At 31.8% G+C, this 72,089-nt stretch overlaps 2 protein-coding genes across 2 annotated transcripts; one reads left to right on the forward strand and one right to left on the reverse strand.

Moving 5' to 3' along the window:
- Nucleotides 1-21,869: 21,869 nt before the first annotated feature.
- Nucleotides 21,870-55,755, reverse strand: LOC143075585 (nephrin-like). Its single transcript, XM_076251048.1, has 22 exons — nucleotides 55,661-55,755; nucleotides 53,848-54,225; nucleotides 52,880-53,170; nucleotides 45,718-46,002; nucleotides 44,361-44,642; nucleotides 41,877-42,155; nucleotides 41,204-41,479; nucleotides 39,133-39,423; nucleotides 38,625-38,909; nucleotides 36,348-36,647; nucleotides 35,031-35,165; nucleotides 34,026-34,053; nucleotides 31,414-31,478; nucleotides 31,071-31,098; nucleotides 29,977-30,005; nucleotides 29,472-29,499; nucleotides 28,776-28,825; nucleotides 27,990-28,017; nucleotides 27,041-27,099; nucleotides 25,627-25,654; nucleotides 23,948-24,009; nucleotides 21,870-23,158 (listed from the first exon to the last, which is right to left on the reverse strand). The coding sequence occupies exons 1-22, from the start codon at nucleotides 55,713-55,715 to the stop codon at nucleotides 23,103-23,105; spliced, it is 3,318 nt and encodes a 1,105-aa protein (XP_076107163.1). The 5' UTR covers nucleotides 55,716-55,755; the 3' UTR covers nucleotides 21,870-23,102.
- An 8,062-nt stretch (nucleotides 55,756-63,817) lies between these two features.
- Nucleotides 63,818-70,841, forward strand: LOC143074436 (uncharacterized). The gene is made up of 5 exons (XM_076249894.1): nucleotides 63,818-63,992; nucleotides 67,655-67,677; nucleotides 68,372-68,501; nucleotides 69,282-69,398; nucleotides 70,694-70,841. Exons 1-5 carry the CDS (start codon nucleotides 63,920-63,922, stop codon nucleotides 70,705-70,707), a joined length of 357 nt encoding a protein of 118 aa, XP_076106009.1. The 5' UTR covers nucleotides 63,818-63,919; the 3' UTR covers nucleotides 70,708-70,841.
- The last annotated feature ends 1,248 nt before the right edge of the window (nucleotides 70,842-72,089 follow it).

A 72,089-nucleotide genomic window follows, 5' to 3' on the forward strand; every position in this document is an offset into this window, starting at 1 on the left:
TAAACAAATATATATACTAGTTCAGTGATAATGAACGCCATACTAAACACCAAATTCGACACAAGAAACTAAAAGTAAAAATGTAAAAATAATACAAAACTAAAAAAGGCCAGAGGCTCCTGACTTGGGACCGACGCATACGGCGGGGTTAAACATGTTTCTGAGATCTCAAACCTCCCCTATACCTCTAGCCAGTGTATAAAGTAAAAGCATAATAATACACACATTAAAATTTAGTTCCAAGAGAAGTCCGAGTCTGATGTCAGAAGATGTAACCAAAGAAAATAAACAAAATGACAATAATACACAAATAACAGCAGACTATTAGCAGTTAACTGACATGAAAGTTTCACTCATCTTGCAATAGGATAAAAAAAAATATGACTTTCATACACATTACACAAATATTGTGTTCAATAAACAATCGGCATTCCCTTAAGAACCAAATGTGCCCTCTTAAGAACCAAATGTGCCCTCTTATTGCCAACTTGTTTCTTCATTCATATGACACTGACTTTACACAGGATTTTTTTTTAGAAAGAAAGAAATGAAGTGAGCAATATTATCAAATTTAACTTTCCACTATATAGATGATGTCTTCTCACTAAATAATTTGGTGACTTTGATGAACGCATCTATCCAATCGAACTTGAGATAAGGAATACAACAGAAACAGTTAAGTCTGCACAAATCTTGATTAACATCTAGAAAATTACAATGACGTTCGGTTTAACACAAAACTTTACAACAACAAAGATGAGTAAAGCTTCCCTATTGTGAACTTTCCATTTCTATGTACATGTACCTGCATCCCATCAGCGTCTACATAAGGGTATATTTCTCCCTATTGATAACGATATTCCAGGGCTTGATTTTTATATTATGATTTCCTTGATAGATGTGTGTGGCTATTTCTAAGTAGCAACATTCCAGCAGCACCTGCATACGGTGCATATATCTTCCAATTGATACGATATTCCCTTACTTGCATTTCCTATCATGATTTTCTTGATAGATGTTAAGAAACAGGGAGTATTTTGATGAATAGAATAAAAGAACATGTTATGTTGCACTTGTAATGTATGAATATAGATATTGTAGATTCTGCAAGAATAAAGTTGTATTGGTATTTTTATATACATTTTAAAAGATAGGGATATGTAGAAAATGGATGTTAAGAGGTGATGGTTACAATTTACTCCCCGACATTTGATTTTGAGTTTGAATATTCTTGGGATAATCAATACTAATCTAAACTCCAGAAGGGGTGAAAGAAAAATACTTACTTTTATGATGTAGTAAAAATACAAAATTATTGAAAGCTTTTTCAAAATATTCAATTCTAGTTTTTCCGTTTTGTCACCTTGCATAGTTGTAGGACTTCAGTTTGTTTGTAATTTATTTTAGTTCTGCACCCTTCCCATGCCTAGATATATATTCACGGTGGGTATGGTTGTCCTGCGAGAGAACGTTCTATGCTGGTGATTCGGTCCTGACGGGTGCTGGTGATCAATGAAAAAATGTAAACAAAGACGAAAATGATGATTTTTGACGATTTCACTCATAAAAAATGGAAGAAAACAGTTGAGATTTTTCAATTTTGTTTCTTATGGGTTCATACGTAAACCATTAAAAAGTTGACCCTCTAAACTGTTTTAGTAAGCGTAACACAAAAATGCTCATTTTCAGAAAATCTAGAACTGAAAAAATAAAACAAAAATGCTCATAGAGTCCGCTTTCTATACCGCAATCCACACAACAAAACTATTTTGTGAAAAAACATTGCAATATATTAAAATTTAGCATTTTCTCAATTTATTCATGTCCTGATACTGTGCTGGTGGGTCCCGTCATTGTGCTGGTGGGTCCTGATACGGTGCTGGTGATTTTGGATAAGAAGTTGGTCACATTTGAAACAAATGTTACAAAATCAATAAAATTGGGCAGATAATTGTTGGATCTATCAATGACTCCTATTTTAGCTCTTGTGCATCCATTTGGATGTTTTTAAAATATGTGTTTTCAAATGATCGTAACTTGTATTATATAATTACATAAAAGGGCAACATCTTTCGTCCAATATCAGATAACAATATTAAGTATCTAAAATAAGAATAGCTTTATTAAGATATTAAATGCCCCTTACATTGATGCTTCAACAATGATCAAAGCCCATGCCGCATATACATGTTTGTAAGCGCTCCGCATACCCCTCCCCACTTCCACCCAACCAACCCTCCTCATTTCCTCCTTCATTGTTACAGTGGTGTACCAACACAAAAATTCATCACATAAAATAATAACACAAAGACACACATTATTGAACAACGAATGCTCGCAGGTACTGAAATCTAGTTCAAAGCCGCATTTTCAACTAATAGATAAACCATGTTCTCATATACCGAAATCCCAATCGTGTCGATTAAAAAAGTGTCAAAACTTAAGTTCACATTTTAATGTTTGATAAAGCAGAACTTTAAAATTTTGCAGTGAATCTTGTGCTCACAACAGTTATTGTTATAATTATGTTTACATAAGACATATAAAGGAATTAAGAAGGTACCAAGAAATATTTAACAGTTCAATTTAATGATCATGAATGGAAGGAAATGGTACGGAAGTTTACATAGGACAAAAAGAAACTGATAGTATTTTTTGGCGAAAGACTTAAACGCTTCTTTGAATTATATAGTACAGCTCTTCTAAAAAAGCATGCAAAAAAAACTTTGATTGACTTGCTTGCTATGTTTGCATGGATGTTTTCAAACAATAGGTAGGCGGAGTTTCAATACATACTGAGATTTGATTGGACAAATACAAACTGACAGGAATTGAAGTTAATGTTTATTGTCCAAACAAATTCTAGTATATAGTAAACAGACTACTTACCTGTCGTTTACAAACATCCAAACAATCATAGCAAACAATTTGATCAATGGTTTGCTTTGCACATATTTATAGAAGAGCTGCAAATTCTAAAAAAATTATTCTTGTTGTCGTAGATAATTAAATCCTCAACAAAATCTCAATAACTATGTTGGAACGAATAAAGCTTTTAAATCAAATTTTCGTGGACTTTTTAGCTTCCACCCTGACGAGGCATGTTAGCTGTTGGTATGCTGGTGCACCTGACGCACGGAAACTTTCAAATTTCCATCTTCTTTTCTGAAATATTTTACCCAGCTCATACTTGACAGGATTGTTATCCTAGTAAAAGGTGTAACCAATGAATTGAACACAGAAGCGGATTTAGGGGGGGCAGGGGGCCCGGCCCCCCTTTTTTGGGAAAAAAATTGGTTGCTTATATAGGAAATCATTGAAGCGTGACTGGAGCGGGTCCCCTCTTAGGTCAGTCAGTGGTCCCCCACTTATAAAAATTTCTGGATCCGCCACATAACACAAGTTAAAAATTCCACAATACTATATAATTTAGTTTTGGATGTAACGCGTTTTCAGATTGGCTGACGTTATTTTGTTATGAGCCCATAGACATAATTTAGTCATGTGACCGTGACGTCATCAACGTTTTTTTTTATGGTTTTTCTACGGTTTAAAATGGAATGTGTCAATTTGTTCGAAAAAAGCCGAAAAGAAGAGAGTATTTTTAATGTCATGATTATCTGTCGCTTTCTAGATCTATGCTTAGCATTTATTTCAGATGACCTGGACTCTTCACCCTGGTGACCCTGCTGCCTTTCATAACTTTATCCGTATACATATGTTGATAGATAAACAAAAGGCAACAACTGGTATTTTTGTATTTAAAATGATTCGTTGTAACGAGAATATTTGTGGTGAATGGAAACTGTGAGGGTCAAAATCTTAAATTGGATATAAATGTTGCTGGACCCAGTTTTGTTATCTGATCTGAACTTTCTGAAATGTGCAAGGTAGATAGACATTGGCCTTTTGATTTTTTTTACTTGGTAAGTTTTGCCCTAATTGCTTGAATATCTTTGGTTATCTTGCTTGCTGAACAGAAAAGTCATTGTTAGGTTATGTAAACTACCCTACTTTAAGAGTAGACTAGTCGGACAAATGACACATCTTTCTGTCTGTAGGACCAGGCTACTTCGAAAGGAGGGTAGTATACCTTACCTAACAATGACTTCACGGTTTAGCTAACAAGCAAGCTAACCAAAGATATTACCTTTGCCTACATACTCAATGGAATCGGCTGTAACTAAAAACTCGAATACATTTTAACAGATAGTGGTCATGTCTGTTGATGAATATTGTTTTTCCTAGATTCACTCTTGAAAAATCATTTGGTAACATTGGTCAAGTAATTTCAGAAAATATCTTTTTGTAATTGCGGACGCCAAGACAATACATGAACCTCACACGACCCCTCGACACAGGTGAGCTTATATATGATCTTATAGCGATTCGGGTTGAAATTAAGCCAGTTGTTTGTGTGTGTAGATTTGTATTGTTTTAAACTGTTATGACCTTTTAAAGTTAAATGTAGGTGTTTAATCTAAGAATTTCTTTTTTAAACTTATACACTTGTTTTATACTAAATTGGTAGTATGAAGCTACGAGATATTTTGATTTTGAAATTGACATATTCTAGTCTGCCCTTTCATAAAATAGTGATTTTTTTTTAGTGTTCTATCGAACTTTCGAAAAAAAATACCTGATAACCGTTCAGACAAAAAATTATGTTGAAAAAATCTTACAGATACAGCAAGTGATTCTTAATAGCTATAAGATACATTTTTTCTTTTAAAATACAACTTTTAAATCTTACGGGAAACTATTCCAAGCTTAAAACTTTCACTGTAACCTCGCTCTAACTTATCCCCCATCACCCCCGCCCCCCCCCCCCCAAAAAAAACCAAACAAACAAACCCGCAATACAATTGTCATTCTTATAGTCAGCACTAAATTGTTCACAACCAAATGTGTTTTAAGCAGCTAAAGACATATGATTCAAACGCTCAGAAAGTCCTTTGTTCTATATTTTTGCTCTCCATTTTTATGCAAAACCTTTTACATTTTTATTTTATGGGTTATTGTTGAAGGTCGTACGATGACGTATGGTTGTTAACACATATTTCCTTTGGTTTCTTATGGAAATTTGTCCATTGACAACAAACATACCACATCATCTACTTTATATAAGTATTGTATAAATTACAACGTATTTTGGTGATCTTGCAAAATGATCGTAATCCCGAAAATCGTAAACATATTTTCTTATCTTAAAAGGGGCAAGAAGGGTTCCATTAACCAATAAATAAGATTAAAGTTAATTTAAAAAATAAATAAATAGGGGTATTTTTTCTCTCATAATAACAGTAAACAGATTCACAACAATGTCAATTTCAAGAAAGCAGACAACAGTTAATTAGTCAATAACAGTACAGCATCAATGATCTTGAATATATGCCCCTTTTAACTAAAACATAAAGGCACAGAACCAGGACATAGGAGCACAGAACCAGGACCGTTTTTCTTATCACCAGCACAGCGTCAGGACAATTCCGTTTAACGAACTTGCACGACGTTTGCAATATAATATTGTTGTAATATACTTTGCATGGTACTTATGACGCAACAGAGAAAATTTAAGCAACAAAACAGTCGTTTTATTGCCGTTCTGATGCAATGTAAACAAACCCACCAGCACAGAATCAGGACCCACCAGCACCTGACAGGACCAAATCACCAGCACAGAACGTTCTCTCGCAGGACAACCATACCCACCGTGTATTGACCAGTTCCTAAAACTATAACATGTATTGCTGTTCATTCGAATTGCCCAAATATCAACGGTATCTAAAAACACCGCAAAGGACCTCCTTTGTGTACAAAGGAACTCAAAGGAGCACTAAGGACCCCAGAGAAGTTAGTTTTGAGCACAAAGGACCTGAAATTCCCTTTTAAGCATAAATATATAATAATTCCTGAAAAAAATGCTAAAAAACGTAAATAATTACAATAAAAATTGCGATTTTTTATAATGTACGATTTGGTGTTATTACCGGTATCGGTTTTGAACCGACTTTATATCCGGACTTTGCGATAGCTCATATATGTGAAATTTAAAAATAATATGATATAAATGATAAAAAAAAACGTCAATTATTATACTTTATAACTTATTGTAATATTTTTTAAGAAAAGAGACTTTACCAGAACTACGAAAATTATGTAAGGATACCGATGTTTTGCTGGATTTATTTGGTTTCGTATTTCATCATCCGCTTGTTTTCTTATGTGACATGTATTACATTTACATGTCTCTGGTTATATGTATTGATATGACGAAAATGTTTCTAAAGGCACAAAGGGAATAGTTCGGCAATAATTATAAAGTAGGAAATAAGTTTGAATTTGTCAGTCCGTATTTCATAAATTTCAATATACACTTTGTTTTAAAAAAAATTATTCTGCACAAAAACAAATATGTACCGAAATTTTGCCGATTCTTAAATTCCTTTAACGAAAACGTTCTTAAGACATAAAGGGAACATTGTGGGAGATATTCTAAAGGTAGGAAAATGATTTGAATTTTTCAATCCGTTTTTGAGAAATTTCAATGCACACTTTTTTTTTGTCAAATTGTATTATGCACAAAGCAAGGTGTTTCTATTGAGAGTGAATCAAGTTGAATATTGTAAAGCTTTGATTGTTCCATGAAGAACTCTCTGATTTTTAATTCTTTTATTTCTTATAAAATTTTGAGTAAAAATGGTTTTCCCATATATTTTTTTTAACATAAATAGACGATGTATTTGATCAACGGTTGTGAGATCTATATCTAGAAAACCGGTATATTATTAGAATATTGGACAGAAAGTCACAGGACAAAAAGTCACAATTAATTTTTTCTGATCATTTTCTTTGAAAATAAAAACCGTTTATTTCTACAAAAATATTTTTTTTATTTTTCTTGAACTATTGTATATGTACCAGACCGTATGAGTATTTTTACAGTACGCGTACGGTCTAACTAACATTTAGAAGTTGGTCAAGTTTTTTCGATACAAATGTATATAACAGATCAACATAACTCAAATCTTTAGGTAGCAATAAACAGTTAGGAAAAATATCAAAATTTGCTCTCATAAATTTTACCATCCCCTTTTCATTGCTTTCTTACAATATTAACCTTATTATTTGTGTCATATAAGTGCATATGTATGTTATCAGAATCTTCCAAAGATTTTATATCCAGTATATAAAATGGTAAAATATAGTTTCTTTTGGGTGTATCCATGGCAACAATCTGCATTTATTTGCTATAAAATATTGCAAAAAGGGGGGGAAAGATGTCACATATTTTCACAAAATTTGGCTAAAAGTAGAATTTCAATCGCTTGAAGCAATACATGTACCTTTTCTGAAATTGTTTACATATATCTTTCAGTTAATCCAATGAAAATCATATGTCTTTCGTCTTATCTTTTTGTAAAATTGCGTCCAAAACTTCGTGTAGAAAAAAAGTGTTTGTAAACTTTACATTAATGTCTGGACCGATGGCTGGTCTAGCTATGAAAATACGGAGTGTCAAACAGAAAATAGCTAATAAAACATGTGAAATATATCTTGATGATCTTATAAACCATCTTTGAAGGCTAAATTAGTACTCAGCTGTCTAAAAAAGAATTTTATTACACAATCACTTTCATATTTGAAAAATCCACCGGGGCCAAAATGCGAAACTAAACTCCTAACTGTCATGACTGTGTATTGCTACCTTAGCTTCATAAAATCTTATAAAAAAGGACCGTAATATTATGCATATCCGTATAATAATATTATAAAACACGGTTCGTAAATCGTCAACTTAATACCAATTGAACACAGGATTTATTTCTAAAAAATATCATTTTTTTCGTAAGAAATCACTTTTGATGCGACTGTCATACAAGTGAGAGGTTTAGCTAGCTATAAAACCAGGTTCAATCCACCATTTTCTACATTAGAAAATGCCTGTACCAAGTCAGGAATATGACAGTTGTTATCCATTCGTTTGATGTGCTTGGACTTTTAATTTTGCCTTTTGATTTTTGATTTTCCTTTTTGAATTTTCCTCGGAGTTCAGTATTTTTGTGTTTTTACTTTTTTCTCCCATTCTATTAACAATTTCCGTTCCCTTTCATATAAAACTCCGTTGTGGTCCTTTGTGCTGACTTATACTTACATAATGTTTGTAGTTTCGGTAAAGTCTCTTATCGTAAAAACTATTAAAAATAATAATTGACGTTTTTATCATTCATACCATATTAAAACTATTTGAATAATTTACATACATGAGCTATTACATAGCCCGGATATAAAGTCGGTTCCAAACCGATACTGGTGATAACACCAAATTGTACATTATAAAAATCGCAATTTTTAGTGGGTTTTTTTTTTGGTTTTTTTTACATTTTTTCTTCAGAAATTATAATATGTTTATACCTTAAAGGGAATTTCATGTCCTTTGTGCTCTTATCAAACTTCTTTGGTGTCCTTAGTGCTCCTTTGTGCACAAAGGAGGTCCTTTGCGGTGTTTTTAGAGACCCAAATATCAATAAAGAAAGGTACAAATTAAGAGACAAATTGAAAGAAAGGTTCAACAGCCGTTCAATAATCCTATTTAAGTAAAGCTTGCCCATACAATATCCCAAATTCTTTTTAAAAAAAATTACGAAAACAAGTTGCTCACCATAAAACCAACAAGGTACAACATTATGCATACCAATCTCTGCATAATAATCCTGTCAACCCGACCACTCCAAATTGTGATTTCATACCTTAGCTTTATTGTCATCAATATGCAACATCGACTATATCTACATTATTTCCATGTCTTTCCCAAGAGGAAATAAATGCGATTTTTAAAACAATTTATCATGTTAAAACTGAATATTTGACATTTAATATTACAAGTAGAATATTTAGAATATAATTGGTCAGTAGCAGATATGATCGGAAACTCTGACTGCCAAAGATGGAATGGCATATAGGAGAATATCTTTCGTCGTGAAAAAGGCAACTAAGTCCCGGCCTCCTGTGTGTTTAAGCTAGTGAATGTTTCATACATTAGAAAGACAATTTACAACATTTTTAAGAAAACCCATTATCCTAACATATTCACAAAAAAATCATTTATAACACGACAAAAATATTTGAATAAATTTGTTACAACATTTGGTAGAAACACAACGATCAGAAATCAATTACATTTCGATCAACATGTTTTAATTTTTACATGTTGTTTTGTACGTTAATTTCTTCATTTCAAGATCACCTTGTAAAATAGTAATTGAGCTACTGTGGATTCATTAATATTCGTTGGATACCAATTTTCGTCGGTTTCGTTGGTACAGGTGATCTTTCTTCCTCAATGCTCTACAACTTCGTACTCTTAATTTCATTATAACGTTTAGAGTCGATTTTTAGTCTGGTATCGTCAATGAGTTTAAGTTGCCTTTTTATTTCGTCAGAAGATGAAATTTGAATACAGGTTAACTTATGTTGCCTCTAATTCACTAGATACCGTTTCTTTTGTAATAAGTAAACCTGGTAAAGCTAGGTTAATCGAACATCGCAATTTTCGTTTAAATGTACATGCATATACGTGTATATAAGAGTATTGGTAATTGATATATCTTGTATATTTATGAAAACTATTGATAAATTTTAGGACAAATCATAGTTATTATTTAAAATCAATACCAAATTATCAAGTTACGAAACAAAATCTTCCCTCATGACAGACGATAAGCATTGACGTGAAACCATTAATTGAATAACCATATGTAGTATTGATTTCATTTCAATATGACCTAATAAAACTTTACCAGTTTATCCAAAAGTACTTACGGATTAGGAACGCTAAGGAGATAACTACAATTAGAATTGCTCCAAACCTGAGCATGGCATTACCAGCATGCACTAAACCATTATTTCCATCCTGTTTTATGCTGTTGGTCTGAACTGTAAATCAGAAAGCTTAAAACAAAACTTGCAATTCAAGTAAACAGATCAGTACATATATGTTTATATTTTTATTCAATTAAAGCTTTCAGCTGACATCATTTCATCATTGATATATTGTCTGAATCCTGGGATATCTTTCATCTTCCCTTCTCTTGAAGCACTTCAAAGATCTAACACGATGGGTGCTACATTTGAAATAGGATCTGCCTACCCAACAGGAGCACGTAAAACCTCTCTAGGTTTTGTAAATATCGTGTTGCTCAGTCTCTAGTGTGCTTTGTTGTGTTTATATTCTTATTGTTGTCTGTTGGTCCTTTTCTGTTTTGCCTTGACGTTGTCAGTTTATTTTCGACTTATGAGTTCAAATATTCGTTATATGTCTCTCACATGTCTTTTATACTTTCAACTTTCCACCTAGACTATACCATGTATACGTGTCTGCTCGGATTTCATGAATATATACGCATATAGTCATATATCTTAAGTTGTATTTTGAATATTACTCGATATGTATTTGTAAGCATAGCAAATACTATATATAATGGGGAGACATGTGATAGACAACATTAAAAAAAAACATTGGAGAGAAAAAGGAAAGATGATCAGATTTGTTAAAAAAAAATAAAAATTGAAGTGACTGGTAAAAAAATTTAAAAACAAATTTTGAAATATGATGTTATGTTGAAGTTTTAAAATATTTTGTTAGGACTGAATGTAAACTAACGACTGTATTTCCATTGTTAATTATTCGGATTACTTGTGCTTTTGTGTAATGTTTTGGTGCCTTCCTGTTTTAAACGTTGTTAACAGTTTCTAATTTTTCGATCTTTGGTCTAGATCATAATATAAAGGAAATGTATTACTGGTCTGTTTTGGAGTCTTTCAATATTTTCGTAAGGCTTGTAACCCCAGACACCTGATGAATAGTCCATGATTGGAATAACTGTACTTGCAAATAATTTTGTGTATGTTACATAATCAAAACCATCTACCAGAAAATATTCTGATGATCAGGCACCAAATGCTCTACTACTAGCTGTAATGAGTTCGTTCACGCACTCGTTGTATTCTAGAGTTTCAGATATTGTAAGTCCTATGTACCGATATCTTGGTGTGCATGTGTCCTGTGTTTGAGGTGAAAAATAGTAAAGTTGTTAAAGAGATATATTGAGCCCAGAAGGCGAAATGTATCTTTTTAACGTGCTTACGCTTATCAATTATTTATTTTGTAAGTTTGAATACACTATCTATTATCTACGCTACAACTCAATTTGATCTAAATAGTAACGTTGAAGTCTTCATTAATGTGAAGATGAAAATTAATACAAAACATATGTTAACCAGTTGTTAAATTATGTTTAAACTACATATTCTTGAGTTTATCACCGAAAATAACTCAGAACTGTTACTTTGATACAACGTGGAATGATTAAGTATTATCCACGTAAAAGAATAACGAGAACATTCTTCACCAACTCATAGTTTCTATCGAAGGATAACTATGCTTTATCTTTAAGCTACAAAATAACTCGTTTTTGTTCAGGTTATAGTTGCAGCATTGTTTTAACAAAACATTTAGATTGTTACTCTTGTTTTAACTGTAACAGCAATGTGTAACGATAAGTATATTTTGTATTTTTCGATTTTTTTTATTTAAAAAAGCGTAAAATTAAAAAAAAAATACGTGTTCCTTCAGTTTTTATTTGATTCCTGATCATTCTTCTTAATCAGTTTATGAGATTTTAACATCGATAAATTACTGTTTATGTATGTAATGAATTAAAATCCCAGTGATATCCGATAGTCTTTGCATAGGAATATGGCCTTATCTTTACACATCTAGAATTCATAAAACATTTGACTGACATTTAGTCAGATGATATCCAATGGAAAATTTTATACAAATAACTTGATATTCCTAATTATTTTGAGGAACATGTACACTGAAATTATATTTTAAAACTCGACAAACCTATTGACCAACCAACCAAACATTTTACTCTTCTTCTTGTTTTTGGTATACCTTAATTGTTACATTAGTTAACTGGTTTAAAGTGTTTTAAATATCCATAATTACAGGAAAACTCTACATAAGTGTTCTAGAGATTTGGGAAAATAGATTTTCGTAAGATACAATCAACACTATGGAGTCGTAAAAGATATTAAACCTAACACATCACACCTTTACAAGAGACGATTCTACAACACTTCACGTTACATATTCTTTGTATAACGTATATGTCAAAGAAGGGCAAATATTTGCTACAGCTAAAAGGCTAATCTTACGTTGTCGGACTGAAATTTTGTAAAAACATCATTTTAATCCTTCATTGTCGAACTGAAGTATTGTTAAAATATAGTTTTCACTAAAAAAAAAATTACTATTGCTACCAAATTTTGATTAAAACAATAGTCACCAATTGCTAATCATTAAGGTTCTGGTATATGGGGATGCTTACATATCCAATGTTAAAATGATAATTTTACACAATAAAAAAAAATGCAATGTTAATTGATGGCGTACGTGGTTTATTTCAGAAAAGCAGTTTAAATCTCTTATCATAATACATCAATCATAATGTTATATTTTACCTAATCGTACACAGGAAGGCATGTATATTAAATTTAACCCTTCAGTTATTTCAATGAAAATAAAATCTACAATGGAAAGAAACTCATAAAATTATTATTCTACTAACACCAATATCATTTCCTGTTGACAGCTGTTCTTTTCATTTTGATTATATTAGAATTATTAAATAATAATTTCCATTCTGATTAAGCAAAATCTTCATGTATAAATGAATATATTGAAAAGGACTACAGAATTGCATAACTGGTTTTGTAGTCATGCTAGTCAAAATGGAAGCCCCTCTTAGACTTCTGGTGTTTTGTTTCTTTGTGACAATTACCCTTTTCGAAGTAATAGAAAAAAGTGAGTTTTAACTATAATACGCTTTTCGTAAATGTTGGATATAATTTTTTTTTCAACATTATATCGTATTTTTGGAATATTTAAATGTTATCATCATTGAATAAGGATTTCAAAACGTAGGTATGACTGCGAACATATTACTGTGAAAGTACTTATAATTCGTGTGTATCAATTTACATGGTTTGAGCAAAAGTTACACGTGCGTCGGTTCCTAATACTTGTGTATTTAAGTTTTCTGGGGGAAATCAAATTTGAATGCTCTAGAACGAATATTCTTCAAATAAATCATATGTATATTGATTTGTCGGAAATTGCAAGATAAGGTGTTAGTTTTCACTCATTTGTTCGTCTTTCATTACTAACAAAATTCATAAAAATTTTGATAGAATAATTGCTTGCGAAATAAGCTGATATTTTTATGCTTATAAATTGTCTAGATTGAAGGACATTACAAAGTAAACCTTTAAGTAGTTTCACACGTGTAATACAAGTGATTCATTATTTTATAATAAAAACGTAAGTACATTGCAAAGGACTGAATAAGTCGGTCCATTAAATAGCAACGTATTACAAATGACCAGTTATTAAATATTTGTCTGATGTGAATATATTTTGAACATCAATCTATCAACAGACAAACAAATGTTTTGATCCTGTGTTTTGAACAGCACCTCTGCATTTTAATAGGAGTATACAGTGTGTTTTCTCTCAGTCGACTTGATTCTTTTTTATGAGAATAGTACGGTATTTGAGCTACGTCGATTGGAAAAGATTCGTTGTTATTTTCGACACATTCAACTGACCCATCAATGTGTGCTGAATCCTTTAAAGGGATGATATCAACCTTATCATTTGGAACCTTTGGTACATTAGCTTCATTAATTGCAACAATTCTTTATCAATGAAATCATGCAAGTAAAGGCAAACTCTGAGAAATATCGTATCAACTAAGATATATTTACTCTATATGTAGCACTTTCCAAATGTAGAAAGGAAAGTAATTTTTGTAAAGCTAAAATAATCTCGTAAAATTTGTTCTCGACCGATCTTCATTGGCAACGCGACTGAGGGAACACACACAGTTTACTCTCATTTTCCTCTTTTTTTGATTGTAACTTAACCGAATCAAATCTATAATCATATTTGTATTGTACCACGTCTGGTGCCACATATGTAGCAGTGTCTTTTAAAAAAATCCTGAACCTCTGATCGATGGACGTCTGCAAAGCTTCAAATACAATACAGTTATCTCTTAATTAGAAATTTTGGGTTATATCCTCAATAAACCCTTTAGCACCTCCACCTTTTTTTCCCCTGTAGACAAACCTTATTCGATTTGACAGAGAACCCCCCTTTTCCCCAAAGCCAAACACAGAGAAAAGAATTCGAAAGGTTGAAACAGTGATAAATTTTGATTATGCATTTTAAAGGGAAAGTGCAAAATCAAAGAAAGCCTGAATAGTTCTCGTTTATTGTTACGGGATGTACATGTAGGTTGTTAAAATGTTTGACACGCTCTTGGAAGAAATGATGGTATAAAAGTATAAAAGGGTCAAGGTATAAGTTGTGCAGATTAAAATCTGCTTAGAAATTGTTTATTTAAAACCTACAAGCAACTCAATCAGTTGGGTCATCACCCAAAACACCACTTGTGTCTACGTCGTCTGCTGTCACCACTGCCGGCACTGCCATAGGTTCATGTTCATCAGCTTCTGACACATCCCCTGTTTTTTTCTTCGGGTACAGTTAGATCAGCTAATTCTAACCCATCCAATACATCTGTTTTCAAGTTAAAATTTGGTATCAACGGTCACAAAAGATCCAGTTCTGTCATGTCAAAATCGTCATCTGACGTAGTCATTGTTATTGTTTTGCGAAGTATTTATGTCACACGATTCATACGCAAGGTATTTTGTGAATCGGCTCCGACGGTTGTACGCTTGACAAGAGCCAATGAGAAAGCGTGTTTCATCACGATTGCATTAGAATAAAATAAACCTAATATATACTAGAATAAAATAGAACTATATACTAGAATAAAATAGAATAGAATATAACAGATTTATAGAACAGAATAGAATAGAATGGAATGGAATAGAATGAAATAGAATGGAATAGAATGGAATAGAATGGAATAGAATAGAATAGAATGGAATAGAATGGAATAGAATGGAATGGAATAGAATGAAATATAATGGAACAGAATGGAAGAAAATGGAATAGAATGGAATATAATGGAATATAATAGAATAAAATGAAATAGAATGAAACAGAATAGAATAGAATAGAGTAGAAAAGAATAGTGTACATATACATCTAGATATCAGTACTGGTCAGAATAAGAGCCATTAAAACAAATGATAAAATTTATTAGATGCATTCGCTATCAAATTGTTTACATTTATTTGTTATCAGACCTGATCTCCTTAATTCAAAGCATTTGCCAATATAACATCCTTTTTTTCATAAAATATACATGTTCTTGTGTCAAGAACCATACAAATGTGTTATATGTGCATATTATGCTTTCGGCTCTAAATAATTCGAAAGTTCACATTCTATGACATTTTTTTTCAGCCGAAGCAACGACAACTAAGAAGGTAAACGTACTAGTACTGCTATTCGATGTGAATAATGAAATTTACAAGATATTGACTAATGTAAAAGCGAATTTTTAACTGCCATCGAAAAACACAGATATCTTGTTACAATACAAAAACTAGTAACCAAAATGATGACCTATGAGATCAGGACTAGTAGAAATGCCATTCAAATAATAGTATTCCACATTTTATGTCTTGTCTAAAATCTCCCAAAATACAATAGGAAAATCCAAAATATAGGAATTAATGAATGGAGATGAAATGCCAAGGATACTAAAGTCACGCTCAAAATTGACGATAAACTTAATATGCTCTTGTTAAAAATGAAAAAGACAAACAGAAAAACAACAGCACACAACATACAACAAAGAAAACCACTTTGTGTGTCGTTACATTTTGGTCACATGTACACTTGTATTTGTTCAGTTGGCACGCCAATACTGTTGTGTTCAGTTTAAAAGGTAAAAACAGCATACTGCAATGGCCATACAGCATGTTACTAAAAAATACATTCTATAAACCATGAATTGTACATTGTTCATGCAATAGCTGTTGATTAATAATATAACAATTGCCTTTGGTTGAGGTCAATTCGATTTTATCAACATAGAGAAGCAAATTTGAACTCGTATTTTGTCCTCAGTCAATATACTTTTCTTAAAATGTAGTTCAATATAATCTCTACGACCTCAAAGACAGGCTATGAAAGTATATTTTTTTCATAAATTTCATAGTGGTACAGGAACCTAAACGATTTTTTGATTCTGATCAGATGACAGTTCAATTGAATGATTATTGGAATACCATATATATTTAGCGTCCGAATTTTGTTGTATGCCTTTACATTATCTCTCTCTCTTTCTGTCTGTCTCTTGAAATAATTCAAACCAGAAAACCAACGACCTTAGTAAGGAAAAAGAGATCCACGAGCTATAGCGGGATTTGTAATAGAGAAATCAGGTACATGCAAAACTACTCTCTCTCTCTCTCTCTCTCTCTCTCTCTCTCTCTCTCTCTCTCTCTCTCTCTCTCTCTCTCTCTCTCTCTCTCTCTCTCTCTCTGTCTCTTTCTCCTCTCTCTCTCTTGAAATAATTCAAACCAGAAAACCAACGACCTTATTTATTACAAATCATAAATGAAAACCAAACATACTGGATAGCACCAACTGAAGGACCAGCACATACAAGGTAGGAACAGGGTTTACCAAATACGTGTGAGTACTCAACCCTTCCAATCTGAAAGTACGCGCTGACTCTTAAAAACTTGTAACAAATAAATTCAAACTAACATAATTCAGATTCGTTGGCGTTGGAAACCAGTTAAATCACACAAATGATAAAATATTTAGACAGACGGAGATGGAACAAAAACGCCAGGAGCTATTGAACCAAATTTACTGCCTGAACTTAGCATTTGAAAAAATCCCCCCTTAACATTATCATTTTTAAATATATACGTATATTCAGTTCATATAAAAAAAAATGAGAATAAATTTTTCGAAACACTAAGAATTTTCTTATTCCAGACATAGATTACCTTAGCCGTATTAGACATACAATTTTGGAATTTTGAGATCTCAATCCCCTTTCAACTTTGAACTTCTTTAGCTGTATACCTATTTTGATCTGAGCGTCACTGATGTGTCTTATGTAAACGACACGCTGGTCTGGCGTATTAAATTATAAGTTTGGTACCTTTGATAAATATGATAGACCACTTTAAAATTAAATCTACTTATTTCTATATAATTAAGGACGTTATATTTTGTAGAATGTCTCGTGAGAAATCAAAATGCCACTATTAAAACCGGGTTCCTTATTTGGTGTCCATGTAGCAAAACAATTTGATTGTATTGGATTAGGGTTTATTGATCGACCGTATGGTGAAAAGGGTAAGCAATTTGGAAACATTTTTCTATTGGAACAAGTTATGTTTATGTTCCATAAGGTTTAAAATGAGAGAGATTCTGGTGGTTCTTTTTCTGTATTTTAGAAGTTGGATGTTAGATGATTGGATTAATACATGAAAGCTGCTTTTCTGCTTTCAACGATATATACACTAGTTGCCAGATTTATATATATGACGAGACCAAATTAAAAAAGTGAGACAACTTCCGATTGCCAGTCATGATATACAGTCAGTATCAGTCACACCTGATGAAAAGACCACCTGTATGAACAAAACGCTGTGTTATACAATTATAAACCATCGATTTTAGAACATGCACTTTTTAGATCTAGATTTTGCTCTCCGTATAGTGATCTCGTAATGTAGATTGTACTATGATTTGTTGTGATACGATATTTGCACTTTGGTACTAAGTGAGAAAGACGTAATAAACTTGAAAATATGAGTATTTGCAAGCAAAAACAAGGGAAAGAGTAAACATATTCTTCTATATCAAGCCAAAAAGTTGCAATTGTCTTACAGAAACTATATATCGTCATCTGTATTTCAATATGTGCCTGAATGAAGGTAAAAACGGTCAAATTCAGAAACTTTTCGTCAGTTTTTGTCTTTTTCAATTTCTTCAAGAAGAGACACTCAATCCTATCAAACTAAGTTATAGTGACTTTTTTAATCAGTCCAAGATCTTACTAGTACTTATGCTTACCGAAGCAATAAGCTGATCAAGGTCATGCTTACAACCAGTCCGTATATGTTTTATTTCTTTTAAAGAGTTAGACCAATGTTACATTTCAGATAATGTACAAAAACAACCAACGATCTTATGATCTTATTTGAATCAATCATATTAACTATGCAAACACTATGATACTAAGATTATGACAACCAGATGGCTATATATGTGTTTTTGTTTTTCACAAATTAAGACTAATAATAGTTTTCATTACTTTAAATATTTATAGATTGTGTAATATTAAAAATATTTCACCCAGATTATTAATAAAACGACATAAATTAGGCCAGTAGTGTTCTCGTTTGAATTGGTTTACGTTTGTTATTTCGGGGCCTTTTATGGCCGACTATACAGAATGGCCTACGCTCATTTTTGAAGGCCGTACGGTGACCTATAGTTGATTTATATTGTGTAATTTGGTTTCTTGTGGAGAGTTGTCTCATTTGCAATCATTCCACATCTTCTTTTTATAATTATTCATGATTGGCGTTTTAGCGGTCAATGCTATATTTAGTTGCCAAATCTTACTTTTGTATTTATTTTGTAGGGGAATGCAGATATAGATTTAAAGATAGGCTGAAGGATCATTTACTTTGTTTAAGAGATGGTCAATGCTAATGAATATCATTTATTCAAAAAGTCATTACGTACATGTATTTTATCATTTCAAAACAAAAGATTGTGTATTACTCAACTATAGTTCATGCTGTAAATACAATGGTGTGTCGTATCCCTAAACTTTTGTAGCACTTTGCCTCAATCTTTATCTACATATCAATCGGTCTCAAATAAAATCTAGTATCCGGACTTATATGCTCAAAATACGTGTTAGCCTTTGGTCCCTAAGAGGAGACCTGACGAACCCGAATTTTTCGATGACGTTTTTATTTTACTTAAATATACTATCTACAAGTTTTTTTTTTGTAACGTTTAGCTTCTTCAATAGATATAGAATAGAGTATACAAAATAAGCAATAGAGTAAAATGTTTCAAAAACTATTAACCCGGTTAAAGGTTTTGACATAATGTTTCCCGAATTTGTTCATACTTACATTTTTGTATCTTACATTAAAAAATGACGTCATTGAAACTTTGCATTGCTTAGGATTTTCTCGTGGTAAAGTAAAACAGAAAATATCTAAAACAGAAATTCAACAAATGTTTAAATCTGATAACTATATGTCTTCTTATATCTAATACTAAACAAGACACAACATAGAAAACTAAAGACAAAGCAACACGAATCCCACCAAAATTTAGGGTGATCTTCAGGTGCTCTCGAAGTGTAAGCAGAACCTGCTACACACCTGCTTCATTTTAAAACTGTTTGATAGTTCTTTCAATTGCAATCATTCTTATCTCCTTATTTAACGTTATATTTGATATTTGGTTCACTTTTGGCCCTTTGTCTATCTAAATTTTCAAGTTTCCTTCTTCAATCCCAAAATGTGATTCGAAGTTTGAATTACGGTTAATTAGGTTTTATCAGCATCTACCTATTAAGCTCATGCTGTAGTTCTGTCCGCTTGTTACTGTGGAGAATTTTTAAATGACGAGCCACATCAGGTCATGTTGACCGTCAATTCGGAGCTCAGGAATTTTCTTCTGGAGACAAAATGTGACATGTTTGATGGCAGAATGTTAACTCTTCCCAACAAACCCTTCTTTTTATGAGGAGTTAAATATAGGTTGACCACTCGGCAGATTTCTATTAATTTTACATCGTCTTTCAGTGGCATGAGATACCATTACTAGACGTTACGTAAACAACAATGTATCATCCATACTTTTTAGTTCAAATTGCTGCTACCTTTTTGGCGCTTTGCTTCTCTGAGTGTCATGATAACTGTGTGAATGACTTGTCTATGCTCTTTCAATTTATGAGTATACATAGTAAAGCTATCTTTTTTTTTATCTTAGCATTTATTGGTCTCGATTGGCATAGCTTTTCTCGTTTATGAGTTGTTTCGTAAAGTTTGTGATGTAAATATTTTTATGAGTATTTCACTCATATCTCCTTCTAAATGGAACGAAATACAATACACGCATACCAGTATTATGTACCAAAAAAAAACACTTGATAAGTAGGTTTTAGTGCTGTAGGATTTTTTTTTAATTTTGAATCATTTATGTATTTCGCAGTAACTGGGACGTCCAGTTTCATTGTGTAGAAGACCCATTGGAGACCTTGGCCTGTTTTCTGATTTTGGACAGATTATTTGTTTCTTTGACACAACCCCTGTTTCCATTTTCAGTTTTCTTTTATTGCGTATGAGAATAAGAACTAGATATGACCCTAAACATTCAAAAAGTTATTTTCTAATTTGCAATCATTCCACAATTCTTCATATTTACATCAAATGCTCCTGTAGATTTATCAGTCTCTGGTCAATAAGTTACTTCCCTGCAACATGTATAACATTTACGACATATCTGACATCTTCAACTATATATACATCGTCAGTAGAAATCTAGTCTTAAAAAAGGATATTCTTTAATGCATCCCTTTGGCGATATAACAAGAAATGTACTATCCGAAACTAATTTCAGTGAATTCAACATGTTCAATATCTTCGATTTTATTTTTACAAAGTCTTGAAATAAGTGTTGTTCATAGATCCATATTGGTCTTTCTGACGACAAAAAGGTAGATTGCGTTTAAAAGTGTAGAATAAAATCTTTAGAGCCGGTGATAAATCAACAGCTGTCTGTCTACCACTAGTGAATTTATCCAACATTTCGTTGTTTTGGTGATGGTCTGCAGAATAGCAAGAGAACAATAAAATTTGGTCTCGAACGCTCCTGTTGATTGGAAATGCAGAAAACAGCTTCGGCTGCATAACAATTATTCCCCTGCACTCAATTATATTCTAATAATTTATTTCTGCTACGTAGTTTACATCGTTCTTGCAGACAATTTTTGTATGATATTGCAGTGTTCGCCTGTTTTGTTTTATATAATTGAATCGAAAGACAAATAAAATTAACGGTACCAATTTTCTTGCACCAGATGCGCATTTCGACAATACATATCTGTTCAGTGATGCTCGTAGCCAAAATATTTGAAATCCAAAGCTTATATAAAAGATGAAGAGCTATAATCCAAAAGGTCCACAAAGTATAGCCAAATCCGTGAAAGGAATCAGAGCTTTGCATGAGGGAGATACATTCCTTAATTTATAGTAATTTCTATCATTTTGTAACAGCAAATTTTAATAACACAAACAATCCATATTTTCATGCCAGTACCGAAGTACTGGCTACTGGGCTGGTGATACCCTCGGGGACTAATAGTCCACCAGCAGAGGCATCGACCCAGTGGTAGTAATAAAATTAACGGTACCAATTTTCTTGCACCAGATGCGCATTTCGACAATACATGTCTCTTCAGTGATGCTCGTAGCCAAAATATTTGAAATCCAAAGCTTATATAAAAGATGAAGAGCTATAATCCAAAAGGTCCAAAAAGTATAGCCAAATCCGTGAAAGGAATCAGAGCTTTGCATGAGGGAGATACATTCCTTAATTTATAATAATTTCTATCATTTTGTAACAGCAAATTTTAATAACACAAACAATCCATAAATTTGTTAATGAAAGATAATTCACATCTTTACTATCGATCGGTGCAATTAGTTTGAATTGTTGATAATGTCATTCTACCTCGTTTAATTGGGTAGATTATGGAAACTAATAGAACAGTTTTTTTACCATTTTTTTCAAAAAAAGTCATTTAAATAATGCTACAAACTCAAAGCATACATTTTGTTTTATTGTAAAAACACGACATATTACAATGGATAATAATTAGACACTATATTAAAACAAAGTTTTCATCTTTACAAAATCATTACTTTATAAATCATAATAAAATACATGGCATAATACACACATAAAACACAAAACACAAAAATACCGACTTCCCAGGACAATTCTAAACAGAACGTTCCTGGGCGAATGGCAAAGTCTAAAGTTAATAATCATCACATGAATAGATAGCAACTGTCGTTAAACATGCATTTTGTAATGGAGAAAATAATGAATTTAACCTGGTTTTATAGCTAGCTAAACCTCTCACTTGTACGGCAGTCGCATTTTTTTTTATTATATTGACAGCGTTTTGTGAACAGAACAAACAATTATAATATGTCAAAATTTAAGAAATAGAGGAACATCAATCAACACTATGTATATATGACAAACACAAACAATTATGGCAACAAAGAAACACAAACTTAATATGAACAAAGACAAAACTATTGCAAATGCAAATTTACTGGCGACATAAAACAGATATTTTTTTATTGTTATGCATAAACAAATAAATAATAATAATAAACTAGGGAAAAAATGCACTATTACAGTGTTCATTCACTTCATAACGTTGGCAAAAGTACATTGCAGTTCAATATTGGTTGTTACTAATTGCGCAGATATTTTACCATCATTATAAACCTATTGCACCAATAGTTATAGATTATCGTTGATCATCTCAACAAGATTAATTTTCTTGCTTAAGCCGGGACGGCGAAAGCGAGAAAAGCAATCGAGTTGAGATGACCAATTCTAATCTGTTTATCGCTATTTTACCTATGACGACCTTGCCAATTTCATTAGCAAAGCCACGTGCCTCCTTAGTTTCTAGCGATACTTGTCCATCTCAAGCGAGTAGCATGATAAGAAAAATTATCACAAAAAAAGATCAAAGAAAAAATGCACAAAAAGCGATAATGGTGAATATCATATTGTGTATACTTGCATAGTATTATGAAGCTTTTATAATATGATAATCTGCAAGAGACAATGTTACTACTTTCAGTAGACTTCAAATTTTAAATTCAAATTATTTTTTAAACTGTTTTTTTTTTTAACAATTTACATAAATTCTATTAGTGTTCATTTCAATTAAATTATTCAAGATTATTTTTATTAGTTTGTAGTTAAAGTATCAGACATTGTTAATTGATATAGATAGTTGCAAATTTTACTCTGCTGGTTTGACGTTTACATATTCCGATTTTTGCTTGCTATTTGAGAGGTCTGAAAATAAATATTAGAAAGAATATATTACGGAAAAATGTTTTATGAAAATAAGAAAGTGTTGTGTACATGTATAATGGCAATTCAAACAACAGTAACTATTCATTAGACAACGAAGAAGAATAAGCATTAGTGCGTATTAAGTCTACCAGATACAGTGTACTAGTAATTCCAAAGAACAAACACTTTTGAAAAGAAAACCGATGACACAAACCATGATATGTTGATACTTGTTTAAATAAATTGTATATTTATTGAAATTGTTGTAAGTTTTAAAAAGACTTTAAAACTATTTCCAATCAATTTTGTCATATTGCTGTTTGTTTAATCAAAATAAAAATTAAGGTTTTTTTCTGGCTATTCGAAATAATATAGAAAATGTTGTGCAGTTTTAATATAACCTGCTACGCGAGTTATTCAGTGAGCATCGCATTTTTTATGTTATGTCTTCATGAACATAAAGAAATATTACAGCCATTCTTTAGATAGATTATCACCGATGTGTTGCAATTCAAAAGTAAACCCACAACAACATTTTGAGAGTAATACATGTATATATTGGTATTTGAATACTGTTTTGCAAATAAGACATTCAATTCACTTAATTTTCCGAGTATGTGGTCTTTGTCGTATTCAGAATCGCTTAAAACATTGAAATATATTCCAATGAAGTTGAAAGGTAATGCGTGAAACATTAATACATGTCTTGCAATGCAATTACCAACAATTCATTTTGTTCTTAAAGGACGAGTTCGTTACCTTCTTCAAATAACAAATTTTTCAACATACCATTTTCTTTCAAATCTGTATTTTCGTACGCCCTTCTAGGAACATCATATATCTGTCTGGTGCTAAAAATATTGAAGATAAACAACCATAATATTTCTATAAAGGAGACTTGCTGGTTCGATCATTTCTATGTGAAGAAGTGAAGTAATATATGCGTTTAAGGAGATTTGAAATACACCAGAGGGAATTAACACATTATTGGTTGGTCACTGGGTTGAACGCATATATCATATCAAACATGAAAAGATGAAAGAACAGAAACTGTTAAGTCTATCTCATATCTTAACTGACATATAGAAATTAACAGTAATCTTTGGTTTTGAACAAGACTTTACGACGAATGAGATGATTTAAGATTTCCAATTGTGAATTTTCTCCCGGCTGATATGAAATGACAACATCAATTTTCTTTCATGACTTTCTGGTTACAGAGTGGTGCTTTCTAGGTACAAATTAAATCAAAAGTTCCAAGTATTTAAGGTCTAATCATCCCTTATAAAATTTTGCTGACGTCTTAGTTAGTTAACCGTTACAGATAATCTGTTTCATTTAGGACGACGAATATGTTCATTTTGTCGTTGCCACAAACATGTCCATTTTTTCTCGAATGAAACTTATTATTCCTTTTAAAATTTTATTATGTCTGTTTAGTTCACGCATCACTGTAAATATAACGGACTTGATGAGACTGTCATCAAAGGGAGATGTTTAGCACTATAAAACCAACTTTTATCCACCATTTTCTACATTTGAAAATGCCTGTACCAAGTCAAGAATATGACAGTTCTTGTCCATTCGTTTTTTATGTGTTTTGTCATTTGATTTTGCCATGTGATTATGGACTTTCCGATTAGATTTTCCTCAAAGTTCAGTATTTTTGTATACTTTTTACCGAGTTAGACTTATCACCAGTTTTGTGCTAACATGACCCATACGACAAAGAGCACCGGATGAGCAGGATTTGATTAACCTTCCAATGCATCTGAGATCAGCCATAGTTTTTGATGGGGTTCGTGTGCTCTTTACTTTCTATTTGGTTTTTTTTTGTATATTCATGATGTTGTTCTTTTTATCTAATTGTTTTTGATATGACATTTTCATTTTTCTTGTTGACTAATGAGTTTGAATGTACATTTGTGTTTCCCCCTTTTAATAAGATAAGTTTAATATAACTTACAAATGTAAATCTTTAGTTCTTTGTTTACCTCGTTTAATCGATATCAATCAGACATAACAAATGGCATGAGGTTTGATTTGTCCTTCAGGCTTCAAATATTAAAACCAAACCAAAATATCGACCTTTGCATTGTGAAGTCTATCCCATCTGCGTATTACCTTTTTTTGGTTTTTCCAGTTTGTTTGATTTTTTATTAAATTTTTTTTGCAGAGGGATTATTGTAAGGATCAGGAATACTTTTTTTCATAAAAATTTGTTCAAATGCTACTGTCCATATCCTTTTTCTTTTTTCTTTTTTCTTTTTCTATCAATTCGTATATACCAGTTTATTCTAAGATTCGATTCGTACCTTCAATTATCTAAAGGCAATGAAGAGTTTGTATTGTTCTGTTATTTATCTACTCAACATCGACAACAAATCCTTCTTCTATATAAAGTCAAATTTTGTAGAGAAAGATCAAAAGAAATTAGTGATATTTATATAATTTGATAATTCAATTACCTGTCTGTTTGGTCGCCAACGACATTTTCTGAAATAAAAGCAAAAAATCTTAGTCAGTTAAATATACAATTTTTTACTTACATTTTTATCTCCATGATTAAAAAAGTCAGAATATGTTACAATACAAATTAGATCTAGAATCTTCTTAGTATAAAGTAAAATTCCAGCATTCGTTAGTATGAATTTCTATGTTGTTTAAAATTACAAAATGTAACAAATATCGATGTATGAGAACGAAAACCTTGCAATTACACTACATGCATATTGCAAAATAACAAAAATACCGAACTCTGAGCGGAAATTCCCTAATAGAGGAGAGTAAGACCAGAGGCACATTAAAACTCATTAGTAGAAAATAAACAGACAACACCATGGCTAAAAACGAAAACAGACCAATCGACAAACAATAGTCCAGATAACACAACATAGCAAAATAAAGACTTAGCAACACGAACCCAACACATACTGGGGGTGATCTCATGTGCTCTGGAAGTGTAACCCGAGCCTGCTCCACACTCGGTTAGTTGCTTAGCTTATTACTAACCTATAACGAAGTCTAATTCGATATGTCACATTCGGGTAAAGGGAACGGAATTTAAGTTACTACTTTGAGAACATATCCGTTACCATCAGTGAAACGGGTATCCTATAACGGTCAAACAACTCGTGATGACGTCCGTAAAATTCATGAAGAAATGAATCTTACTTCCTCACTTGGAACTCTTGGTTTAATAACTTCCTTGTGAGCAGCAACACTCGAACAAGGAAAGCGTGATAGGAAATACAACCCTATCGTATCAATTGAGAAATATATCATGTAAAATGTAAATGGCAAAATAAAAAGCTCAAACCAAGCAAACGAATGGGTAACAACTGTCATTTCCTGACTTGGTACAACTATATTTCTAACTTTTAGCACCACCATTTCATCTACTTAGAATATACGGTAATTCAGATCCGGATAAACATTCTACTATAAGGCCCTGCCTATTTTACGAAAAAAAGTAAATAATAAAAATACCAAACTCCAAGGAAATTCAAACGGGAAGTCCTTTATCAAATGGCAAAATCAAAAGCTCAAAGAAATCAAACGAATGCATTTGGAAAATAATGTTCCTGTTTTGGTACAGATATTTCCTCTCAGTTATATGACAGTCACATACACTTTTATTAAATTGACAACAATGTGTGAACAAAACAAACAGACAAGAAGCATTCAAGAATATATTTATCAATCGCATGAACCAAACACATACATTATTTCTGAGTCGACATGAAACTTGCTATATCTGTACCACAATTCATACAAATCCATACACCAGTGTGTTGGGAAACTAATCGGTCCATCAATCTCGGATTGTGACCGTAAATTTATTCAAATGATTGATATGATAAATAAACCTAGTATGTATACCTGTTTGTTGTAGAGTCATTTCTTCATATTTTTGTCCTCTTGCATCGTTATCTCTAACCCTGAAACATCAGTAATATTTTGGTTCAAATTCACTTGTTCTCATAACAAAATATTCAACAGTTGTTTAACTAACCTCGTTTGTTTCAATTTTTACAGCCCTTCTTTTCAAATTAGCAAATCTGAACGTTAAACTGGTGATTATATTTGCAGTATGATATTTCGTGAAAAGTCTAAATGACTAAATGAATTCTCATAATTATTTGCTTGTTTGTGTTCAATTTTAATAAATGAACAGCAATGTACAGTTGGGATTGTATACTTTTTCAGTTGAATGCTGGCTTTGATTTTATGCGTGTTTATGGACTTTCCCTTTTTTCATTATTTTTTGTTATTAACTACAATTTTATACTAATGCTACTAATTAAGAAAGCCATACATACAATCGGAAATAACAGTCTGAACGAAAGTACTACGATGTACGAATTTCTTGATGAAATTATCGATTTACCTAATATATCTGCTTATATTTGGTGACGAGAAGAGAGAGGTTTTCTGCCTTTATTTTCAAATGAAGAATTTATATATAACTGATATAGCAGAAAGACAAGTATATGTTTGTATATTGACAGCATAGATAGTGAAAGGAGGTAGTCTAGAATGTCTGCAATTCTATGTATAATGTTGAATTACTTGTAAGGATTTCAATTAATAAGAACTAGGCTAGTGCCGAAAACATAATGCATTTTTCAATCTTAAGTCAGCATTTCTATAAGTGCTAGATAATTTACAAATACACTATAGGAATACCATTCTTCTAAAGATTTCATGCGTTTGTGCAAAATGGCAACTTTAGCATGGTGTTGTAGAATATATTTTTCATAACCTTAATTAATTAACAAGCAGTTTAAATTAATAATTCGCAGTAAGTATAAGTGACAAATAAATTTACCTGCTTATTTCAGGTCTGTTTTCATTTTCTACAATCATGAACATTTCGAAAATAAAATAACTAATCTACGCAATTAAAATTATTTATTTTTTTATCAAAATGGCATTACCGTTTTACCTTTATAGCTTGCTGTTCGGTTTCAGTCATGGCTCTGTGTTGAAGACCGTACTTCTCCCTATAATGGTTTACCTTCATAAATTGTGACTTTGATGGAGAGTTGTCTCATTGGCATTAATACCACATTTTCTTATATCTGTTGTTCAAAACTACAAATATATCCTCGTCTCATAGATCATAATCATCATCTTAGAATCCACTAATTGATGCACTTAAGTTTTAAAATCTCTAATTTGTAGTTTTTGTATATTATATGTCGTTGTATATCCCTTTATCCTTCGATGTGGTTATTGTTTGTTCCTTTCTATAACTTTTATACTTCTGGTCCTCTCATTATGTTACATAAATAAAAACAAACATGACATAATCATATTTGCGTCTATCTCTTAATTTCTCATTTTGATATAATGTTTGGGAACTGACCTATCGCGATACCCGAGGTCAGTGTTTTGTGTGAATTAAAGTTGATTTGTTATAAATTGTTTCATGCATTAATTGATGCAAAATTTTAGACTACATGAAGAAAGCGTTTTGTAAAGTAAATGTTTCTTAAATGAAAATACAAAAATAACTCGATATATTTTATTGAAGTGGTAGCACAAATTTAAATGCTGTGATTGCAAATTATAATTTCGTCTTTTAAAGAAACTTCCTTCTACAAGTATATACCTAATTCAGGAACACCATTTCCAAGGTGGAGACTCATATCCATATAAGCTCTAATTAGAAAATAAAAACATTTCAATATCTGTTTTCTTAATCAAAGAATTGGATTGTTAAAGAATATTTTAATTTTAATTTCTTATGTGATTTGTATAAATATGATACATTTTGCGGTCGTCATTCTGTTAAGGTTATTATTATCAGGAGCACCGAGGATCATCCCCCGGTTATAGATTGGATCTGTTTTGCTCAGACGTTAGTTTTCTATGTTGTTGTTTTTTTGTACAGTTGTGTGTCCTTTGGTTGTTTTTTCTTCTCTTTATATCATGGTGTTGACGGTTTATTTCGACATATGAGTTTGGATGTGTCTCCTCTTATTTGAAAAAGAAAAAATCTTTGATGATAAAATCTTCTTAGTTGCATGATCATGTCATCTTATATTATAGAAATAAAACTGCTATTTTGAACCGTTATTGTTTTGATAACAAACTTGTAAGGAATCCTTATGTTACAATCTTGATTATAACCATGTTGTGGTTGTATTGTCGCTGGTTTCGTTGACTGAACCATATTTTTACTTACAGTCTAAGGTAAACATGATTTTTGTTTTATCTACATTTTTTTTTTGATGTTTTTTTTTCCTCATAATTTCAAAATATTGAATGTATACCAGAAAGTTTAAACTATGATTACAGATTGTACCTGTTTCCAAATACGTTGTTGACTTTATCTGAAATAAAATCAAATTATGCAATCAATATAAATGTATTACTAAGATGATACATTATTTTTGCAACTAATCGTATTTGACTGAAAATTGATAGATACATGACAATTTATATTTGATGTTGAATTTATCAATGTTTCGGATATGTTTCTATTTCGTTTTATCATGCCACCGTTTGAATATGTCACAAAAAAGTCATATGTTTTACAAATTACGTATTTGTATTATTTTGGTTAAATCATTTTGATTACAAGGGCAGACATTCGATTGTGTAAAACCTCACCAAAGATACCATGCTTCTTATTTAGTTCTTAATATGTTCGAATCAAATTTTCAAATCCAAATCAAAAATAAGTAAATCAGCATTTGAAACCAAACATTACACAAAATTGCGCTACATCAAATTGATCATCAAAACTAGATTGACTGATGAATCACAAATATTTAGAACAACATTCTGATTTTATAAAAATAATTTACCTGTTTCGCTAGCATCAATTTGTAAATGTCTGAAAAATATAAATAGTATATCAATCAATTTTAAGTAGCTTCTTCCTTATATAAACAGAAAACAGGAGGAAACAACTATTTACCAGTTAATGAATAAAATATTTGTTTTGTTGTCCAAGTAAATAATAGGATTAAAATCTTATACGGCAAATTTGTATTTCGTCGACAAAAGACACACCAGCGATGCTTAAATAATAATAAAAAAAGATGAAAGGTTTAAAATTAAGTACAAAGTTAAAAGCATGGAGGACCCAACATTTTGTCCAATGCTCTTCCACTTTGTACTTGTTTGGCTTTATAACTATTTTGATCTGAGCGTCACTGAAAAGTTTTATGTAGACAAAACGCGCGTCTGGCGTATTAACTTATAATCCTGGTACCTTTGATAACTATTTGAAAGGTTTTGAAAAATATGGATATCATATTTCAAGTTATTAATCAAGCATATTTGTGATATTTCAATCAACTGATAGGGCTTTTAAGCGAAGTTAGATAAGAAAACTTTCTTTGCACAATAGTTTGTTGGTACATGTAATTTGTGCCTATTCAAAGTTCTTGAAGATATTGAAACTAATATCCTATAACATGTATAAAATGCTATAGAAACGAATTATAGTTTATCGTTTTGTAAATGCATCTTTACGATCATACACAAGTAAATTCATTTCCATTTTCGCTTTTCAATATTCATAAATCAGACATTTATTTTGATTCATATCAACAATTTGATGCAAAATCTATCCAGAAGGTATTTTTTATAACACTAATTAATGCACCCAAACAAATATCAACAGAAATGGATTCACCATAAAACGTCAAGTGCACGAATTTAAGAAAACAAGTGAAAGAAATTTTAACATTGGTTTTATCTCCATTTTAACATTATTGAGGTCATGAAGTTCATATGATACTAACTATGTACTAGTGACGTCTATCAAAAAGGAACACTACAGGCAAATGTTAGTCTCTTCGTGCATAGGCGAGAAAACTTGATATTTACTGCATAAATAGTCATTTCGAATATTTGAACAACTTTTTAATTGTTATAAAAAAAAATCATTTACCTTCCAGTAATTGTCTCCTCAACCTCATCTGTTAATATAATAAATTTATTGATTATGTCGATGTTTTTGCTAATATATATTGATATTTAAATGCCGTTTACATTTGAGGTACATTGGTACGGACTGATTCACATAAATTTCTTCACACAAGAGCCTTCAAAATTTTCTTGATATTGACTTTCATAGTATAAAGCAATGCGTGTGTTCTTTAAGGTTCTAACAATAGTATGACTAATCACTGTTTGTCAATTGCAGCAACTATATATAAATGCAAAACCTTGTTTCGTAGAATCGAGAGCAAACGGTTAATATTTAATAGAAATTGAAATCAAATCTAACTTACTTTGTAAATTTAACTCAAAAGAACCATTATTATGCTGATTAAAGGTATTGTCATTGCTAGTGTTCCTGTAAAGAACAAAACGAGGTACTTTACGCATCATGCAATCATTTAAATTTAGAAAACTTCTACGGTATGCTACGATAGAAATAAAACCAATGTTTTGAATTACAAAAAAGTCATAAAACACCTGGATGCAGTTGTCCCTTAAAATTAGATTTTCATTTATTTATTTTTTTCATATAAAGACATGTACAATTGAAATTATTTACTGATAAATTAATATTGTAATCGTTGAACACAAAAACATCAGTAATTTAAACATCAATACACCTTTTCTATACATCCGTGTCTTTCAAATATTCGGCTTTGCTTGTTTCTGATGGAACAAAATCCAGAAAATCGCTTTGCACAAATTCAACTTATAATGTGTTGTTTTCATTTGTTATATTCTCACTTTATAAATCTACAAACCATTAGTTAACAAAGATGACAAGGCAATGGTCTCTCACGCAAACATTGACCTCGTTGATTTTTTTTTCATTTTAAGATTCTTTTTTGATACTTTAGGTAGACAAGTGGGCTGAGTCGGATAGAAATCGACCTTGTGCAAGTGCACGTATATATATATACATTCGCATGTATGAGACTTTGATTGACCTTGAAACATTCAAATACGAAGTAAAATCACAAAAATACTGAACTCCGAGGAAAATACAAAAACAAAAGTCCTCAATCAAATGGCAAAATCAAAAGCTCAAACACATCAAACGAATGGATAAAAACTGTCATATTCCTGACTTGGTATGGGCATTTTCTTAAGTAGAAAATGGTGGATTAAACCTTGTTTTAATGCTAGATTAACCTAGCTCTCAGTTGTATGACAGTCGCATCAATTTCCTTAATATTGACAACGATGTGTGAACAAAACAAACAGACATATAAGGTAGAAATGTCAAAAATAGGGGTACAACAGGGAACACTGTGTTATAATCTTAATCACTATCAAAACAAACACATATGTAACAAAGAAGCACAAAATGTCATTTAGACAAAGCACATTAGCAAAAAGCAAAGTCAAGAATACACAAATAGATAATAATAACACAATTTTCAAACAGCTACAGACTTTTCTTTAGAGATTTTTTGAACCCGAAATAATGTAAACAGATGTATTCATATTCATTTGCCTAAGGTCGATTTCTATCCGACGCAGCTCAAGTATCTTAACTGTGTATAACTCTCCTGTGTTTTTTTTTTTTTATTTTATTTCTTATTTTATTTTTGTTTTGTATTTGAGCCTTCCTGATCGAGAACAGCGCTTCTGATGTACCAAATTCATAAAGTAATATAGTGTTGTAGCGATGTGTAGATACAACCACCGTTGGTTTGAAAGTCTCTGAGTCAGTGTCTCTGTTGTGAAATGATATGTAATATTCCTGTTCTTAATTTTGTGTTGATTATATTAAAATTCCTTCAAGTAAAGTACACTTTATATTGAATTGGCTTTTATGTATATGTTCCTTTTGGTCACAACCTTAACAATTATCATATATTCAAGTGTAACACAACATTTGCATTCAAGTTTTTGAATTACAGCGTTCCATATCAAGTTCACTCAATTTATAAAGGCCTATTTTCGATTGTATGAAGAGGCAAATCCTCCATTTACGGGAATTGATATATAGGCACATATCATAGGAACATAATTATACACTTCAACATGTTCAAGATAGTATTTCAACATGTTTAATGTCATTTCAAATAGATATAATCTTTGATGAAAGCTAAACAAAAAAAGGTAATAGAAGGCATTTACATGTACCCGGCCACGTCCACTCTGTGTTTTTGTTAGTTGAATTCCTATTTGCATCCTTCTGATGAGTTCAGCCTTTTTCAACTGATTTTTATAGTACGTTCTTATGTTGTACTGTTACACCACTGTCCCAGGTTAGGGGAGGATTTGGATCCTGCTAACATGTTTCACCCCGCCATATTCTGTATGCATGTGCCTGTCCCAAGTCAGGAGCCTGTAATTCAGTGGTTGTCGTTTGTTCATGTGTTACTTATTTGTTTTTCGTTCATGTTTTGTACGTAAATAAGGCCGTTAGTTTTCTCGTTTGAATTGTTTTACATTTGTCATTTCGGGGTCTTTTATAGATGACTATACGGTATGGCCTTTGCTCATTTTAAAGGCCGTATGGTGACCTTTAGTTGTTAAGTTCTGTGTCATTTGGTCTCTTGTGAAGAGTTGTCTCATTGGCAATCATACCACATCTTCTTTTTTATATTCAAGTGACAGAGGGGAATAAGGCTAATATAAAGAATTGTAGGCATATTAATTGCACTTGACAGCTTCATTTTCACTACTTTTTGCATTTATCTTACAGCTATAAATAGTTAGACTTTATGCTAATTTTATAGCAGGGAAGTGTATCAATTCCGCGAGAAGTGTTGAAATGTTATGCATTATTCAAGACATTTTTTTAATGAAACGGGAATATTTCTCGAAATGTTGGGTTTATTTCTTGCTTTCCTGATTTATTTCAAAAATGAATTTAAAGCCCACAATATCTTAAATGTTTTAAATATGTTTATACCTCTATTATACTTACACCGATTGTTTTGCCTGTCTTTTGAAACCTAAAACAATATCAAAATATAAAAAGACCCTACTGCCATTAAAAATCTTTCACCTTTCATTTGTATGTAAATAAAATGTGTTTGGTTTTTCTTACTGTTCGACTTTTTTCAAATAAAACATTTCTATTGGTAGTATTATGGGAAATATGGCACAAGTTCATACATTAACAGGATTTAGTCCCTAACACACAAAATATTCCTTAAGAGTTATGATGAAAAACGACTGATATTTTTGACGGGAAAAAATGACGGATACGATGCGTCTGTGTTTCAAAACTTTGATCTGATGATAGCAGAATGAACGTATGATCTGTATAGTTTTGGATTGCGTTCCATTTCCGAATGTGACATTTTGATTTAGTCTTGATTTACATTGCAGGTGATGCATACATAGCAGTAGATTGTATCTAATTCGATAAGATTTCCTTTTCTTACTTTTTTTACTCACTTCTCTTCAACTTCGTGCTTTATTCGTCCTTTTAAAGTCGAACGACACTTACAGTTTTTTTGTGGAAGAAACGCGAGTCTTGTGCTCAAAGTTATTATGGTATCATGAATGAGATCGTGCTACTTTTTTTATATCGTCTAATATTTGAACATCGATACACTGACGTTGTCTATAATTCACTAGACATCGTAGCTTTTGAAATATGTAAACCTTTTAAAGGTAAATTGAACATCGAAAATTTAAGTGAAGAATATTTTGTTCCAGAGAACATGCACATACGTGTACATAAGATTCTTTTTAATTGATAAATCTTATATATTTACGAAAATTATGGTTTTTAATATTTCAATAGTCAGACAAAATTGATTTTTAACACAGAACATATTTTAATTTGGAATTAATACCAAATTATCAAGTTACGACAAAAACATTCCTTCATAATTGAAGACATGCACTGAAGAGGATTCAACAGTTGCATTCCCATTTAAAAGTATTGAATTCAGTGCAATATGATCTGATATTACTTTACCAATTATCCAATGCTTCTTACGGATTAAGAACACTAAGGAGATAACAATAATTAGAATTCCTCCTACACTAAGCATGGCAATACCAGCATGCACTGAACCATTATTTCCTTCCTGTTTTATGCTGTTGGTCTTGACTGTAAATAATAAAGCTCAAAACCAAAAACTTACAACATGTTACAATTCAATATAACAGATCATTGCATTCTTGTATGTGTATATGTGACGTCAATAACAAGTTCTAGCTGAAATGCTTTCATCTTTGAAATATATCCGAATTTTGGTAATATCTGTCATTTATCCTTCTCTGGAGACAATTCAAAGCTCCAAAACGACGGGTGTTACGTTTTAGAAAGGGTTTGGTTACCATTCCGGAGCACCTCAAATCTCTACAGTTTTTCATTGAGTTCGTGTTGCTGAGTCTTTATCTTTTTTTCCAGAGATAAGACATGTCAAAAGGAAACATTTTGTTCTTAAATTTTAAATGAATTCCGTTCTTGTTTGTATTGGAAATCATTATGCAATATCTGAATTGTGAGTAAATGTACTTAAAAAAACAATTTCAACTTTTCTATCATACGTAAAATCGAGCCATATGATACCAAAGGTATAACAAAAAATCATGAGTCGAAAAAAAACGACAAAACAGTGACAAATAAATAACAACAATAAAAGTACGATCATCTGTCTTTTAAACAATATGCACTGTTTTCATCTTGCTGAATTATTTTTGTATTTCATTCTTTCTTTATGCTTATCGTGCTTGTTGTTTGGCCCCTTTTGACGAAGCCGACTGATATTTTCCTACATCAGACATAATGCAGATTATATCTTTTTTATTATTATTATTTTATTGTAAACTTTGCAATCTCTTTTTAGTTTTATCAAGTCGTGTGTAGTGTTTATGTTTTCGGTCTTTGGATCATCATCAGGTAATCAAGTCAGTTATCGTAATTTTGCAGTAAAAAGTCGCAAATTGAAATGCTTACATGCATTGGTCTTTTAAAGAACAAATTCACTACACTATTTACAATGTATAATGAGTTTTTATTGTGTTTGGAGCTAATGCGTACTTATTTTCACATGAATGTTGAGTTAACATTCGTTAATTATTTAAATCATGGTTCATTTTACAATTTTCTTCTAGCATATTTTTTTTGTCAAAAATTTTAAAAGTTGATTCGAATAATACCTGGATAGATTTTAAAATGTCGACAAAATATTTTAACTTTTTGATCTTAACATCGACAACTGTAGCATTACCTTCCTGGTGGGGGCAACTAAATGTTACAGTCAAAACACATAAAAGACTAACTTACTATCGAAATCAGTTATGCACTTAGACGTTTCTGAGACAGATATACCCTTTGCATTCGATGCTAAGATGCGAACGCTGTAATTTGTTTCTGGCAATAATCCATTGAAGACAAAATTGAGAATTGTTGATTCCCCTAAATCCATTACAGGTCTAGATCTCGTTATGTTTCTTTTCTGTAGTGATATCCAGTATTCAACAAAAAATGTTTGTTCTCGTCCACCATTAAATTCAGACACCCATGAAACGTGAAGAGAATTTGTCTTACAAAAAATATTGATGTGTACAGGCGCTGTAGGAGTTGCTTAAAATAAAAAAAAATCCTATATAAAATAAAAACTGAAAATAAAATCTTATCAAAGAAGCATATATTTGATTTTACTTTTGTATGCTTCCCATCGTAGGTAGCAGGCGCATTAAGTATTACCTTTGACCGCCCGCTTTTCAGTCCATCCATCTTTCTGTCCGTCCCATTTTTGTTACCACACTATAACTTAAGTTTGTCTCATACCTCATGCAACCTTCAGGATATTCATTCGAATGTGTGCAGTAAACGTATTACGGTACTAAACTCATGCCGCTTTATAAATTCGAAAAATGCAGTTGTTTCCGTTACCACACTCTTACTTACGTTTTTCTCGTCCAAATTTTACGAAACGTATACCTCAACACTCAAAGTTTCTGTTGTAAGGAATTTGGAATACTACCTTGACATAAAATATTACTTCTTATTTGGGTCTTTTGGTTGTCAGGAAATTAACGACTAGCGGGAAACTCAAAGGAACATGTTATAAGAAGAAACACTTCATCTGCCAAAGCTAAATTGTGTGAAAATTTTCCTGAAATTAGGAATACTGCATTGACAAGATATATAACTTCATATACGAATCTGTTTTCCTTATAAAACTGAAGACGATGAAAAACAAATAAGAATTGTATAATGAGAAACTCAGCATCCAAGTTTTAACATTTCAACATGGAAAGGATACATCAGAACTTATTTTTCCATTATAGCGATATACTTACACATATTTATGCCGACATTCCAATAAGTGTGTAACATATGTCCCAGCTCGAGACTATTGAATTTAATTTTTATAGCTCGAGGCTTTCCGAGCCTTTTAAATTTAACTGTTGAGATTGGAGATATATCGTTATACACGGGTAATGGTATTGAAATCTGATTCTCTAATGATTTGTGTCAATTTATTTAAAAGATTTACAGTAAGTCATGTTCTTTTTATGTGGACTCATCAGGTATGATCGCCTTTTTTCATGACATTATAATAGAAAGTTCATCAGAAAACAAGACAATTTAACATCATAATTAAATTTCGACCAATTGTTTGACGAGAATAGTAATTTTAGGTGAGGATGATAATGTTTTCACAGTCGTTTGAGAAATAATATAAAAAAAGAAAACTACGTTAAAAGTAATCGAGCAAGATTTTATGGATAAAGGTTCTACGATGACTTTACAAGAGGTGTGCAAGTAATAGAATATGCATGATTAGAAGGAGACGGTGATCTTCTCGACACACTTTTAGTTCATTCGATGCCGTATATTTTCACTTCCAATTTGTTTCGCTGTATATATCCTGGAGATTGTATTTTACATAGTGTTACTAGTTAAACAAAGTTATAGTCTCAACTAATAAACCCCTCGAGCAATGGTATAAGAGGGAAAGTGGACACTTTCGTACCATGAGTTATTTGATCATGAAAGTGGCTGATGATTTTTCAACTAAATAGTTACATTTTGGAATTCCATCGATAACGCAAATGTCAAACTGACATTATGACATGTTTGCTTGAAAAACTCACTTATATGTTGTTGTGTCATTACAAGTGCAACGGGAAATATTTCTCCTTGTTAAAGGTTGTATAATATCATACAATTGCTTAAATCTGCTTCATTTAGACCTGATGGATAGTTGTCTCAATAGTAACCATACCATATCGCTTTGCTCTATATTAATATAAGCCTTCATTACAACGGGTATGATTCATTATTTTCTTTTTTTTTCCGGGCTAAATATAAAAATTGCTACCTTGATATATAATCGGACCATATCATGTAATAGAAAATTAAAGTTTGATATTTGAGTTTTTTTTATCAAAATTGTAATGTATTTCGGATATTTGTATAAATGAGACCAAAATTATCACATACGTTAGTAATTCTACATGTAATATCAAGTTTAACAGTGTGTTACCTATATTGTGCATCCCTGGTATAAATGCATTTTTTAATTATTTCAAAAAGACATAATTGGTTTACCTTTTTCTGACACAGATACCTGAATGAATAAGTCCCCATTGTCATTATTGGCGTGCATTGTATATACACCAAAGTCAAAGCTTCTGATATTAGAAATGTACAGGTCCGAAGTGTAAGTGCTGACTGTCCGTGTGACGTATGTTGAGCTAATAGTTTTGCTAAAGACCCAACGAATAACTGGTGGTGGATAAGCAACAATATATACTGTTAGATTCAAATCATTGCCAATTTCAGTGGTCACTGTTGCCGGAGTTTCTTTGTAACGATTATCTAAACGGGGTGAACCTGCAATAAAATCAGCACAACATTTTTGTTTCAAAGATTGTATAGATTGTCGGTTTGCATCATCTTCATCATTATCGTCATCTCATCATCATCATCATCATCATCATCATCATCATTGCTATAATTTTTGTTGTTTTTTATTTCTTATATTTTTATCAATGTTATCATTATTCTTCGTGTCAACGAATAACATAAGAAAACATAAAAGTTTCAGTGTACTTACATGTGACTTTCAGTTCAGTTGGTTTACTATTCATTACTTTCGTCCCATTTACTACGTTTTCAGTTGTACATTCGTATATTCCTGTATGAAGACAGTTAGTTGTGTTAATTATATAACTGCTTTCGACAACCTGGTCTTGTCTCTGCAGTATTTGTTTTGTTTCATTTGATATAAGAAACCAAGTTACATTCGGTAGTGGATTTCCAGTTACCTGACATCGCAATATTGCTGTTAGATTTTCAGGAAATGTTGGCCCATTTAAAACAGTTACTTTTGTTACACTCGTGTTATCTGAAAAAATGATACTACTGCTTGCTTTATTGTATAAACTTATTTCAATACTTTTTTTAAAATATGTCATACTCATAATATATTTTATATAATAATATCAAAGACCAACTTAACTTTCTCATTAGCAAGTACACCACATCTCCTTTGTTATATTGATTGCAGGTATTGTGAATGCTATTATCTTCTCCAGTTATGGAATACAAGTGAGCAAGTTGTCTACCGTTAGTTGGGTATTTTTTTTTTAACTCTGATGGATATTTTTCTCATTGGCATTCACAACACATTTTCATGTATATTCTTATAGCTACAGATTGTTTTTAGAATACTTAGTACAAATAACCACAAATTGATAAAATTAAGCATGTTAAATATCAAACTTCATATCAAAGGTGGTGAAAGGAATACACATTTTTGAATTTTTGTTATTTAACTCCTCAGCTGTGTCCCTCAATGCACAGATGTAGAATGGTTGACATCTAGCAAAGATGTCAGCTCAACAATGTTCAAAAAGACGTCTTGTGAGTTGGTAGTGTATTGCTTCATGTAGACTACCGTACTTTTTTTCAGATTAAAGACTCTAACACAAGTTCTTAATCTTTTTCTTTTTCTTATTAATATCAGATTATTACATGGCATTTTTCATATCGCATGTATTATCAGCCCTAGGTTCAATATCAGCCCAAGAGCCGCATGGCTCGAGGGCTGATATTGACCGAGGGCTGATAATGACCGAGGGCTGATAATACATGCGATATGAAAAATGACATGTTATGATCTTTTTATCATATGCTTCAACAGCATGAACAGTAGAGAAAAATAACAGATTCATATATTGATCCTTCTACGTGGTTCCCGAAAAGAAGTTGAAAGAGTAAAACGGTTCACGGACGTCGGACCCAAAATTTAATTAATTCAATATGAAATCTTTCTATCATATGCCTCAATAGAGAAAAAAAAACACATTTTAATATGAAAAAATCGACAAAAAAATAATTCAACAAATATACATAATGAACATTGTTTAGAAAAGTCAACTTTTTTAAAGTAACTTTCTAAATAATGTTTCAGAAAAACTTCAAAATGCATTTATTCAATATTTTTTTTCTTTCTTTTTTAATTTAATCTTATTATTTTACACAACATACTTTCCAGTATTCAAATAATTGTTTTGTACACTACTTTGTAATGTTTTTCACGTAGCATTGAGGTGTAGTTTCCGGAATTTGCCGAGTATCACCGGAATGCCATGTGATAACGTTACGGAAAGGCATGTGATAACAATCGAAGCATGTGATAAACTTTTCATATCAGCCCGCTAAGCACCAATTCGAAAAATATGGAAAATACTTTAATTTAATACTATTATCATACGGTAAAAATCATGTGTTATTTAGTCTAAGTATATGATAATAGTATTTATTCTCTTCGTTCGTGTTTGCTGTGGTCGTGTTATCATTTGACACTTTATCATGTTTGCCAAATCAAATTAAAATAAAAAGCTTTATTTCAGATCAGCATGTCACTGAACAATACAATTAGCACTTTCAGCTTTTATAATCGACTTATACCTACATATACTCAATACCCATACATATTAATCTTATTACTGCATAAGAAACATACAACACACATTCAGTGAATAACTAGGCAAAACAGAACAAAGTAAAATATTCAATCAACAAATATTGATCACCCACAGCACACAATTATACTCAAGTCTTTATCTGAAGTCAAGATGTCAAAGTTTTGAATATTTTACCAACAAATATTGCATACTCACAAAATACAACTACACTCAAATCTTTATCTGATGTCAAGATTTCATATTTTGAACTGTTGGAAGTAGCTTTGCATGTATAATTTCTTTCCTGATCCAGTCGATCGATGTCGGTTAGATACAATACCGACTGGTTTTTCTGTGGCTGGCCCATTTCTAAACCATTTATATACCATTGAGTATATGGTAGAGGATTACCACGTGTGTTACAAGTAATTGTTGTATTTTCGCCTTCTACTACATATACTGGGAATCTGTCGAATTCAATATCAGGAAAATCTACAATTATTGTGATATGTTAGTTGTATGTGGTGAGTTGGTTAATGAACAAATATTTGTCAACACCTTATCACTCAAATAAAATGTATCCTCAATATTTATCTTTTACTAGCAAAATTAATGATTGAAAAGCATTTTACTTGTTATAACAATCAAATTTTTTCGGAAGATCACGATGCATGTGCACTGAATTCGATGAAACTTTTTGGGTATTATGATTGATCATAACTTAATGGTCAGTCTTGAATTTAAAAGTAATTTTTACTTGTCTGATGTTTATGGCGTATATGAAATGACTCTAAGAATCATGAATAGTGTCCTGTACGGAGTGTTGTCTTTATTTTATGTTGGAGACTCCAGAAATTGTAAGACCATGACAACTTATTGCTTGACTTACATTCAACGTTAAGTTTCAATAATGCAGGTTGCAATGTAATGTTGTTTCTTAATGTGTAATTGTTATTGACAGAGCATTTTATTTCCTGGCCATTGTGTGCCTTTGACAGCGGTTCGATTTGTAGAAGTGACTTGTTTTGCATCTGTGTCTGTCCACCAATCATCCATTGGTAAACTGACCCCGGGTTGCCAACATCAGCCAAACAATCGACTGTCCCTGTGTTTCCTTCAAACCATGGAAATCCCTCTCCTAAAATTAACTTTGGTTCACCAGGTGCATCTGGAAATGAAAATCATTACAGAAAAATGAAGTAAGGGCGAACTTGGATTAAACAATTTTTCAAACTAGGTCCTGTTGGAGTTACGACACCATGCCACTGGAACCACATGGAAAAAATTCATGTGATCATCTATTGGCGCAGATCAATATTTTAAGGATGATGTTTGGTGTTTTTCATTTTTGCTATTCAAAAAGGGTACTATTTAGTTGAATACTTGCTGGTTTGAATCACTTTATCTGTAATTTCCGCACAACAAATTTTATTCATATATCAGAATATTTTTTTCATTAATTTCGTAATATGAAAACAGAGGCAACATTTTTGGTAAAACTCTGTGATAATGCATTGCAAACAGAGGAGGTGAAAATGGGGGTAGATTTGTAACCCGAATTATTCAGGTCCTCCCTGAAATCTAAGACGATGGCCTAATACGTAAATTAAGAAACGGTCCGGGTAACTTTATCGATCCTTTAAACTTATTATCCTAAAAGGTTACTAAGTCAACACTACATAATGTTATAATCAGATCTTTGAATGTTATTTTTATCGGAATGAATAGTGATTTTGTTATCAGGAAATTAAAGCAAAATACACATATTCAAATTTATAGTTCAACAGTTTTTCGATACCTTTATGTTGGCATTGCATAATGTATAATCTTCTGCTTCTATTTTACCACAACCAAATTGGAAATTAAAAATAAAAGTTTTTTTATTTATCATGGATCCTAGTTTGTTTCACTTTCTTACTTTCTCATCACGCAACACCTCTCCATAGACAAACAAGAAGTCTAATTGATTTGAATTTGGAACTGCGATACCAAAGGCTACAACGGCAAATTAAATGGTACAAGTATTATATCTAGTCCTTCCTGTATATCGGTGAATGTGATGAACATTTTCAACTCTACCCCTCGACGTAGACGCAGTCACGGTAATCTTCATTATACATCTCCTATTTTCCATGATGTCTCTATTATTGACCTGCTACTATTTATTCATAAGTCGTTATGTATTCATCCCACCTATTCATCGCACGAAGCTTTACTCATCAAACCTTTTACAACTTCATTCTCTGTACAAATTATGTTTGGAAACCCCAGTCATACAAACCAATATAAACTTACAGCTATCATTTCGGATATTGCAAGTCACAGACTTTTCAAATCAGTTCGCATTGGAAAAGTTAAAAAGCCAACAAAGGTCTCCATGCCATCAACTTTGGGAAATATCCTTAAACATATATCAGTTCATTCGAAAATACCTCTCAATTTAAAGATCAGCCTGTACCTACCATTTTTTATACATATACCAAAAACAATTGCAACAAATATTTTCAATTACAAACACGTGCTGCATGATTTCAATGTTGACGTCGCCCAGTCTTTAACTCCTGATTTCACCTGCGTTTGTACCCCATTCATATATATTGGCCACGTTTTTACCAGTGACCTTATCATTCTTCATTACACTACTCTGCGAAATGTGTTATCCGAAATATTGTGAACTTTAATCCATCAATTAGAAAAATAACTTGAAAATGCTGATGGATTCAGTCGTAGATTATGCAAGGCATTTGGTTAAACACTAGAGAAAAGACGTCAATAGTCTTTCCGAAAGGATAAAGATGTGGTATGAGTGCCAATGAGACTACTCTCCAACCAAGTCACAATTTGTAAAAGTAAACCATTATAGGTCAAAGTAAGGCATTCGACTCGGAGTCTTGGCTCACACTAAAGGTATGTTATATGTTCCTTTAGGGTTTCAACCAAAGATGAAGAACTGGATCTGCCATCTCTGTATTTGATACCTAAACGACAAAGTTGTCCTTACAAACAACGGTATATTGTTCGGTATTCCACAAAACCTCTTTCTACATTTACAAACATCGACTTTATCAGCAATCAAAGCCGGGCTTCAAAGTTATTGTGAAACTACCTATTCTAGAGGTGACGTGAATTAGATGTGGATAATAAAAACATTCTAAAGATCTTTTAGAGTACATACTGTGTAGTATTTCTCTATGTTTTGTGAAAATTTTTGCTATAGGTCTGATTCGTACAAATACAATAATCGAATCGGAAAATACTAAAAATGATTTTCTAGAACACTATGTCATGAATACATTAGAAGTCATCGAACACAATAGTTAAAGTGAAATAATTAATTACTCCCAAATAGTTTTAATCTGGTTTCTTAACTTACAAAACACAGCCAACTGATGTTGAGCATTCGGTCTGTATGAATCAATAAGGTGTGTTGCAGAACAGGTACAAACTCTTCCATCAAAGTTCTTGTTTACAGTGAATGTAACAATATATTCTGTTTTTGTGCTGGAAGATGAATTTTGTGTTATTCCGTTACAATCCCAGGTGAGGAAAGCCAAAGGATTGCCTCCGGACAGTGAGTAAATCAGTGATACGGAGCTCCCTGAATCAACTGGACCAGGTATAGCTTGCTGAATTGTTGGATGACTTTCTGGTGGATCTAGAAATAAGATGATGGATATATGAAAATGTGATATGAGTGCCAATGAGGCAACTTTCCATCCAAGTCCCAATTTGTAAAAGTAAACCATTACAGGTCAAAATACGGTTTTCAACAAAGAGCTTTGGCTCACACCGAACAGCAAGCTATAAAGGGCCCACAAAATGACAAGTGTAAACCCATTCAAACGGGAAAACCAAGCATGGATCTGTACTTTGACACATTTTTTCCCAATACTGTGGATTCATTTATTTTCGTGGCTATCAATTTTCATGGATTGAGAGAAACTTGCATTTTCGTGGATAGTTGATTTCGTGATTTTTAACAATCTTTGAATTTAAAGGTTATAGAAAACCTTTAATTCGCTGAATAAGTAAATTCGTGGTTCACTTGTACCATAAAATGCACGAAAATCCATAGTAACCATGTTTGGAGATTTTGAATTAGTGTGGATTGGTATGATGCAAAGTAATGCGTAACATGAGACGCTTTTCCTGTCGACAAACTAACACTCTGCCTTGATTTAAAGCGATTCTCACTTTTATTTCAGTTTTGAATATTCCTAAAGAAATTAACGAAATTTGATTATCGTTAAATTTCTTGTTGATTCAACATTTAACATTATATTGCGTTTTCCTCATATCGTGACAAATATATGTTTGCACCAATGAACTTAGTATTTAAGGATAAAGAAACTTCATTTTCAAAAAGTTAACAAATTTTAAGAAGATTTTTTGAGTTTCAAGATAAATGATTTAATATAAAGACTGTCATTCAAAACAGAGCACATTTTTCCTAGTCTACTACCGGATGTATTTTCAAGTTTTTTTTAATCTGTTTTATTTTGATAAGTTTTTAACATATATCATAAATCTTCTTTTGGAGTTTACTTTCGTAAATTAAGATTCTAGATCAGCTTTTCTTATTTTCTTTTATTCTTATTTGACCGAATTTGCAATGGTCCTTAGAAGTTGCTGTAATTTATCAATACCAACTACCTGGGGTTTATACTGTACCTTTAATTTATCGATAATTTATTATTTGAGTAATGATTTATTATGTAAAGTGTACTCACAGATGACGTTCAACATATGACTGGCACTGTCAGAATAACTGTCAATTGTATCTTGTGACGCCAGACAAGTACATACTGTATGATGATAAGATCTGTTCACATTGAATTCAATTGTACTAACTACAGTGTTCCCTGAAATGGTAACGTGAGTATTACCACTACAGTTCCAGGATAAAGTGACAACCGGGTTTCCTCCGTTCAGAGTACAATTCAGAAGAACGGGGTCCCCAGTATCGATATTTCCTTCTGGAACTTGTGTAATTGTCGGTGAATCGTCAGGATAATCTAAAATACATATTTGTTTAAGACATGTATGTGAAAAAGCAGTCGGTTCCTTATCGATATTCGATATTCAATTTCCAACCGGCTGCTAGCAGTCCATTCGATATTCCAAATTAGTTGAAAATCATTAAAATAAAATACTGGGTAACATTAAAAGCATGATTTTTTATAATTAAGAGGACGGATAAGATACATAGGCAATCGTTTAATGACCTTTTCAAGCTGTCGTTAATCCTCATTGTCCTCGAATATAAACCCTTTTCTAAGTTACATACATGTATTTGTCTTTATGTTATATAGATTTTCATCAATAAAACACTTCCAAAGATGTACTTTTATATATGATATTTCTTAAAACAAAAAGAAAAACCGATAGAAATATTTAGAAATATACATAGAAATATTTATGAAAGCCCAAAAATGAAATATATAGTGAAAACCTACCCGAGACCGCTTAAATGAGGGTGAGACCCCCCTGGTCTTTCAATGTCAATAAAATTGAAGTAAATAATAGACTCTGTATATATATAAAGGTTGTATTAGAAGGATTTCTCGAATAATGTCATCTTCGATATCTATGGAGGACATAGATTGTCACTTACCAGCTAAAAATTGTAAAAATTTTAGGACAAAGGGCACAGGGCAATGGTGAGAGCCCCCTGATTTCTCAATCTTTCTAATCTTATGCAGACATTTAGTTAGTAGGTAGATACAAACGTGACTAAAAGGAATTTGGGTACACTTCCAGTTTGCTAGGTTTACGGAGGGCCCAAAGTGACAGTTGGATATTAAAAATATATAACGAAAACCTACCTGAGACCGCTCAAATAAGTGTGAGACCCCTTTGTCCTAAAATTTTGACCATTTTTAGCTGAAAAGTGACAATCTAAGCCCTCCGTAGATATCGAAGATGACATTAGTCGGGGAAATCCTTCAAATATAATCTTAATATATACCGATAGTTGTTATAGTTCACACACAAATTAATTGGGCTAGTTTGAAATCTCCTGCATGGTTTATTCCATTGGCAATCATATTCAAGAAAAGTTGTAAATCTGTAACATATGTATGAAGCTTGATTGAGACGTAGATTCACACAGATACCGATCATTGTTATCTTTTCTTCATTTACACAAATGAATGTCGGAGATTCGGAATATGGCAGTTATACATGTATTCTCAGTTTATATTTAGTTTGAAGCATTATCGAACTAATACGACTTTCATCTTTAAAATTTACTTTGCACTAAATATCTAGTAAATGACATTACATATGAATAACTTGTGGTGTATTCATGTATACTAGTATGTAATAATAATAAAAAGAAACCAACAGCACTATTTGACGAAGACGAAATTAAGGATTGAGTTTTAACGTCCAGTGACATATATTACAATGATGTCGAAACAGAACTTGAAATTGACAATAGGTATTCATAGAACCGTCGCTTTTCCAAAGAATTCACGCTCAGTTGCGATTTCACGTTTTTTCACAACCTCGGGTTCGCATTATAGTTATATTTGTACAAAATAACTAACAATAAAAAAATTGTGATGATTTCTTTAACTGTTCTTGACACAGCTCCTGGCTAGTATACCTGTAGGATAGTCAAAGATAATGGCGTTAAACAAATATTTTCTTTATTTATGTTTTTATTCCATTCAGTTCTTCAATTTATCGATTGTTTAATACAAATATCGAATCAATTATTTTAGTTAATCTACTAGTAATTAAATGTCAGTACGATCTTTTTGATAAGATTGTAAGGCCTATATTGCTATATGGCTGTGAAATTTGGAGATTTAGTTTTACTGATGCAATAGAAAGTGCATTTCAAGTTTTGTAAACTTTTCTTAAACTTGAAAAAATCAACCCCAAGCTTTATGGTTTATGGAGAGCTAGGCGCTTATCCTATGTCAGTATATGTGGTATCTTTTTGGTATAACATTGTAAACAGTTCCGATAGTAAATTATATAGATATATTGATAAACTCAACGTAGATGGTGGATTTACTTTCGATTAGTTGATTTGTATTAAAAATATCTTGAATAAATATGTATTTTAAAATATTTGGTTAAATCAGAGTAACTATAGTTTTAATCCAAAAGGGTTAAAGTTGAGCATTAAACAGAGATTTTTTTTACCAATTTCAGCAGACTTGGAAATCAGAAATGGAATATTCTCCAAAAGTATTATGTTAAAAACTGTTTAAAGAAATCTTTGAATTTGCAGAATATTTAGACTTATTACGTTATAAAGATAAGATAACGTTGTATATGTTTAGAACTTGAAATCATCGGTTACCTATAGCAACCGGTAGATGGCATATAATTATGAGACAGGAAAGGTACTGTGTACTTTTTAACTCTCAAGAGATAGGTTGATGTATTTCACTATATTCTAAACTGCACAACTCTAACAGAAAGTAGAAGACCTTTTCTTAAACCTAGCTATGTAAGCCGAGTAAATGTTTCGAAATTGGGCACTTTATTTATTTAAAAAAATATTGTGTTTTGAACAATTTGTGTAAATTAATTTGAATTATATATACATAAAAGTATGTTCTCCAGGCTGATCACCAATCTCTCATTCTTGTTGCTCGCTTTGTGCAAACTTGTCATACGCAAAATCTGTATGTTAATATTATATGTAAAAATATCTTTCTTTTTACCGTTCACTTGGTTTTATAAGAAATAAAGAATCTAAATTAAATAATACAATTAATTTTATTTAGTTTTTCGGATTTAATTACCTTAAATTAAAGGTGCGAAAAGATATATTAATGTAACTTTTTCAAAGTTCACGTTGGTGAATTATTGATTTAAGTGAATAAATGAAATTTATTTTCTCGAGGAATAAATTAAATCCGGAACATATATATTGTTAGGTATACTGTTCCCAGATTGAATAGTATACAAATCCTAGTTCTTATATTATAGTTATAATTATTCATCAGCGAAAAGGATAGTATATTTATTGTGTTGGAAGAATCGTAAAAGTGTTTAATTTTCTAAATTCTATTTATTTACTCGGACATCGTAGAGTGTAAAATTCTTTTTTTTTACCATATTGGACTTCATATTGTGTATTGAATTGAAACACGAACGCGGACCTCGATGAGAGCACCTGGATTGAAAGTTTGCAAATATTCCGACCAATGAAATTCATTTTACTATGTAACGCAAACTTTAACAAAAGCACCTAGATGAAATATTGTGTATTGAATTGAAACATGAACGCGGACCTCGATGAGAACACCTGGATTGAAAGTTTGCAAACGATTCAACCAATGAAATTCATTTTGATATGAAACGCGAACTTCAACGAAAGCATCTAGATGAAATATTTTATGCATACGACAATCAGTTTTTATTAAGACATTACCGCTCAAATATAGTTAATAAAAAATAGATCAGAGCAACAACGCATAATTGTTTCTTTTCCTTTCTTGTTTATTTTAATAATGTTTATGTTGATTTTAATTTGGTAGGTATTCTTATATTAAATGCCCTAAACGTAAATATACGGGTTTTTTTAAATGCATTAGACGTAAGATAATGTCGACTTAGAGCAAGTCAAGGTCGTAAAACTTAAATAAACCAACCCATCGTTATCGCAGACTAAAATTTATCTCATATAAACAGAATATATGTTCATTTATAGCAAGACTTTTTGTACGTCACGGTGCATGACAGCACAATAATCCCTTTACAGAATCGGAACCACAATTCACAATTTTCGTATTGTGCTGCTTTTCCACAATTAACGCCCGTTTCGCGTCAGTGACCGATATTACAATTTGAAACACAGTTTTAAAAGTTTATTGAGCTGTTCCTTCATTTACAAAGTTGTGTAAGACTTAACTGTTTATTAAATTCAACAAATGTTAACATTATCTTCATTAATTTTATTATTTAACACAACATTGCTTTTATTACAAGCTATTTCATATATCAATATACAGCTAGGGAATATTTGTTGTTGACCGAAAATATAAGATATATCGATTTTAACTATATGAAAAATAAATAATTTTTGTAAGTTACTTTAATTTCCGTGTCTATATATAATTTACGAGTACACTATAGTAAGACAGAAAAAGAGAAACGTAAATATACAGGAATACCTAAAGTTTCGTAAGTCATTGCAATGGACCATACATTACTGACATGTCACAAGTTTTCATAGCACTCAGCAAGTTTTGAAACGAATATGTGAGATAAAGATCTACTGCATTATGGCAAATTAAAAATATGTTAAACACCTAACTATTTTATTTTTAACAGATTCACAAGTTTTAAATTTTTTAAACCGTGCATCAATATTTTATTTTTTTATTTAAATTCCTTATATGTTACGTGTATTGATCATTCATTTGTTTAAATTGTGAAGTATATGACTTCAAGAAGAATACACGCATTTATAGGTATAAGTCGATAAAGTTTGAAACAAATAAACGAAAGATACATCGATGTTGTTTTGCTTGAGTGATTTACCTGTTAAAAGCTCGGGTCTCAACACGGTTTAAAACGAATTAATACCAGTTTGAAATAGTTTAACGGGGGCGTGGCCTATTTGTTTGACGTAACTTACCGCCAACTTGAATTAAATTGAACGACTGCAAGCGAATCTATTTGACTGGCATTAAAATGATTTGATATGCATTGAAATAAATTAAAAATGATTTTTAATTTTTGTCAATCTTTATCAAATGACGATTAATCTCATTTAAACAGCGTTAATGCGTTTTTGTCCGATCAAGTTGAATTCGGGTTACTAGTGAGAGTCTATAATTAGTAGAATGTTATGGACATTGAAAGTCCAGTGGTCTCATACTCATTTAAGCGGTCTCAGGTACGTTTTCACTATATATTTTAAATATCCAACTGGCACTTTGGGCGCTCCGTAAACATAGAAGATAGGAAGTGTACCCAAACTCCTTTTAGTCACGTTTGCATATACCTAATAATAAAATGTTTATATTATATTAGAAAGATTGAGAGATCATGGGGCTCTCACCATTGCCCTATGCCCTTTGTCCTAAAATATTGACATTTTTAGCTGAAAAGTGACAATCAAAGCCCTCCATAGATATCGAATATGACATTAAATCCTTCTAATACAATCTTTATATATACAGAGTCTACGATTTAGTAGAATTTATTGACATTGAAAGTCCAGGGGGTCTCACACTTATTTAAGCGGTTTCAGGTAGGTTTTCAATATATATTTTGAATATTCAACTGGCACTTTGGGCGCTCCGTAAAAAAAGAAGACAGGACGTGCACCCAAATTTCTTTTAGTCACGTTTGTATTTACCTATTAACTAAATGTCTGCATTATATTAGAAGGATTGAGAGATCAGGGGGTTCTCACCATTGCCCTGTGCTCTTTGTCTTAAAATTTGACAATGTTTAGCTGAAAAGTGACAATATAAGCCCTCCGTAGATATCGAAGATGACATTATTCTGGAAAATCCTTCTTATACAATCTTTCTATATACAGAGTCTATGATTTAGCAGAATTTATTGACATTGAAACCCCAGGTGGGTCTTACACTCATTTAAGCGGTCTCTGGTAGGTTATCCCTAACATTTCGTTTTTGGGCTTTCTATAAATTATATTTCTAAATGTTTCTTGTGTTATCGGTTTTTTGTTTTGTTTTTAAGAAATATCATTTATTTTAAAGTACATCTTTGAAGTTGTTTTATCAATAAAAATCTATACTACATAAAGACAAATATGTAGCTTAATTAGAAAAGGGCTTATATTCGAGGACAACGAGAGTTTAAGACAGTTGGAAGGGGTCATCAAAAGATTTCATACGTATATTATCAGTTCTCTTTACTATGTAAATCATGCAATTAACGTAATCAAGTATTATTTTTTTTACTAATTTTGGAATATCGAACCGACTGCTAGCAGCCGGATGGATAATGAATATCGAATAACGAATTACAAACCGGCTGCTAACTTCACCGACATACATCTTTACTCATACTTTATATGAGTCGAATACATTGGATTTAAAAAATCTTTTGATGCTTTAAAATATCAAAATTAAGTAGTTCCAGTTCGTATATAACTAAGAGTGGACCGATACATACATTTTTACTCATACCTTATATGAGTCCAATACATTGGATTTGAAAAATCTTTTGATGTATTAATATATCAAATTAAGTAGTTCAATTTCGTATATTACTAAGAGAGAGGCGATTTTAAGTCTAAAGATTTGTATAGAAACATGTCTATTGTGAGTTGATACATAAAGTTGAAATAAAATAGAAATATAAAACATATGGATAGCACGACAGACATCACCATCCATCAAATCTCAACTCCTATCAGAACATTGATATACAACAATTAAAAACTAATAACGAGCAACACATAATCAAAATAACTGAACTGGTAAAGGCAGAAAATTTAGGGGGGGTTAAAAAATTTGACCTGCGCAAAACTCTTTCCACTTTACGATGTAGACCATTTGTCTACAAGTTTCAAAGGCCTGTAGAACTCTTTTGTCGTTTATGTCACTTATTAGGTGACGTCTCATTTTTAAAGGTTATCCCATATATTCTGTTCATTCATTCAGAATAAGACTTCAATTATGTTCGTTGTTTCGTTCAAAGACATGATAATTGAAAACAGTAAACTCAACTATGTAAACTAAAAATGTTGGTAGTCCAGTAGTCAAATTGTAGTGTAAATCTATATTTGTTCCTGTATTTAATGAAATTGTAATTTTTGTTACGTTATCTGAATGACTGTTAATGCTTGATATGGCATTACTGTGGACTGAGTCGGAAATTGGAATTTAAACGGCTGATGTAGATATGAATTTATTTTGTTAAGTTTCTGTTTATTAAACTTACAATACACATTTAGTTTAATAACTTTTTCCGCTGTAGCGTTGTACGACGCAATAAGATGGCTTGCAAAACATGTGCAGATAATTCCATCGTCCTGTTGTCCTACTGTAAATGCTATATCCAGAAAAGCGGATGTTTCTGATGATTTGTTTATAGCAGTGCCACTACAATTCCAGGTAAGAATTGCTAATGGATTCCCACCAGATATAGAGCAAGTCACATGTAACGTCTCACCAGAATTAATTGGTCCTGTTGGATTCACCGTGATAAGAATTGTTTTAGACGACGGAGCCTCTGAAAAAGACACTTTGAATTGATTTTTAGTAGCTTTGAAAGAAACAAATTGCCCGTTAAAATAAATTATTTTGATCATACAGAAAAGTAGAGAAATAATAACATATTTTATCTAAATATTTGCCTTTTCACTTTTAAGCTTTCTACAATGTGGGACAATATGCTTGTTCTGCAACCTAGTTTACATCGAAATTATATATCAGATTTTCCTGTATGTGAGACTTATTTTTAGTGATTATGTGCTTGCAGTTTCAGTCAATTGTGCAAAACTACAACAAATCCGTGTAAACTTTGGTTGAGGTTTTATATATACATATATATTTATAATCACTTTAAATATCAGCAATTATAAATCTGCAAATTTTTTTTCTTCTCTCGCCGAGATTCGAACTCATGCTATTAGGGTGTCGAGACAACATCGCCTGAAGTATTTCTATCGCTCTAGACCACTCGGCCACCTAGACTGAACTAATAATTCAGCTTTCAGTTGCCTAGTGTTACCTTTCCTCGTCAGTAGAATCTAGAAATGTAACACAGAAATGATATATTAGGCATGAAGATGGAAATTATTTATATATATATGAGTGTGTGTCGGTTTATATGATACGGATTTGCATGTGAAATGTCCAGACTGATTTCTCTGATACGAAAACAAAAACGACAAAATAAAAACTTACCTTTAATGGATATCACTGTTGTTGCATTCTCTATTAACTTTGATGCTCCGTCGGAAAATTTTACACTACATCTTATGTACATCATATGATATTTTCTCTCTACGGAAAGTAAAGTCACATTAAATTCTCCGGTAGCTAAATCACAAGAAGTATTGTATACATTTGAATTTGAAATTGATATGCGGCATGTACCATCAACCGATTTATCAAAATATAATACATTAGGGACTCCATTTGAATTTGTTTCATCATAAATCGAGGTACTTTTCCATAGGTCAGTTACATTTGTCTTGCACATCAGTGTAAAAGGTTGATTAAGATCAGCGTATGCTGGTGAAACTGGGTACATAACAACATCAGCACTTTTTGTGAAATTTTCTGAAAGTGAAATAAAAATGAAATGTCAGCATTACGGGGTGTTCGTGAACACTGTAAAAAATATCATTGAGAATTATTTCATTTGATTAAAGCTGTGTGTGTGTTATCAAAACTGTTAGAGAAAAGATGGATACGTAATCCAAAAGTATGATTATTTAGTGATTTCAATTACTAATTGAGTTGTGTGCACTGCATATGTTAATGAAAAATGCAACATGTCATTTGCTTTACAAGGTCATATATCAATTGCATCAAAACAATTACCTATTTTGCATAATCTTAAGGTTCAAAAAATGAAGATGGAAATTCTACTGTAGGTTGAACACAATTGGGAACTTTAGTGCGTTCATATAAAGGAAAGGAGATTATGTGTTATTGCCAGTAAGACAGCTAACTATCTGCAATATTCAAAATGACGTGATAGTAAGCTACAATGGGACGTCGTACTGCCTTCAACAATGAGCAAACGTATGCAATAAAGTCAGCTAAAAAAGACACATGCATTACAAATTATGTACCAATTCAAGCGAAAAATCAACGACCTCATATTGTATACATTGGCCATGAAATGTGTATTGTTTACGTGTTCAACTCCAAGGTGACTAAATAGACAAAGGTCTTTCTAAAAATTCGATCATACAATTTATTGTCGAATAGATGCATGCGTTACATATATGCAAAAAAAAGAATCTCTGTGACAACATAAGGGACGTAGAACATAGTTTTATGATCGAAACAAAAGCTGTTGATTTTGTGTTTAATCTCATAATCTAAGCTTTTAGACAATTATTCTGCTCGATATCCTACTTCTCCTCCCTGTAGCGGCAAGGTATAATATGTAATGATGGAGGATGGAAGATTTAAATTTTAAAGTAAATAATATAAACTGAATAGTAAAAATAGATTACTATTGTATATGATTTTTAAATGATTGGTGCAAACGATATATTCTATATTTTGCAGAAATAGAATATGGTTTGTGACACAAAAGGAAGTAATTTTGGCATGCTAAAATAGCCAAAGAAAAACATATATCGTTTTCATTATAAATTATTTCCTATGAAATTGTAAGAATTATAACAAAACAAAAATTAACCATCAAAACAGAGAACCTAAAATATATAAGTAACACCTGAAGTTAATAAGCAGAGAGAAATATATTTTGGACAATAGAAACAGGGTGTGACTTGATGAAAAGAATAAAGGCATATGTTATGTCGCATATGTAATATATGAAAATAGACATTGTAGATTCTGCAAGAAAAAAGCTGTATTGTTATTTGTATATATATTTTTTGAAAGAGTGGGTACGTAGAAAATGAAAGTTGATAAGTGAATGTCAAAATGTACTTTCCGGCATTCAATTTTGAATTTAAATATGTGTTGGTATTCTATACTTATTTAGACCCCAAAGGGGTGTATATGGTACACTTACCTGTTATGCTGAAGTAAAAACACAAAATTAATGAAAGCTTTTCAAAAATATTCATTTCTAAATTCTTCCGATTTTGTTTTATTCCGGTACATGGAATTAACTCTTACGTGTGTTATTCTAATAGCATGCAAAAATATTTATATTTAACACGGAAATTCAATCTTTGCTAAAAATAACTATAGCTAATGGTTTAAATATCTAAAGTGTCGTTTTGCATAGTTGGCTACATTTAAATTCATTGTGATGCAATTCATGGTGATTATGATGGTATTATGTTTCTGGTTAAAATTTAAAAAAATAAAAATTGTAATTTGTATCTATAATCATTTTCTTTTGTTTTGTTTAAGATGTAATACTTCAAAAGGAATTTTGTAATGCTGTTAACTACTTAAAGCTTTGCCTACAATGATTTTGCGTTAAAAAAAGTAGCTTTTTGTTTTTTGATTTGAGGGCTGGGTATGTGGAGTTTATAATTACAAATATAGTCAATATTTTCGGTCAGAGAACATTAAACGTATATAAAGGCTTCATTTCACATAACCTTTCATTGCATATAAGGTAATTACCAATAACGGAAGTAAACACAGTAATTTCACCTCTTTTTCCTAAAAAAAAAAAAGCTCAACTAACCATGTCATCTCAAGTTTCTAAAATATTTCATAGAAACACCAAATAATAAAAAAAGAATTGTGCTTTGAAACACCCAAGATATATGTTATGACTAGTTAAACTTTTTCTGCATTGAACATGTTGAAATACAGGTTTGATTGTCTAAAACTTTCATATTCAAGGGACTTTTTTGCGACCCTTTTTTGTATGAAACCGGATTTGATGCACTAAGATTTGGTGGTATTTCACTTAAATATATACAATAATTTTATTACTGACTAGGCAAACAGAATTAAATATTAATTATTTAACTGATGTATGCTTGTCTGTCATATTGTTTTAAAGAGCTGTATGAATTAACATGGAACACCAACATTTTTTGTTAGAAAATAGATTTTGACATCACCTTGCATAACCATAGAACTTCAGTTTGTGTTTAGTTCATTTATGTTCTGCGACGGTGCAATGACTTGATAGATTTTGGCCGGTTCCTAAGAATTATACCATGTATTCCTAATCATATTTATAAAGAAAATTACGAATCAAAAGAAAAATTGAAAGAAAAGTTCACCAGCCGTTCAATAATCCTATTTAAGTAAAGCTTGACCATACATCATCTCTTAGTCTTGCCAAAAATATAGGACGAAAACATGTTTTGTTTACCATAAAACCAACAAGTAATATCATTCTGCTTACCAATCTCAGCCTTCTAAACCTACCAACCGGACCACTCCAACTTGTGATTTTGTATCTTAGCTTTATTGTCATCAATAAGAATCACCGACAAGATATACATTATTTACATATCTTTGCTATAAAGAAAAATAAGACAATTTTTAAAACAATTTATTATGTTAAAACTGAATATTTTTTATAACTATTGATATTAGATACTACAAGTAGAAAATTTAGAATATAAATGGTCAGCAGGGAGATAGGATCGGAGACTCCGACTGCCAAAAATGAAATGGAATATAGGAGCATAAATTCATAATTTTAATTAAACTGTTTATAAAACTTTGAATTTTTGAAATAATAAGGCGTTTCTACCTCAGGAATAAATTACCTTAGCTGTATTAGGCAAAACTTTTAGAATTTTTTGGTCCTAAATGCTCTTCAACTTCGTACTTTATTTGGCCTTTTTAACATTTGTTTGGATTCGAGCGTCACTGATGAGTCTTATGTAGACGAAACGTGCGTCTGGCGCAAAAACAAAATGTCAATCCTGGTATCTATAATGAGTTTATTTATATCGTGGAAGAGGCTTATTATGACCGACCTTCTGTGTATTTAAGACAGTGAATATTGTTTACATTAAAAAGATAATTTACAAAATGTTTACGAAAACCCATTATGCTAACAAATATGATGTATTTACAAAAACAAGTCATTTGTAACACGACAAAAATATTTGAATAAAATTGTTACAACATTTGGTAGAAACACAACAATCAGAAATCAATTACATTTCGATCAACATGTTTTAATTTTTACATGTTGTTTTGTACTTTAATTTCATCATTTCAAGATCACCTGGTAAAATAGTAATGGAGCTATAATCATCACGTCTGGTCTGTTAAGAATCAGGGTCCTTCTTATTTTTCATTAACACAAGAATGTATGAATAATGAAGTGCTGGCTAATGTGCGATCCTGAATACAATAATTGAATGGATTACTTTTCATGAGTACTAACTAAGTCAGGTATATTTTCACGGGTAGTAAGGTCGTCATATCAAGGAGCGTTTAGTACAGTGATTTTGTCATAGTTTGGATAAGTTTGACATGGTTAATTTATGTTGCTTCCCTAAACTATTGCCTCAGTTCTATTCACACGAGCAGATAAAAAGCAAATAAGATGCTTGAATCTGTATTGGAGTTCAAACGATCTATATTGAAATTGTTGTTTCACGAAATTAACGCAGAATAAGCAAGATATCGGAATTGCTATGGTTTGGTTAAGCGATTGACATGGTTCGGTTAAGAGTCTAGAAATTCGTCATGGTTTTGGTCAAGATTGTCATGGTTTAGATCGAAATAAATATATATGTATTTCACTTTTAATACTGAAAAGTTGATTGATAGCGCCTGTTATTGAACTAAGTTACACTATATATTAACTGTCTGAGAAGAAAAAAAGCCTGTTTAACCAAATTTAGTGGTATAATCGTCAAAGCGTATGTTAAACATGTCATGTTACTTTTCGTAAGTTTTCTACAATATAAATTTAAAAGTCACTGCTCTTTTAAACTAGCTTTCGATATAATTTAACAAAAAAAAAGACAAAGCGTTGCTTCTGTTTCACATATAATCGTTTGTCAATATGTCCATGCTTGACTCTGCCGGGGATATCATGAGCGGCATCACTAGCCAAATAGCTAAAGACTTCTATTCAAAAGTGGCAGCCAGTCCAAAAGTAATTCTTGTTATTCATTTTCTTTTCTAGAAAACTATTCATTTGTTGGTTTTTCTTTATTGTAAATTTTGAACTAGTTAATGATGAATAAAAGGAGATGTGGGGTTATAGGTCCATGATACAGTAACCAAACTACAAAACTAACCAAAGGATATTAAGAGGACATCATAAGTCTTCAACCATTTACGAAACCGAATAGTTACGCGTGACATGGACAACAGTTTTAAAACTTATTGGTTTTAAAACTATAATAGGTGAAATTACAATAAAAAGTACTTTCAAAGTTTGAATTTAAAATATGAAAGATCACAACTCCAATTTTGGATTTAAGCCGATATAATGTTCAAGTTTATCAATTATTATTAGGAATCAATAAAAATCTTTGTAATATTGTATAAATGCATCGTGTATAGTAACATTGAATTATTTCAAATATTTTACTTTTTATGTAATACAGTTTCTATACTATCTGAAAAAAACTCCTGATATCTAGTTTTAAGTATGAGGTGGTATATTATTAAATGTGATAGAGAACAGGATTGAAATTCAAAGAAACACGTGTTATATTGTCTGCTACATGTACATTAATTAAACTGTGTACGACCTTAATTGTCTGGCTAGACAAGAAATCATCGTTTGTAATAGGACAGAACGCATTATAAGATGAACGAAGATGAAACAGATGGTAAGTTTGTTGATATATATCACTAGTACACTTCATTTGAACTTCTTAGAACATTCAATGCTATTTTTATGCTATCTGTATTTGCCCTTTATCCTTTTTGCTTATTTGATTTTCAATTTACAAGGTAATATCAAATGTAAGATGACGTGGAAATACATAAATGAGACAGCAAACCAGCAACACAAACATGAGTTCTTCAACAATAGGATGAATTAAATTGGCCAAACTCTATATCTGCCTGTTTCTATAAAATGGGTAAATAAATAGAACAGAGACAACCAGAAATCTGAAACCATCAAACTATTCTCAGTATAGCGTAAAACAGTAAGGTATGACATATAGGACAACTTGTCGCGTCACTAGGTTCTGGACTTTTTTGGTGAGTCGCAACTTCGGAATTCAGTAACTAGGTTTTTGAAATGAAATGTGTAAAACCCTTCCTTTCACAATAGTTAGCACTTATGAATGCCTAAGTCCGGCGGCTACAAGCATATTTCAGACGAACTGTGCACATCCTGTTACAAGCATGAAATTTGGCATAGACCTTCCTCAACTATTACTCTTTTTTTTTCAGATAGGGAGACATTTGAAAAATGTCTCACTTCCGGTAAAATCCAAAATGGCGGACATCATACTTAAACCAGCCAAATATCGAAGGCTAGCGTGTAAAAATGTGTTATTATCATGCTACTATCATAATATTTGGTACAGACCTTTGTTTTTTACTACTTTTGGATAAATTAAATAGATAAGATGTCTTCAGAAACCCCACTTCCGGTAAAAATCCAACATGGCGGACATTGTACTTAAATAAGCTTATTTTTTAAGGAGGGTAATTGAAATGTGTTTTAACGTATTGCTACTATCATTACATTGTGAAGGATTCTTTCTTTGGTGCTTCTGATGGATACAATGTATAAGACATATGTCTTAAAAACCCTTACTTCTTTAAATATCAAAATGGGACCCTCTTTGTCCCTTCGCGATCCATTAATGACTAGACTAGGTAGCATAAGAGTCAATTCCAAGCTCGTCTTTCTAAACACCTACATAAGTATATTGCACCTTTTACATGCTTGAAAAGACTAGGCCAAGTCGTGGGAATAGCCTCACTGGGAATAACTTAAAGCCAAAAGTTTAATGACCAACACAAAATAAAATCATTTTCTTTACATTTTGAAAAAAGTTGAAATTTGAATAAAAAAAGGATATTTATATGTCCCTCATTTTGGTTATTACCGGAAGTAAGGGTTTTTAAGACATATGTCTTATACATTCTAGCCATCAGAAGCACCAAAGAAAGGTTCCTATACAATGTAATGATAGTAGCAACACGTTAAAACACATTTCAATTACCCTCCCTAAAAAATAAGCTTATTTAAGTACAATGTCCGCCATGTTGGATTTTTACCGGAAGTGGGGTTTCTGAAGACACCTTATCTATTTAATTTATCCAAAAGTAGTAACAAAGGTTTGTACCAAATATCATGATAGTAGCATGATAATAACACATTTGTACACACTCGCCTTCAATATCGGGCTGATTTAAGTATGACGTCCGCCATTTTGAATTTTACCGGAAGTGAGACATTTTTTTCAAATGCCTCCCTATCTGAAATAAAAGAGTAATAGTTGAGGAAGGTCTATGCCAAATTTCATGCTTGTAACAGGATGTGCACAATTTTTCACAAATCCGCCGGACTACCTGTTTGGTGTCTGTGTTGAAAACTTATATTTTCATGATTTCGTAGTTTATAACTTCTTTTCAATTTGTGTAACTAAATATGTTTAGCATAAAAAACACGCAGCCAAATTCATAATTGTTTTTTTTTGCTGAAAAAGGCTCCAAATTTTACACAAATGCATTGAATTGGACTCGTACAATTTTTCAGAGGCAATTGCATCTATTGCTCCTTTAGACGGGTCATTTGAAGCTGTTGGTGATACTGATTTAATTGAAGAAACAGTGGTTTCACTCAATAAAGATGATGACAAATTAGATGAAAACAATAATGAAAATCAACAGGGTTTGCCAAAAAACAACTAAAGTTCAGTGCGACATCTGTTCTAAAATTGTGAAAAAAAGAAGATGTCTAACACGCCACATGAGAACACACGGGGATCAACTGATTTGTTCTCATTGTCCAGCGAAATTCTCAGATAGATGGGCCTTGACGGAACATGAAGCACGACATTCAAACCCTTTAATGTGCGATGTTTGCGGCAAAAAATATGCTTTAAGAATCGATCATTCCGTGACCAGACACTGTAAAATATGTAAAACAAAATAATATTTTATTAATAAATTTAACATTTGATTTTTGATTCTTTTCTAGCATTCATAAAGTTTAAATGATATATTGTCTCATTTTCAAGATAATGACATTTTTAGATATCATAACATGCTCTTTTATGAGGAAGGATTTTTTCTTAATCTTTCCTATGGTACTGACGAATTCCTTGAGCACCATGTGCAAATCCATCATATGGGTTCACGATTGCACTATTTACGTTTAGCAGTAGATCTTCGGGGTTGGTCAAACTTTGCATGGCTTCTGTAATAAATAAACGTAGTATTGTTTTATTAATTCTTTTGGATTTAAGTTTATAATATGACTGCAGCAATAAAAGATTTAAAGATTAAAAAGCAAATATTGAAAAATAGGATCCTCTCAATATTGTTTCATATACTGCTATTCAATGAAACTACAGTGTTAAATATAAATCGTTATTTATTTGTGTCTTTAGTGATTCTGTTACTTGAATTTCTTGTTTAAACCCGATCTGGTGAGTTTACATTTGTGGCATGGTTAAGGCGAAGAAGAGGTTGGGGAGCCCGCAAACATGTTTTACTCCGCAATATTTTGTATATACTGTCTCAAGTTAAGTGTCTGTAATGCCGTGAATATCGTATGTAACTGTGTATCATATTTTGCTATTTATTTTGGACAGAAATTAGGCTGATGATTTTCTAATTGGAATTCCTATACATTGAATTTTGTCGCAACCTTTTATATCTTGCTAAGAAATATGGTTTTGCTCATTGTTGAATGTTGAAGGCCTCTTGATGACAAATAGTTGCTAACATCTACGTCATTTGATCTCAGGTGGATAGTTATCTCATTGGCAATCATATTGCATCTACTTATAACATATTACTACATTGTTTGTGCGTTTTTAAGTCCTTTTGTGTTTCAAATGGAACGATTTTTGTTAATTTTGATAGTAACTCTTCATTATACACGAGAAGAACTACATAACTGAACCATGTCGAACATGCACTTAACAATGACACTAATGAACCAAACCATGACACAGATATTTCAGTAATTTTGAATTGATTGCAAATGTAGGTATTTTTCAGATTAATTGACCGCAGTGTTATATCACGAAGATATATGTGATGTAACAGACTGTAAGAAAATAACTTTTTTTATGCACGATAAACCAATTAGCAAGTTTTAAATTTTGACATACGCAAGCTTTGTTCTGTGTTAAATCATTAACTATATGATACAACTTGTGATGTACTAACATATTTACTTTATACAAAGGTACTTACCAGCTTGAATTAATGATTACAAAATATCCCCCAATGTTTACATTTTTGCATTGATTGTCATCAAAAAGACTTAACACCGTCATGTCAAACTTATCCAAACTATGACAAAATCACTGTACTAAACGCTCCTCGATATGACGACCTTACTACCCGTGATTTTAGGTGAAATTAAACTTGAATGAATTTCACATCTGTGTCCTTTTTTTCAAGTCTTCCTGCAAATGTATAAAATCACAGTTTAATGTGTGTTTTGAGTTTGAGATGGATTGAAACGTGTTAGTTAAATAAAACGATACCTTTAGCTTGGAGGACGAGGTGTATCTTTTTAGCGTAATAACGCTCATCAATTGTGTCTCATACTCAACTTTTAGTTGCGAACTTTTTCTGATTACAGCTCCTTTATTAGTTAGCCCTAATTGTGTGCAAGTTTAAATTACCACCTTGTTCTGTACACTACTATTTATACTGATCTATGCAGTCAATATGATGATTTAAGTGATTGGTGGAAATGAAATTAAAACGTAGGGACCTACAACATTAATACTTAAGAGATTTGTCCATTAATTGCAGATACGGCATAACGATTAGAATAGGTAGGTTGAAGTGGCTTATTGTTGACATGAAATGGTTACCAGTACTATATAATTTTGAAAAGTGTTTTCTTACTTCAAAAGAAATTGTTTTTTCGACTAGCAATTCCTGATCAATATAATTTTACTTAATCGCACAATGAAAGACAAGCACTTTCATTAACCATTAAGGTATTTTAGTCAAAATATTTTACAAAAAAATAATTTTTAAATGTATAAAATTTATGTTCACCAACATTTCCTGTTGACAGCTGTTCCTTTCCTTTTGATTTGATAATTAGTAACAAATTAACATCTACATCCTGATTCAGCAACATCTTTCACGTATTGATAAATATATATAGAAAGACTATAGTATTACATAACGGATTTTGCATACTTATTAATTATTAGTCAAGATGGAAAAACGCATCAAACTGTTAGTTGTTTGTTTCTTTGTGATAATAACTCTCTTTGAAGCAAAAGGAAACGGTGAGTTTTTAATTTTAACATGTATTATATTGTCATAAATTCATCGTGTGACCTCAAAAGTGATAAGCATGCGTATTTCTCTACAACAATTTGTCTTATTATAGTGAATTCAACAAATAGATATCTTCTTATTTTTCTAATACACAAGTTTTCTAATTTTGTTGATCAATTAATAATCAACAGTATATCCAAGAAAAGCAAATCAAATTGTGCTACGTCGCATGCCACTGCTGGTTGAGATTTATTTCCCAGAGGGTATCACAAGCCCAGTAGTCAGCTGTACATGACATGACATGAATTATGATTGATATGGTTATATTTATAAATTATATGTTTCCAAAATTTAGAATTTTTGAAATACTAAGGCTTTTCTACCTCAGGCATAGATTACCTTAGCTGGATTTGGCAAAACATTTAGGAATTTTGGTCCTCAATGCTCTTCAACTTCGTACTTTATTTGGCCTTTTTAACTTTTTTTGGATTCGAGCGTCACTAATGAGTCTTTTGTAGACGAAACTCGCGTCTGGCGTATATACAAAATTTAGTTCTGGTATCTATGATGAGTTTTTCATTTACTACCACTAGGTCAATACCACTGCTGGTGGAGATTTATTTCCCCGAGGGTATCACAAGCCCAGTAGTCAGCACTTTTTGTGCTGACATGAATTATCATTGATATGGTTTTATTTATAAATTATATGTTCACATTTTAAGAATTTTTGAAATACTAACACTACAAACTCCTTAGAGTCTGAATTGACCAGTTTTTGTGCTCGACCAGTAAAATCGAGCACACATTTTACTCGACTAGTCTCGACATTGTCTCGACTGTACTTAAGTGTACTCGACTAGGTCTTGACTTTACTTAATTAGTCTGATTCAGTACTTGATGATCTTTGTGTAGTCTGAAATGGTCTTGACCAAGGCTCGACCTGTCTCGACCTGTCTTGACTAGTCTCGACCTGTCTTGACTAGTCTCGACCTGTCTCGACTAGTCTCGACTCAGTCTCAACCAGTCTTGACCTGTCTCGACTAGTCTTGACCTTCAAATTTAGTTTTGACTGGTGTAAATCAGCCCATCTAACTAAATTAAATATTGAACTTACAAAATTCAAGCTTATTAGGTAGTTTGATTTATTGCTGTGAAATGAAAGAATTTAAAGTGTACTATCTCCATTTTGTTCGAACTGCAAATTCTAGCTTTTTTGACCTAGATTAATTTAATTCTTAAATTTGACAGCAATACAACAAAAAATAAAATGACCTGGGATTTAGTAAGCTTAGTATACATTTAAGATAGCTGCATAGTTTGATGCAAATCCAAGTTGATTTGAAAAAGTTATTAAAAACATTAAAGTGTACTATCTCTATTTTGTCCGAATTGCAAATCCTAGCTTTTTATACCAAGATTACTTTAATTCTTCAATTTTACAGCAATACAACAAAAAACTAAATGAAATGGGATTCAGTAAGCTTGATATATATGTAAGATAGCTGCATAGTTTGATGAAAATCCAAGTTGATTTGAAAAAGTTATTAAAAAAATTTAAGTGTAATATCTCTATTTTGTCCTAATTGCAAATCCTAGCCTTTTTTTACCAAAATTACTTTAATTCTTAAATTTTACAGCAATACAACAAAAAACTAAATGAAATGGGATTCAGTAAGCTTGATATATATCTAAGATATCTGCATAGTTTGATGAAAATCCAAGTTGATTTGAAAAAGTTATAAAAAAAATTAAAGAAGCCTATCTGAATTTTTATATAATAATTTTTTTTTTACATATTGTAAAATTAAATTCTTTCATTTCACAGCAATAAATCAAACTACCTAATAAGCTTGAATTTTGTAAGATCAATATTTAATTTAGTTAGATGGGCTGATTTACACCAGTCAAACCTAAATTTGAAGGTCAAGACTAGTCGAGACAGGTCGAGACTGGTTGAGACTGAGTCGAGACAGGTCGAGCCTTGATCAAGACCATTTCAGACTACACAAAGATCATCAAGTACTGAATCAGACTCATTAAGTAAAGTCGAGACCTAGTCGAGTACACTTAAGTACAGTTAAGTACAGTCGAGACAATGTCGAGACTAGTCGAGTAAAATGTGTGCTCGATTTTACTGGTCGAGCACAAAAACTGGTCAATTCAGACTCTGAGGAGTTTGTAGTGTAAGGCTTTTCTACCTCAGGCATAGATTACCTTAGCTGGATTTGGCAAAACTTTAAGGAATTTTGGTTCTCAATGCTCTTCAACTTCGTACTTTATTTGGCCCTTTTAACTTTTTTGGATTCGAGCGTCACTGATGAGTCTTTTGTAGACGAAACGCGCGTCTGGCGTATATACAAAATCTAGTCTTGGTATCTATGATGAGTTTATGGATATTTTTCAAATTCAAAACGTATTTAATTTGTGGTCAACATACTGTACTTTTGATGGATACACATGTTCAATTTCGTGGTTTCTAGCCATAAAAGAACGTATCTGATTAAAAATACGAAGAAATCGGTATTTCGAATTGTTTTATTTGATGTATACGGTTTAATTTTATAGTGTTTGCCAACTCAGAACATCAGTAAAAAGACATGTATTAACGGTAGATCAGGTTTTTAAACAAAATCAATTAAGAGGGAGGGGGCCTTTAAATTACATTTTATAAGTATGATAAAAAAAAATGATTGCTCAATTAACATTTGTTTGTGCACAGGTTCGGAATAATTTCAATATTTTCTATAGGTTATAGGGTCTTTGCATCGGAACTAAACACATTTATTTAAAAACCAGTTGTTGGCATGACACGGGTTATGTTCTTCTCATATATGTTATGATGGTATGATACTAAACCCCTCACGGGAAGGATTGTGCCTGATATTCATATGATGAAGACATAATATTTCAATCAGTTTAATTGATGTCTGGAGCTGGCATGTCAGTTAACTGCTATTAGTCTGATGTTATTTATGTATTATTGTCATTTTGTTTATTTTCTTTGGTTACATCTTCTGACATCAGACTCGGACTTCTCTTGAACAGAATATTTATGTGCGTATTGTTATGCGTTTACTTTTCTGCATTGGCTAGAGATATGGGGAGGGTTGAGATCTCATAAACATGTTTAACCCCGCCGCATTTTTGCGCCTGTCCAAGTCAGGAGCATTTGGCCTTTGTTAGTCTTGTATTATTTTTAATTTTATAGTTTCTTGTGTACAATTTGGAGTTTAGTATAGTGTTCATTATCACTGAACTATTATATATATATTTGTTTAGAGGCCAGCTGAAGGACGACTCCGGGTGCGGGAATTTGTCGCTGCATTGAAGATCTGTTGGTGACCTTCTGCTGTTGTCTTCTCTATGGTCGGGTTGTTGTCTCTTTGACACATTCCCCATTTCCATTCTTAATTTTATGAGAAAAAAAAACAATTGATTGAAAAAATACTGAACGATCGTATTTTAAACTATGAGAGAGGGTTATTCTGAAATTCTACGCTGTCAGAAAATACAAGAAAAATGTAAATAAAAATTATCACGGGACTTGTTTTTATGCTACAAATAAATAGGTTAATTCTCAACACATTCTTTCATAATCGATTTTAATGCGTTGCTGATTAACTTTTAAAGAATTATATAAACAGTTCACATTTTATGACATTTTTTTCAGGCGAAGCTTTAAGACCACAGAAGGTAAATGTTATGCTAATTTGAAATTATGTTATTGCATTTTCTTTAAATAAAAAAAGAACAAAATATTTTCTATTTTCCAATATCGATAGATGAGGCTGCCCTAAAGAAAACAGACAATTTTAACTGCTATCGAAAAAAATACATATCGTGTTTAAATCTTATACTAGAATTAGTTTTCCAAACTGATGACTTATAATATTTCAAAGTATAGTAGAATTTAAAATTTGTATTCCAAATTTCATGTCAAAATACAACAGGAATATCCCAATATATAGGTATGAAAAAAGGAGATGAGGGCTTTACGTTAACGAGGCAGCAACCCAACAAACATTGCTGGTAAACTTAATTAGAGAAAAGCATCCAATACAAACGCGTACAGAGAATATATCAAGAGCTATTAGGACTTATTTGACTAAATAAAAGACTTTAGATTTTCTCACCAAACATTATACAAACTAATTGGGAAGAAAACAGAAAGATACTATCAATACATTCGCAACTGGTTTTCTATATAATAGTGATATCCGACATTTATGATGTCTTTTAATGTTGTCATGCATTTCATTGTAAAACAAATACTTACATGATTTTTTTATTCTGATCAAATGACAATTTATTGAATGATTATTGGTATAAATGATATATCTAGCGTTCGAATTTTGTTGTATGCCTTACTGAAAAATACATTTTTCAGCCTAAAGAATGCAATAGCTCAAAGGATTGCGGCTATAATCAATGTTGTGCTAACGACCAAGTTAAAGGACGGAAAAAAAGATCCACGGGTTATGCTGGAATTTGTAAACCATATGGGCAATGGAAATCAGGTACATAGACAGCTTTTATTGAGTTCTTTTGTATAATAACGATGTAAAATTATATGTGTTGTTTAATCACAGTGCATGTTTATCAATTTATGCAAATTTCCATCCTATTTCGTCCTGGTTAAATTTAAGGAAAAAAAGAGCAGCTATGACAAGTTTATCTATCTTGCGGTTGTACACTGATGTGTGTAGCTTACCATGCGGTATGAGTTTTGATGATTTTTGAAGTACGGGAGGTGACCTAAAGTTGTTTAAAAACGTCTTCGTCATTTGGTCTCTGACAGTGATTTGTCTCAATTGTAATTATAACACATCTTATTTGTATATTAATTTATCAGATTGGCAAGAAGAAAGACATAACATAATACATAAAGACAAACAACACAAAGAACAAATCAGAAAGTATCCACGGTTACTGAGCTAGTTCTAAGCCAATTCCAATAAAAAAAAACTTAGCTTCGCCTACGTTGGAAACCTGATTAAATCACTTAAATAAATGAGTATTCACTAGTTATACAGATGGGGATAAAACAAAAGGGGGCACCTGAGGAGCTATTGAGCCAATTGTACAGCCAACAACATCTAAATTTGAGAAACCTAAAGAACTTTTGTTATCTTTAACATATAACTAATATATAGTATACACCCTTTTGATTATTTTTTTAGAATTGATACGTGTATTCACTTCATGTATAAAAAAAATTTAAAAACAGGACTTAAGGTAGAACACTTTTCAACATAAATCTCCGTATTTGTATTTTTAAAGGACGTTATATTTTGTAGAATGTGCAGTGAGTAATCAAAATGCTAATGAAGTTGTTTTCCTTGGTTGGTGTCCATGTAGCAAACCATTTGATTGTGTTGGAACAGGAATAATTGAACCACCGTTTGGTGAAAAAGGTAAGTAATTTTGATTTTATGACTTTGCTTTTTTAGCTCACCTGGCCCGAAGGCCCGAAGGGCCAATTACTTGGCGTCCTTTGTCCGTCGTCGTCGTCCGTTGTCGTCGTTAACTTTTTACATTTTGAACTTCTTCTAGAGAACCACTAAATGGAATGGAACCAAACATGGCATACATGTTCCTTATAAGATGCTGACCAAGTGTTGTTACTTTGTAGTCGATCCATCATCCAAGATGGCTGCCAGCGGGGGACTTGGTTTAACATAGGACCCTATGGGAAATGCATTCAAATGACTTCTTTTAGAGAACCACTGAATAGAATGAAACCAAACATAGCATGCATGTTCCTTATGAGGTACTGACCAAGTGTTGTTACTTTGTCGCCGATCCAAAATTCAAGATGGCCACCGTTGGGGGGACTCAGTTTAGCATAGGGCCCTATAGAAAATACATACAAATTTCTTCTTTTAGAGAACCACTGAATGGAATGAAATGAAACATAGCAAGAATGTTCCTTATGAAATGCTGACCAAGTGTTGTTACTTTGTAGCCGATCCATCATCCAAGATGGATGCCAGTTGGGGACTTATTTTAACATAAGACCCTATGGGAAATGCATACAAAAGTTTTCTTATAGAGAACCGGTGAATGGATTGAAAACAAACATAGATTGAATGTTTCTTATGTCATGCTGACAAAGTGCTGTTACTTTGTAGCCAATCCATAATCCAAGATGGCTGCCAGCGGGGGACTTAGTTTAACATAAGACCCTACGAGAAACCACATTCAAATGTCTTCTTTTAGAGACCACAGAATTGAATATAATATTAACCCTTTAGCCTCAATCATTATTTAAGTATCTAGATCTGTTTTGATTTTTATCTTTTTTTAAATGATTTCAAAAACCCAATTAGAGTCATGTGAGCGAGACAGGCTCTTGGGAGCCTCTAGTTTCAATTCAAGGCAATATTTCTTTTCACAAATCATGCGAAACTGCGAGTAATAGTCTTCATGCGATCAATTTCCAACCATTATATCTCAATATTGCAATAAGTTGCCACAGGTGATGCTTACCAACGAAACTATACAATCACTATAATACTAAGATTGTGACAACAAGAAAGCTATATGTCTTTGCATAAATGGAGGTGTTCATTACTTAATATTTATAGAAATTAAGAAAATAATTTTCACTCAGATCATTATAATATTCAGTTTAAACAAGCTCATTGGCGTATTTGTGAACAATGTTATATTAAGTTGCCTAATATAAAAACAATGTTTTATTTTGTAGGGGTATGCAGATAAAGATAAAAAGAAAAAGGAAAAAAGAAGAATCGTTGAGCAGACTTTGTTTTAGAATTCGTCAATCTTAAGAACATTTTTTATTAAAATAGTCCTTAAGTATTTTATTATTTCAACATAAATGGTCTTTTATTCATCAATAGTATTACATGCTATAGAAAAAAAACCAATCCGGCCATGCGTTTGCAGCAATTTGCTTAATATTTTCCTAAAGATCGATCAGTCTCAAATAAAATCTAGTATCCCGACTTATATTTTTATCGAGATACTTGACTCAGAGTTGAAAGGTCTAGGTCTAGACGAATTAGGACTTTTCAACGAAATCTGTTTTCTACCGATATTTTTGTAGCATTAAGCTTCTACAATTGAGGTATAACAGAGTATATAAAACGTAAGCAATAGAGTTAACAAAACACCGTTTCGGCTTCTTCGTAATTAATTAATGTCATATCATAGTGAAAATTGTTGAAGAGATATCTTATCTTCTATTTGAGCATTTCCAGAGTTGTTCCTAAAGTTCGACAAGAGATAACTCATGATAGGAAGCCTTATTACAGACTTTTTAAAATGGGATCATGTTATAAGGACACAACATAACGGCTATTACTATTGAATCAAAAACTTTACGTATTCTTTCGAAGCACCTTGCGCTCTTTTCAAAAGTCATACGACAAAAAATAATCGTATGTCATACGGAAATGTTCATGTCTTACAGTTTTTGTGCAATGCGTCTGATTTTACCTTCAAAATTTAGTTGGGATTCACGTTGGTCAACTTATACTTTGTTTGAGATTCCAATAACAAAAATCCATCAAAATGTCTTATTAAATGCTGCTTATGAGGAAAAACGATTTTAAAGCGAAGGGTAGTGTGTATTTGTTGTGTATAAAAGTCATGTGTTTGTTGTTTCATTCCATAATCCTTTCACAGACAATTTGCATGTTAAAGATTCAAAAATCATTTTCCTGGTTCCCAACCAATATATATTATCTAATGGCATGGCTAAAAAAACTTCCACTAGATTGAGCAACACGAGCCGCACAAAAATCCGCGGAGGGGGTGTAGGTGCTCCGGATGTGTAAGCAGGTATTGCTCCGCTAGTGGCTCTTAAGCGATCGCATTTCTTGCTTATTATCTTGCTCTTCTTCTTGTGTTCGTTTAAACATTGTATAACTCACAGTAAATAAAAAATAATACTAAAACAAAATCAACAAAGCTTTCATAATCAGTCGTTTCTTTTAACTGTAAAAAATGCATTGTTACTGCTTCGAAGTATCTCTGTCCTGTGATACACAGTCACAATGACATTGATGCGATCCATAAGGAGGAAAGATGAATGTACAATTACAAGGGAAAACATTTTCGAAATTTGTTTGTATTAAATC

This window comes from Mytilus galloprovincialis, chromosome 5 (assembly GCF_965363235.1).
Source record: "Mytilus galloprovincialis chromosome 5, xbMytGall1.hap1.1, whole genome shotgun sequence".
Classification (NCBI taxonomy): Eukaryota; Metazoa; Mollusca; class Bivalvia; order Mytilida; family Mytilidae; genus Mytilus; species Mytilus galloprovincialis.

What these genes read in the sequence shown, in the direction of transcription:
- LOC143075585 (XM_076251048.1), bottom strand. Translation starts at nt 55,715, where the DNA reads ATGAATATTTTTGAAAAGCTTTCATTAATTTTGTGTTTTTACTTCAGC. An exon ending in TATTAAACTAAATGTGTATT is followed by an intron (nt 46,003 to 52,879) that starts GTAAGTTTAATA and finishes TATGTATTTTAG; the next exon opens with ATTATCCTGACGATTCACCG. An exon ending in GTTGGCGACCAAACAGACAG is followed by an intron (nt 24,010 to 25,626) that starts GTAATTGAATTA and finishes CAATATTTTTAG; the next exon opens with CACCAGACAGATATATGATG.
- LOC143074436 (XM_076249894.1), top strand. Translation starts at nt 63,920, where the DNA reads ATGGAAAAACGCATCAAACTGTTAGTTGTTTGTTTCTTTGTGATAATA. An exon ending in CTTTGAAGCAAAAGGAAACG is followed by an intron (nt 63,993 to 67,654) that starts GTGAGTTTTTAA and finishes CATTTTTTTCAG; the next exon opens with GCGAAGCTTTAAGACCACAG. An exon ending in ATATGGGCAATGGAAATCAG is followed by an intron (nt 68,502 to 69,281) that starts GTACATAGACAG and finishes TATATTTTGTAG; the next exon opens with AATGTGCAGTGAGTAATCAA.